Source organism: Somniosus microcephalus, chromosome 8 (assembly GCF_052327205.1).
Source record: "Somniosus microcephalus isolate GS21.2 chromosome 8, FLI_Smic_1.0, whole genome shotgun sequence".
Classification (NCBI taxonomy): Eukaryota; Metazoa; Chordata; class Chondrichthyes; order Squaliformes; family Somniosidae; genus Somniosus; species Somniosus microcephalus.
Window position 1 is genome coordinate 80,304,794 of NC_140994.1, and position 60,948 is coordinate 80,365,741.

Below are 60,948 nucleotides of genomic sequence, written 5' to 3' on the forward strand. Positions count from 1 at the left end.
GATGTCCCACTAGGTCCTGGTGGGCAGGGAGCCAGATCCCGTAATGATACGGTAGATTCTCGGCCGTCGGAATATCGTATGTTTGCATAGGTGGGGTTGGCATCGGTTAGTTCGACCTCGTCTACGAGAGGGTCATTTTTAGACGTCCGAACATATCTTCGGAGTAATACAGGTCCAGGAGTAGTTAGCCATGACGGGAGTGATGTCCCATGAGATGAGCGACGCTGGAATCCAAAGAACCGCTCATGAGGTGTAGTATTTGTGGCTGTAGAAAGCAGGGACCGTATAGAGTGCAATGCATCCGGAAGCACTGTTTCCCATTGCTGGTCTGGTAGGCCCCGAGATCTTAAAGCGAGACGTACGGAATTCCAGATGATACCGTTATACCTCTCTACCTGCCCATTTCCGATGGGATGGTATGGTGTTGTTTTGCTTGTAGCAATTCCCCATTCTGAGAGGTAGTCCTTGAGTTCCCTTGACATAAAGGATGGACCCCGATCTGAGTGAATATAAGCCGGCATGCCACAGAGAGAAAATACCTGCTCAAGGCAACAGATTACTGTGGACGCCAGCATATTGGAGCAGGGGAAGGCAAACGGAAAACGTGAATATTCGTCGATCATGGTGAGCAAATATGTGTTCCGAGTTGAAGAGGGCACTGGGCCCTTAAAATCGATGCTAAGTCGTTGCATCGGTTGGGTTGCGTGTATGAGTATACCATCAGAGGGGCGGAAGAACTGAGGTTTTAATTCCGCACAAAGCCGGCATTCTGAGCATATTTTCTTTACATCTCCAGTGGAAAAAGGGAGATTCCGTGATCGTACGAAATGTAGCATGCGCGTAACGCCAGGATGACACAATCCATTGTGGACATCCATGAGAGTAGAGGATGACATAGTGGAGCAGAATGCCCGTGTGAGGGTGTCCGGGGCCACATTCTCCTTGCCAGGCCGATAGAGAATGGTATAACCAAAAGAGGCCAGTTCCATCCTCCAAAGTTGTATTTTATTATTCTTAATTTTGGTTCGTTTTCGATTATCGAGCATGAAGGCGACTGATCGCTGGTCCGTGATCAATGTAAAGTGCTGGCGAGCTAGAAAATGGTTCCACTTCCGTACTGCCTCTATGATGGCTGTGGCTTCTTTCTCAACCGGAGGATAATGTAGCTCGGCACCTTGTAAGGTCCTGGACATAAATGCTACAGGACGACCTTCCTGATTCAGAGTAGCCGAGATCGCCACCTCCGAAGCATCACATTCAACCACGAAAGGGAGATTCTCATTGATGGAGTGAAGAGCCGCTTTCTCCAACTGTTTTTTGAGAAGGTTAAAGGCTGCAACAGCCGCTGTTCCCAGTGGAAATGATCTAGCATGCAGCAAGGGTTGGATTTTGTCCGAAAAATGAGGAATCCATTTAGCGTAGTATGCAAACAGACCGAGAGCCCGACGTAAAGAAGCCGGATTCTTAGGTGACGGGAGCTCTTGGAGCGGGCGAAGTCTTTCTGGGTCTGGCTTAATGATACCATTGCCTACGCAGTAGCCAAGGATGTTGATGGTCGGTTGCGACTCAACAGATTTGGATTCATTCAGGGTCAAATTACGGCGATGGAGGGCATCCCGAAATTTTTGGAGGTTGGCGTCGTGTTCCTGTTGATCGTGACCTGCAATGGTAATGTTATCAAGATAGGGAAAAGTGTCCCTTAGGTTTTCCTGCTTAACCAGGCCATCCATTGCCCGTTGGAAGACAGCCACTCCATTAGTAACCCCGAATGGGAGGCGACAAAATTGGTACAGCCGTCCATTAGCCTCAAAGGCCGTGTACTGCTTATCTGAGACCTTCAAGGGTACCTGATGATAGGCACTTTTTAAATCGTAAGTTGAGAACACTTTGTATTCAGCCAGTTTATTAACCATATCATCAATGCGTGGCAATGGGTAGGCATCCAAGTCGGTATATTGATTGATGGTTTGCGAATAATCGATGCATAGTCGCTGTTTGTGAGGTTTTAGAAGGTTCTTGACAATGACGACTTGAGCTCGCCAGGGCGACGAACATGGTTCGATGATATCCTCTGCTAGAAGTCGAGAGATTTCAGCCGCAATAAAAGATTGGTCTTCCTGATTAAAGCGCCGTGATTTCGTTATTATTGGTTTGCATTGAGGCGGAATACTGGCAAATAATGAGGGTTCATCAAGTGAAGCTGCTGATAATGCACAAAACGGTAATTTAGACGGTATATTAGAAATAGTAAGTCCGGGTTTGGATCCACCAAACTCAATGGTGAGTTTCTTATGCTGTTTTTGGAAGTCCAGCCCTAAGAGGAGATCACTACATAAGTCCTTGAGCACCGAAAGTCGGGTGGAGGGATACATACGACCATGAAGTGTCATATCAACAACACAAAAGCCGGAGATTCTGGTATTAAGTGATGACTGAGCCATCGCAATTGCCTGGTCCGATGGGAAGACATGTAGTTTCAATTTTGCAACAATCTGTTCCTTAATGAAACTATCAGTACTTCCTGAGTCAATTAAGGCATCTAAGGTATGCCCTTTAATTGAAATTTTTGTGGCTGCATGAGACAGGTTCTGTGGGCAAGCAGCTGTAATTGGTGTCGTTGCACAGAGAGTGGCTAAAACTCTCGGTGTGCTTCTTCGGAAGAGAGCTCGAGAGGAAGCTTGATAGGTCCTAGCTGGAGCATCTTGATAGGCCCTAATTGGGGCAGTTCGGTAGGCCTTAGCTGGATTGGCCCTCGTAGAGGCCCTTGATAGGCAAACTTTAGCAAAGTGTCCTTTTTTCCTGCAATAACTGCAGATTGCATTGCGAGCAGGGCAGGTTTTCCTAGGGTGAAAAGCATCTCCACAAAAGAAGCATTCCTTCCTAGATTGCCAAGAGGCTGCTAAAGTGGGGTCATCCTCCTCTTCTTCATCAGAATTATCAGAATTAGATTCCCCCATGATGGGGTTCACCTGAGACCGCTTGAATTGTCTGGTTGCAGCTACAGCAGCAGATCGAGATCTGGGCAGCTGATAGAGGTCTGCATTTCTCTTTGCCAAATCCAGAGAACAAGCTAGGTCAAAAGCTTTTTGTAACTCAAGTGTTTTACTTTCTAGTAGACGCTGGCGTATAAATGGAGAGGCAATCCCGCAGATGAAAGCATCACGAATAATTTCTTGGCGGTACAGCTCAGCTGAGGCTGCCTGAAAGTTACAATCTATGCTGAGCCTGCGAAGTTCTTGCAGGAATTCGTCAATTGATTCCCCTGGCCCTTGTTGGGCTGTGGCCAGTAGATGTCTAGCATAGACCTCATTTGGGGTCTTGGCATACAGTTTCTTAAGTGCCCGAATCACCTCATCGTAATTATCCCATTCATCAACATATTCGAACACTTTTGGGATCACATAATTGATAAGTATCTTCAATCTAGCAGGAGCATCCGCTTCACATTCATCCAGAAAATTCTCAAAAGTACGGTACCAATGCTTCCATACCCTACCAGCTGCTGGTGCATTCGGGTCCAAGTCCAGACGAATAGGTCTAAGGATTTTCTCCATGATGGGTGGTTCCCTGGATCCTTAATTCCGAGTTTGTCCGAAGGTCTAGTATTTGTGAGTGTAAATACTAAGTTACTTAAATTGATGTAAGAAAAAGGAGGCTTACCATCAAGTAACTTTAAAGTAAGCTTTAAGTAACTTATAAACACACTATATACAAGAGAGGTCTTTACCATGCCTCTGGTAGAAGCCTCTTACAATACTGAACAGACCAGTATTTATACCAGTCCAACAGGAAGTGACATATGACAGGAAGTGAGGTATGTACACAGTTCATAGTTCACAGTTCACAGGAAGTGATGACATAACTTCCCGGAAGTTATTATTTTTATCACAACTACTATGACAGAGGAACACAAAACCTACCTGAACTCCACACTGGTGACCAAGTAAGGTTGAAAGACAAAACAAACACATGGACTCAGAAGGGAACTGTCCTGAGTAAAGTTCAACCAAGATCATACACCATTCAGACAGATGAGGGTGCTGTTCTGAGAAGAAATCGTCGAGATCTTCTCATGGGACCAGCCACAGCAGGTCAAGAGACTGATACTGGTGAACAACCTGATCACACAGCTGAGAACCAATCATCTGAGGCAACAACTCAGATTCAAGGACAATCAATCAGAAAATCCTCAAGACACGTGAAGCCTCCTGAGAGACTCATTGAGCAAATTTAAGGACTATTGTTAAAGAAGGAAGTAATGTTATCTTATTCTTTCTTCAAGTTCTAGTGTATTGACATATTTCATGTGAACACACAAAGCAAGGGTAAAAAACCTTGATCATGATAATGATAATGTAAGTTCATTAAATGTTGTTAGTTAAAAGTAAAATACTTTTGTTTTAAGAAAGGGAGATGTAATGATATCAGCAAATAGTGATGATATTTGTCTGTGTTTGATTACTTATGCCTTACAGCATATTTGTCTGTGTTTTTGATTACTTGTGCCTGACCAGCAGAGGTCATGTGAGAGACAAGCAGTCCAGAGGAGTTTTACTTTCAGTTTCATTCTAGATGCATCACAGCATAGTGTGTTCTGTAAAAAGCTGTAGAAAGTCTTGAACAAGACTTTAGATTAAACAACATTCTCTTTCAGAAATGAGTCTTTATTGAACCCAAAAAGAAATCAATACATAAAGTATCACAGTCACGTTTATTGAGGATTTCTGTTCAACCAGTGCGTCCTTTATCTAAAGATAAACATTCAACAAGCTGAGCAACGGGCTTTGTAATGTGCTGATCTCGGGTCTTTTCGAATTTTTTAAAGTTTTCTTAACTGGAGTGGTTCACATGTAATGAGCAGCCTTAACAAATACTCCCTCTACCTGCTTCACTCTCTCCTTCTCTCACATACTCTCAGGTAGATTTCTGGCTCGTTGCCCAGCGTAAACCTGATGTTGAGAATCAGACGCCCGTTATAGAAACTGCCCGATTCTTACTTCCATCGACTTCAACAGATAAGAAAATCAGGCAGGGTGCAACGTGGGCTGCCGATTCACTATCGCCCATTTTGTGCTACCGTCCAAGGTGAATTTATACCCCATAAGCTATTTATACTTCTTTAAAATAATACAAGTAATTCAAGATTTTACAAATTAATTTTTAAAAACTGGGCTGCATAATTCACCCAATCCCGTGATCTTGTTGCAGCACATAACTTAAAAAAATGTTCTCTTTCCCTCTCACCAAGACGTAAATCCCTGACAACCCCCTTTAAGAAGAAGGTACGTGAGCGACTACAGCTGCACCTCAGCTTTCACTATCGATACAAAGGTCAGCACAGATTACCAGTGCTGAACCTTCACTGCTTCAATGTCCATCAAACTCCCTCCTACATTTGGTCTCCCATGTCCAACAGTTCAGATTTAACTATTAGCTGGGTACCTAAGGAAACTGGATAATGCTGCAGGATAAGTCTACCCCATACAATTACACAGGATATACGACACGGGAACAGGCCATTCAGCCCAACCAGTCCATGCCGGCGTTTATGCTCCTCTCGAGCCTCCTCCCATCTTTCCTCATCTAAATCTATCAGCATAACCCTCGATTCCCTTCTCCCTCATATGCTTGTCCAGCCTCCCCTTAAATACATCTTTACTATTCGCTTCAACCACTCCCTGTGGTAGCGAGTTCCACATTCTCACCACTCTCTGGGTAAAGAAGTTTCTTCTGAATTCTCTATTGGATTTCTTGGTGACCATCTTATATTGATGGCCTTTAGTTATGCTCTTCCCCACAAGTGGAAACATTCTCTCTGTATCCACTCTACCAAAACCTTTCATAATTTTAAAGACCTCTATTAGGTCACCCCTCAGCCTGCTCCAGTTTATTTGTATTCAAGAAGAATGTTTTTATTTATTAAAAATGCAACTTTTTTAATATAATGGCCCAGGAGAATGCTGAAGACCACAAAGAATGCCTTTACTGCTCCCACACTGTCAGGTAAATCACACAAACGGCACAATGTTAAGAGCAGAGAGGCTGCGTTCCCTGAAGCAGCTGACCCACCATCATTTCAATGGAAGCTTCCAGAAACTACCAGCCTCTATCCTGCTGCCTTGAATGCTAATAGCTCCACTTAAAAGAACACTCAAGGATACGACCCCACAATGTCCTTATCATCAAGCAATCACCTGAACAAGACAGTTCAGGCTGGATTTTACTTTTAATGATCAATTAGACATTACTTTTTTATATACACAATGTTACAGCCCCAAATCTTTCTTCTCCTTTACTTTCACTCGAGTAATCAGCAACAGAGGCTAATTAGACAGCCCTAACTAGAAAGTCATGTACTGTATCTTGTATTAAGTTATTCAAAATTTAGCCCCTTCCTTTTGTCACCAATGTTCTCTCCTTCCCTTGGGGGCAGGGCTCCACGCTGGGGGCACTCCAATTCCAAACGGCTATTATTCATGTGACCTTGACAGTGAGGAGAGCATCCCAGCCAAGCCGAGCCTGTCCTCGCCCACCGTCTGGATAGTAACCAGGTGCAGGAACCCCTGGCTGGGACATCCTAATTGCCACCATAACTCAAATCATCTAACTCTGCATTGCCAGGGGGAATCAAACCTGGGGCCTTGTTAATCGGTATAGTACATCTATTCACTGGATAAACACACTAGGCCATTCGGGGAACTCTTTTTAAACTTGTAAATATATAAGCCAAGAACGTCTGTTCCTTTTTGGGTCGGAAGTCAGGTGTCCCTGGGACTGAAGGATCTTGTGATTGGGGCAGAACCTCTCAGCAGAGCTTCCACCTCCCAATTGATGCAGCAGTAACTTCAAGATGGGGAGGGTTCTTCCACCCCGCCGCCACTGTCCTAATGTCGGGTTTCAAGCTCCCTTGGAAAGCATACCAGATAACTGCAGGAAGCAGGCCTACGTGCCATACAGGGCCATATGCGGGACTCACTAAGCAGGATTCAAATAGTGATCGATCCTTGAGGGAACAATTGCCGTTTGAGCCTTGGGCCTATAATCCAGAGAGCAGGTCCTTTACTGCATCGTAATCTTTGGCCAGACTGGCCTGTGTACCCTTGTCAAAGAGTGAGAAGGTGGCACTCCCCAATGCCAGATCTGCCAACTAATGGCTAATGAATTACTCTTTGTACTTCTTGTAGCTGTTGGCAGAACCATTGATTGTCTAATGATTACTTAAAGCAGCAGTTTCAGTGGGCTGGGCACACTGCTGGAATTTCTACACTATACTGTTTAAATTGCACGTGGGGTTGGCTTTTTCAAACAAATACTCCTGAATGAGACCATTGGGCCTTAGCCTCAGCGTGTTCCTTTAAAATCCCTCCTCCTTCCAGCACTGTGTTGAACAAATTATCAGCATCAGACAATCTGCACTTTGTGCATTTAAAAAAAACATTTTATTTTTATGTTTCCCTATTAAATATTTCTCTTTTGTTTAAAATTTACACATACAACTGTCACTCACCCTGAACTGTCAGAGGTGAAAGAATAGGGATGGTGAAATCTTGATTGAAGATTTATTCTAGCTGCTTAAATCAACTAGTTCCAGGAACTTCCCAATACCAGGCCAGCCAATTTACAGCTAACGAGTTGCTCTTTGTACTGCTGGCAAAAATATTTACTGTCTAATGATTACTTAAACCCGACAATAATTGTTTATTAATCCAAGCAAATCAAACCTCATTCTGCAAACACTGAAATGAATGGTTGCTTATGATTACAGTAAATACAGTTCAGCTGGAACAGGTTGTTTGGTCTGTATTTATTTGACACAAAGCATTATAAACTTGGACTCAGAGGTGAATCTGGTTTCCAAGTTGAATAATTTTCAGTCGTGCAATTCTGGCCCTCTCCCCACTTTACATAGCATTGGTCTCATTGCTAGTTCATTGGCAAAAGAACCAGAGGTGAGATGAGAATTTTTTTTTTAATGATAAGTTTTGATGATCTGAAAGTGTGGTGGAAGCAAATTCAACAATAACTTTCAATAGGGAATTGGATAAATACTTGAAGGGAAAACATTTGCAGGGCTATGGGACTAATTGGAGAGCTCTTTGAAAGAGCTGGCACAGGCACGATGGGCTGAATGGCCTCCTTCTGTGCTGTGAGATTCTATGCTAGCTGATTTAACGGAACTCCCCAGCTCTTATTCAAATAGCGCCATGGGATCTTTTATGTCCACCTGTGAGGGCAGACGGAGCCCTCAGTTTTACATCTCATCTGAAAGACAGCACCTCTGTCAGTACTGCACTGAAGTAGATGATGTGCTCAAGTCTTCTGAGTGAGGCTTGAACCCATGACCTTTTGATGCAGAGGTGAGAGTGCTCCCATTGAGCCAAGGCTCTTATTACCATTACATGTGTTTTAATGATAGTTAGAAAATAGACATTTTAATTACATTGCACTAACTATATATCTAGTTGCAGTATGTAAGCAAAAATATTCTGCTTTGTCAACTTTCCAGTACTCATTAGTCCTCAGTACACACTATCCCCAGTGTCCACTTCCCCCAGGTGTCATTGACCCAAATACTAATTATTCCCTCGCCACTCACTGTCCACTAAATGGTCAATTGCTTCAACTACCAACCCAAATTCTCACCACCCCATGCTTTCAGGCCAAGTACGCATTACCAAATCCCCCAAATATTCAGACCCCAATATTCTCTGCCTTCTTGACTACTCACTACCATTCCCTTGACCCCAAATGCCCACTATCTCTAAATCCTCACTACATTCCTCTCCCAATGATTCACTGCTCTCCCCAAACTATGCACTATCCTCCGACAACTACTGCTTCCTAAGCTCCATAACTGCCCAGACACCACCTCCTGGATTGTGACAAACCTAACACCCTGCTCCCAAACAATGAACAGAGGCCCGACCACTCCCCATCCACCACCACCCTCCTCCGCCTGGCTGAACTTGTTCTCACATTGAACAACTTCTCCTTTAACTCCACTCATTTCCGCCAAATCAAAGGTGTTGCTATGGGTACCCACATGGGTCCTAGCTATACCTGCTTTATCGTGGGATATGTGGAACACTCTTTGTTCCAGTCCTACTCAGGTCCCCTCCCTCACCTCTTTTTCCGATACATTGATGTTTCCTGCTCTCGCCCCGAACAAGAAAATTTCAATCACTTTGCCTCCAATTTCCACCCTTCCCTCACCTTCACATGGTCCATCTCTGACTCTTCCCTTCCCTTCCTCGACTTCTCCATCTCCATCTCTGGGGATAGGTTATCGACCAATATTCACTACAAGCCCACTGACTCCCACAGTTACCTGGACTACACTTCCTCCCACCCCACCTCCTGTAAGGACTCTATTCCATTCTCCCAGTTTCTCTGTCTCCGCCGTATCTGCTCCGACGATGCCACCTTCCACACCAGTGCTTCCGACATGTCTTCCTTTTTCCTCAACCGAGGATTCCCCTCTACCGTAGTTGACGCGGCCCCCGACCATGTCCGTTCTATCTCCCGCACTTCTGCCCTCACCCCTGCCCCTCCCTCCCGGAACCACGATAGGGTTCCCCTTGTCCTCATCTTTCACCCCACCAGCCTCCACATTCAATGGATCATCCTCCGCCATTTCCGTTACCTCCAAAGTGATCCCACCACCAAACGCATCTTCCCCTCCCCTCCCTTTTCAGCATTCCATAGGGACCGCTCCCTCCGAGACACCCTAGTCCACTCCTCTATCACCCCCAACAGCCCTTCCCCTTCGCCTGGCACCTTCCCATGCAAACGCAGGAGATGTAACACCTGCCCCTATACCTCCCCCCTTCCCATTGTCCAGGGCTCCAAACACCCCTTCCAGGTGAAACAGTGATTTACTTGTACTTCTTGCAATCTAGTATACTGTATTCGCTGCTCACGATGCGGTCTCCTCTACATTGGGGAGACCAAATGCAGATTGGGTGACCGCTTTGCGGAACACCTCCGTTCAGTCCGTAAGGATGACCCTGAGCTTCCGGTCGCCTGTCATTTTAATTCACCGCTCCATTCCCACTCGGACCTCACCGTCCTTGGCCTCTTGCATTGTTCCACGGAAGCTCAACGTAAACTCGAGGAACAGCACCTCATCTTCCGATTAGGCACTTTACAGCCTTCCGGACTCAATATCGAGTTCAACAATTTCAGATCATAACCTTGGCCCCGATTACATTTTTACTTATATTTTTATTCCACCCCTTTGTTTTGGGTTTTCCCTCCCCCACCCCCCCTTTCCTTTTTTTTCTCTCTCCCACATGGCAGCTGTCTCTCATCCTGCCAGTACACTTCACACCTAATCTGAGCCGTCTTTTGTCTCCACTAGTCCTATTACCATCTTGTCTGGTTTTGAATACCTCTTAATGTCTCTTTACTTCTTTTGTTCTATGATGTAAGCCCCCAAAGTGCGGACCAAGTGATATACAAGGTCGACGTCACTAGCTTGTCGAAAGAAAGACAGACCACTAATTGAAGTCAAAACGGTTTACTCAGGCCTGGGGAGCTGTGGCTCTTGCGTCCCAACACAAGGCTCTGACGCCACCGAATCTCTTGAGGTTCACACAGTTATACACATTTTCTGAGACCTCCTACTCCAGAGGTCCAATCGATTTAAAAGTCTATACATTAATCACTAACTAGGTGTGTCTAACTTCTACAAGGTAGCCTATAACATAAGTTTCACTTTTCACTGCAGGGGCCTGTGGACCCTCTGATTTCTTGGAAGTGAGTCATCAGGACATGTGATTTCTGAGAAGCGAGTCATTCTCTCTCTTGACCACTACTAAGTTTCGTTTTTCCAGAAAAGGGTTATGTCAGTGTCTCTTTTTGTAAGTTTCATCTCTCTAAACGGGTATGGTCATTTCTGCAATTAAACATACGAATAATTAGTACATTTCATCTTTAAACATTTTGCTGCCGCAATTGCGTTCTACTAAACGTGCCCTGTTACGCTCATTTTTAAATCTTACTTCATTCTATCGCAGCCCTGCCTTCGATCTATTTCATTTCCTTTCCAGTTTTGAAAAAGGGTTCACCCGAAACGTCGACTCTAATTTCTCTCCACGGATGTTGCCTGGCCTGCTGAGTTTTTCCAGCATTTTCTGTTGTTACATCTGCTCACTTACTGTGATCAACATCTCAGAGGTCCCACTTCCACAGAAAACACCATTTCCTCCGACAGCGTCAACGGCATCACATCGTAAATTTCCACGTCACATTCAACTAATTTATCTCACCTCAGTTCCTTCCGTATGATAAGAGTTGATCATATTGGTCAATCAATCCAAAGTATTGACACAGGCCTTTCTGGAAAGCAAGTCTACGTTGGCAAGTACAGGAAGCCAAGGAAAGCCTAATCTATCATTGTAAAAATAAAAATGAACAAAGCCTCGAAGTGAAGGAGGAGATGACGAGGGACAGGTCATAAACAGAGCTCCAGGCTGATTGTCCCCTCTCATAAGTCTCAGATGAAACAAGTCGATTATAAACCTAGAATCTTACAGCACAGGAGGAGGTCATTCGGTCCATCATGTTTGTGCCAGCTCTTTGAAAAGGGTAATCCAATTAGTCCCACTTCCCTGCTCTCTCCCCATAGCCCTGCAATTTTTTTTCCTGTCAAGTATATATCTGTACCTTTATTTATATTGCCCAAAAGAAATCCCATCAACCTGTAAGGCAGTGGGTATATTGCTGCAGTTATTGACAAACTGAACAGACGGGAGTGGCCATTTATAAGCCAATCAGTCATACGTTATTGCAGGAATAGTCAATGCCGGCTGTGGGAATGTACTTCAGAAGAGAGTAAAAAAAGCAAAACTTTTTATAGCATTATGTTTAGCAGTAAAGTGGCTAATTCTGTAATACTGACCAAACATATCCTGACGGACAATTGTTGATATTTATGTGTGCCATTTTCCCACAACAGATTCTTTAGTGTGAGAACTGCTTTGCTGCATAGTTCACATCATATGAATCATGTTTGTATATTAATACTGTGCTTGGACAAATATGAACACTATCTTTATAATCTCTGGCAATAAAAGGCGAACTCAAATCATCACCACACATAGGCAACTGAAAATAAAAGATCAAGAGATAAATTATGAGGAAAGGACTTTCATCCCATTTAACTTGTCTATCCCAAAAAATAAACTCAGTCTGGAATCAGGGGTTTTGGGGTGGGGGAGGGGTTGGTGGGCGAAATAGGCAGCGATCCATTTGGCCTTCCCATAGAATCATGGCCCCCGCCCCCGAGAGATTTTAACTCCTCGGTCTCATTGGCATGCCGCAATACGGACGATGATGTCATTGCCGGTGGGTGGGAGTCTGTATTTGCTGGGGGGACAGGGGGACTCAGGGTGAGGGTAGGAGGGAGTTCAGGCCACCGCCAGAGATCCACGGAAACAAACCCCAGTAAGGTGTCAGGAATTGGGGGCTAGGGGGGTGGGGGGGGGGGGGCGGGGGGGGGGGGGAAATCAGAAAAGTCCACAATCAGGGGAGGGGAGGGAAGCCCAAGATATCATTGTGGAGCTAGGAGGCACACTGCTGCTTCTCCTGGCCCACAAGCAAACTTTAAATGTGAGCCAGAAATAAATTTGGGCCTCCTGTAGCCATGATCCTGGCCACCACCAGCTCTCAATGGCGGGTTGGAGACTGTGCGGGCCCTTAGTCAGGGCTGCAGTTAAAATGGAGGGATGTGACTGTCATTTAAATTAGGCCCTCACTTCTCTGGGGCAGGCGACCTTCCCGTGCTTGAACTCAGGCAAGTTAAGATGGGTGGAGCAAGAACACATCGGGAACCAATAACCCAACCAACACCACCTCCCCCCGCCACAATGTACAGTATTCCTGCCGGGCTGGGCCAGGCCGGGCTGGGCGGGGGTGGGGGGGATGTAAAAAATCACGCCTCAAATTCCTCCACCCCCTAAACCATTTCTGAAATGATTCCAAGGCCTTTTTCCTTCATTCCAGGTCTTGACCACTATTTATGTGAGACATAGAATCATAAAATTTGTACAGCACAGGAGGCTGCTATTCAGCCCATCGAGTCTGTGCCGGCTCTTTTGAAGAGCAATCCGGTTAGTCCCACTCTCCCGCTACCCCCCCCCCCCCCATATCCCTGCAATTTTTTTTCCTTCAAGTATATATCCACTTCCCTTTTGAAGGCTACTATTGAATTTCCACCACACTATCTGGCAGTGCATTCCAAATCCTAACCACTCGCTGTGTAAAAATGTTTCTCCTCGTCACCTCTGGCTTGTTTTCCAATCACCTTAAATCTGTGCCTTCTCGTTATCGACCCTTCAGTCTTTGAAAACAATTTCTCTTTATTTATTCAATCTAAACCCTTCAAGATTTTAAATACCTCTATCAAATCTCTTCTTAGTCTTCTCTGCTCCAAGGAGAAAACCCCAGCTTCTCCAGTCTATCCACATAACTGAAGTCCCTTATCCCTGGAACCATTCTAGTCAATCTCTTCTGCACCCTCGCCAAAGCCTTCACTTCCTTCCTAAAGTGTGGTGCCCAAAATTGGACACAATACTCCAGCTGGGGCTGAACTGGTATTTTATATAGGTTTAGCATAACTTCCTGGCTTTTGTAGTCTATAGTCTAGAAACTGGAGGGTTTCATTGCCACCTGTTACTGCCAGGTTTGGACGAAAAAATGGCGGCTGCTGCTCTTCCGCCAGCTGCCGGCAGATCTCGCAACGGCCGCCATTTTCGGATGGCCGGCAGCGCTGTCGATATCAGCAATCGCTAAAATTATGGAGATGATGCAGATTGTAACGTCAGTGAATGTGCAACACTTAATGCACGATCTGGGAGTTTGGAGTTTGCCGTTTGACTTACCGGCATGCCTCAAGTGCAACGAGCTGAGCAAGTGTTGAGAAGCAGGAAGGAGGCTCCAGCAGCGATATTTAAAGGGATCATCAGCAACTTTCTGCAACTCCAGCAGGTTTATTAACTTCTTTCAAGGTTCTAACCTAACTGAGAGTGTTGTTGCAAGTGGAGAACGCCTTCATTCTTATTTAAAGGCTGCTGCTCACAACACTTGCTCACAGTCATGGGAACTCTACCGGCAGTCCTGCTCATGCTCAAGTGTCTTTGGGAGAGGGAGCAGAGGCAGTGAAGATGAAAAGATGTGTGCAGGGGGGTGAGGGGGTTGGAAGAGGAGGAGGAGAGCCAGGAGAGCTCTCAACAAGAGGCCTTACCCACCTAGGGTCTTTCGAGAGCACTTCTCTTATATACACTTAAGCAAGGAACAGTGGATTAGGAGGCTACCCTTCACCAAGGAGGTGGTCACAGAACTAGGCCACCTCTTGCAACCAGACCTGGGAGGCCACTGAGGCTCTCTACCCCAGGAGAAGGGACTACGTTGTCTTCTCTCTGCGCAAAGAGCAAGACGAGCACATATATGGCTTTGCCAGGATACCGGGGAGGCGGGAGGAGGAGGCAGGAGAGCGAGTGGAAGAGGAGCAAGCAGAAGAGGAGGAGCGAGAGGAAGAGGAGGAGCTGGAGGAAGAGGACGAGGAGGGAGGGAGGGAGGAGCTGGAGGACGAGGAGGGAGGGCGGGAGGAGCTGGAGGAAGAGGACGAGGAGGGAGGGAGGAGCTGGAGGAAGAGGACGAGGAGGGAGGGAGGAAACAGGCAGCCAATTCCCCTTCCAGATGGGCTGTCTGTTAATGCCTCATCAGACTCCAATTCCAATGAATGAAACCCCAGATCCCCATTACTCACCACATCCCCATCATACCATCTTCTCTGTCATGGAATATTACAGCATCCACCTGGGCACAAAGCTGAAATGAGAGCCACCACAAAAGATTCCAAACAAAATGAATAAATTTATCCAAAACCAATTCACACTTATGATATGAACTAATCACCCTTGTGCAATCCCATTGTGCCTGTTGTTTGGGTGCCCTCTTCTGTCCTAGTGCTGCTACGAAGTGCTTCCCCAGTGGCTGCAGCCTGACTGGTGAAAGGCTGCAGAGTTTCCATGGGGGAGACTTCAGATGGCCCTGCAGGGCGACCTTGAGCAGCTCTGGCCCTAGAAGGCCCGGCTGCAGACTGCACCACCTCAGCATGGGTGGCAGCAGTCTGGGCTGGCTGGCTGGCAGCAGCAAGGGCAATGGCGTAGTGGCAACAGGAATGCTGTAATCATGAGAAAGGACAGCAAGGTCCTGCTCCACTGACCCACTGCCACTCCAGCGGGGCGGCACCTCAGCATTCCTAGCAATCTGTTGGAGCACAGATTGGTGGACTGCGGCGACACCCTGCAAGGCCCAAATGTCAGTGGTAAACCCAGCTACGGCGGCAGCAGTCTGAATTTGGCTGGCATCAAGTTGAAACTGCATGAGAGCGGCCTATGCTTCTGCTGCAGCACTAAGACGTTGGGTCGCTTCTGCCTGTGCTGCAATGGCAGCCACGACATTACCCATCACATGCACCATCATATCTGGGTCGGCACTGTCGCTTCAGGAGTCTTCCGTCATTTCCAGCCTGGAAATCCTGGGCTCCAAGCTCTGCGCTGAGCCCCATGCAATGTTGGAGGTGGACTCCTCCATGCTCCTTGACATTGCCAAGAGGCTTTCTGGCAGGCTAGCAATTCAGTGTGCATGCATCACCCTTCTTCTGAAGGCTGCCTCATTGAGGTCCTCATCTGAGTCCTGTGCAACAGAACTCATGCACAAACTCGCCCCCCGGGAGCTGGCCCCCAAGCTACCTTTGCCCCTTGGCCTTGCTGCAGCCCACTTGTGCCCGGTGCCTCACCCCGTGTAGATCCCGCTTCTACACTAGCCTCTAAAGTATGTGTAGTGCCGGTTTCTGAGCTGGTGTCTGCAAGTGACAGATGCAGTGACGCTGTGTCTTTTTCTTCTCCTCCTCCTCCTCCTCTCGCTTTGTGCATCGCCTCGGGGATAGGCTGCTTGAGTACTTGTGTCTTTCTGCTTTCAGATAATCAACAAGAGTCAGGTCATGGTGAGGGGTGGTGGGGAAGCAGGATATGCAGGCAGGCAGCATCAGCAGCTTGAAAATGAGAAAACAATGCGGAATGAGGGGGAAGTGGGATGTGAGGAGGAGGATTAGGAATGAGCATACCATTGTTGTCCCCAAGGGGTTCAATCTCGCCGGTTGTGACAGCCTCTATTATCTGTCGCCCAATGATCTCTAGCACTCTCTCCTCCAGCTGGCTGAGGTCATGGATGGCAGCCTGCCCTCCCGCCTGTCTGCTGCTGCTCCCTCCGATTATGCACAACCTTGGCCTGCAAGAGAAGTGTGTGAGTGAGTGTGGTGCAATGTGTTTGGGTGATGTGCCTGTCATGGTTGTGGGTGTGAGCGTTGCAGCAGTGGTAAGGCTGTGACGGTGAAGTGAAGTGAAGCTCTGATTGTGAGGTGTGAGTGGTGACAGGTAGAGATTGTTGCTAGGAGAATGCTGGGGGTGTGGTGCATTTAATGTGTGAGGCTTGTGGTGCAGATAACATTTGCTGAAGCTTTCACTCACCTTGACCACTTGTGCGAGGTATTAAACTTCTTTGGGCACTGGATGGCCAACCTACGGACCACAGTGCTGGCCGTGACATGGACAGCTATCTCCTGTCAGAGCCTTCGGAAGGTGTGTGGTGAGGGCTTCCTGCCAGTGTGTGAAAAGATGACAATCTGCCTCCTCTCCACAGCCATGGCCAGTGCCTCAAGAGCCACGTCGGAGAATTGGCGGGCTCTCTCCCTGTGTTGAGGCCCCACCATATGTTTCCAATGCCGCCTTCTACCAGCTGAAGTTGTGAATGGCTTGACAATGAAGTGCTATAGCATCAATGCATCTCCCCTTTAAGTACTGAATAAAGCCTGTGCGCCACATGACTGGGAATTAGACTGGACCCAATATTGGCCCACCTGTTGAGCATTAAGCCAATGAGCACCGGTTATAGGGCTGAAATCAAGACTACAATCATGTTAATGAGGACTGAGCACGAATTTTGCGTGCTACCGAGACCATTTTGGCGTGGCACAGCTTAACATTGTTGGGCCTTACTGCCAGTTCCGTGGGCATATCCAATTTCTAGGCCATTATGCCTCTAGTTATAAAGCCCAGGATCCCATGTGCTTTATTAACCGCTCATGTCCAAACTTCAGAAAAAATTTGCCTTTTGCCACTGTGAGGTAGAAATACTTTCCATGGCAACAAAGAATTCAGGTGTCCATAAATTACAGGAAGAATGAAGAGAGGTGGGACTCCTCCCTGAAAACACTCAAGCCCCACATTTTATTATTAGTATTATTAAGGGGCTTTAAGCTTCTCAACTTTAAAAAAAAAAATTATTCCTGCCAAGAAGTTCTGGGAGTCGAACCCCTAACTCTGAGCCTCCTGCCCTTAGAATTCATCGGATTGAAATCCTGTGAAGCATCTTATAGTGCTTGGTGGGGGTTTAATCAGATAAAAACACTCAAGCAGGCATATCTGTTACGACAGAAACTTTGTAGATTATGATACCTTCCAGCTGACACAACCTGGAAGCTTGGAGAACTAAAGAGAAAGAGAGAGAGAGAGATAGCCCACATGTTGTATGGCAATGCGGGCTAATCTTCTACTGCTGGCATAAGGTCATAGGCCCACTGGGGTTGAAATTGGTCCGGGGCGCCAGCATACAACGTGTGACAACGAATCGGCAGCTCATTTTACGCATACACGATTTCCTTTGCCATTGAAGTCAGTGGAAGATAAATTGGGCGGGTTGTAAAACGAGCTGCTGATTCGCTATCGCAGATTTTGCGTTACTGCCCAATTCCACCCCTGTTGGTTCAAGTAACCACATTACAGATTCCTTCTACATTCAGCTGCAGGTTGGCATGCTCCATTTAAACTCTACGGCCCCGAATCTCTTGGAGTTACGCTCTGCCAGTGCGGTGTGGCAGAGCAGAAACCCCGTTCACATCTCCCGGCCCCATGCCACAGACTACCAACTCAGATCCCAGGGACTGGGTCACCTGCACGGCCAGAGCAGGCGTATCTTGTCTGTACGGACTCTTCAATGGCGCGCACCAGCTGGAATGTCGCAGAGGCGCCGTGCTGCCCTGACAGCAAAGAGGCCGCGAGGAAACACCTGGTTCCCACTCCAACAGAGCAAGCAGGCCACTTTGTTGGGGGGGGGGGGGGGTGGTGGGAAGTAATCGATCGCTTCTGGGATCAGTTACCTTTCCCCAGTAAAGGCTTGTAGGTTCAATGGGACTTGCACCAAATCTCAGCTGCTGCGAGTTGTGCTGAAGCCTACAGAGGGACAAAGGGCAGAATTCCATGGTCGCCCAAAAACTCCTTGATGCGTGTATATGCCTGTGGGGAGGGTGGAGGGGGTGGATGGAATTTTAAGGCCACAGGAAGTGGGCCAGGATCCCAGCAAAGCCCATTCCTGACACCTCCCCAAGGCGGAAATTGAGCATTCCACCCTCTCCAGCCCTAGGAATGTTGGGCTGATATCCCAAGAGCCCCCGATGTTAGCTAAAAGGTCAAATGTGTTACTGATATACCTATCAATTCATCCAATGAAAAGCGACGAGTTAAGATAGTAACTATAGGTTTTTATTGGCTAAATAACAGAGCCCACCCTCGTGGGTGATCGGGTCCAACAAGGAGGAATACCAGCCAGTCGACCACCTTTATACCTGGGCAAGCAGGCGGAGCCATGGGCGGAGTCAGCTGTGGTCAGCCCAGGTATAACAGCGTGACAAGAGGTGACCTTGTGTAGTGATACAACAGTGTAAACAGTGATAACCATAGTGTAACGATATAAACAGTGATAACCATAGTGTAACGATAGTGAACGATAAAAGTGGTTTACCACATTCACCCCTTGTTTAGATTTGAGTCCGGCAGGGTGAAGTGTACTACCAGTTCGGGTATGTCAGTCTGTCCGGAGGCCTCGTAAGTCTTTCTGATCGGCGCAGCAGCGGCGGCGGTGGTGCAGTATCCACTGTTAATGCTGGTGCCTGCGTGGTCGGTGAAGGCTCATGGGGTTCCGGCATGCCGTCTACCTGGGCTGGATTTGGGGGGGTGGTGGGGGGTAACGGTGGTGTCTCAGGGGTGCCCGAGGGTGCAAGGTCTCGTAAGGAGACTGTGTCCTCCCGCCCGTCTGGGTATGCCACATAGGCGTACTGGGGGTTGGCGTGCAGGAGGTCCACCCTCTCGACCAGGGGGTCCATTTTATGGGCCCTCACGTGCTTTCGCAGCAAGACGGGCCCCGGAGAAGTCAGCCATGTTGGTAGCGAGGTTCCCGTAGTCGACTTCCTGGGGAAAACAAACATTCGTTCATGGGGGGTGGTGTTAATGGCCGTGCAAAGCAGTGACCGGATGGAATGCAGCGCTGCCGGGAGGACTTCCTGCCAGCGCGAGGTTGGGAGGCCCTTAGACTTTAAGGCTAAGAGAACGGCCTTCCAGACAGTCGCGTTCTCTCTTTCCACCTGGCCATTCCCTCGGGGGTTGTAGCTGGTGGTCCTGCTTGCAGCAATACCTCTCGCTAGTAGGAACTGGCGAAGTTCCTCGCTCATGAAGGATGAGCCCCGGTCGCTATGTATATAGTTTGGGAACCCGAACAAGGCGAAGAGGTCGTTCAGGCATTTGATGACCGTGCTACTGGTCATGTCTGGGCAGGGGAAGGCAAAGGGGAAACGGGAGTACTCATCAATGATGTTGAGGAAGTACACATTACGGTCAGAGGACGGGAGGGGCCCCTTAAAATCGATGCTCAAGCGCTCGAAGGGGCGGGCGGCCTTGATCAGGCTTGCCCTGTCCGGCCTAAAGAAATGCGGTTTGCATTCGGCACAGGTTTGGCAGTTCCTGGTCATGGTCCTGACCTCCTCGATGGAGTAGGGCAGGTTGCGGGCCTTAATGAAGTGGTAAAGTCTGGTGACCCCGGGGTGGCAGAGGTCGTTGTGGAGGGTCTGCAGTCTATCAATTTGCGCGTTGGCGCATGTACTTCGTGATACAGCATCTGGGGGCTCATTGAGTTTACCAGGCCGGTACAAGATATCATAATCATAGGTGGAGAGCTCGATTCTCCACCTCAAGATCTTGTCATTCTTGATTTTGCCCCTCAGCTTGTTATTAAACATAAAAGCGACCGAACGCTGGTCGGTGAGGAGGGTAAATCGTTTGCCTGCCAGGTAATGCCTCCAGCGTCGTACTGCCTCCACGATCGCCTGGGCCTCCTTCTCGACCGAAGAGTGTCGGATCTCAGGGCCCTGGAGGGTCCTTGAGAAGAAGGCCACAGGTCTCCCCGCCTGGTTAAGGGTTGCAGCTAGGGCGAAGTCGGATGCATCGCTCTCCACTTGGAAAGGGATGGACTCATCCACCGCGTGCATTGTGGCCTTAGCAATGTCTCCCTTTATGAGGGAGAAGGCTGCGCACGCTTCTGCCGTCAGGGGGAAGGAGGTGGACTTCATGAGAGGTCTGGCTTTGTCCGCATAATTCGGCACCCATTGGGCATAGTAGGCGAAGAGCCCCAGGGTTCTCTTCAGCGCCTTTGGACAGTGGGGGAGGGGAAGCTCCATGAGGGGGCGCATTCTTTCGGGGTTGGGGCCGATGACTCCGTTCTCTACTACGCAGCCGAGGATGGCAAGACGCGAGGTGTTAAACACACATTTCTCCTTATTGTAAGTGAGGTTCAGCCGTTGGGCCGTACGGAGGAATTTCTCCAGATTAACATCGTGGTCCTGCTGGTCGCGGCCGCAGATGGTGACGTTATCTAGATAAGGGAACGTGGCCTGCAGCCCGTTCTGGTCAACCATCCGGTCCATCTCCCTTTGGAAGACCGAAACCCCGTTGGTGACGCCGAAGGGAACCCTAAGGAAGTGGTAGAGGCGGCCATTCGCCTCGAAGGCGGTATACTGGCGGTCCTCAGGGCGGATATGGAGTTGGTGATAGGCCGACTTAAGGTCGATGGTAGAGAATACCCGGTACTGTGCAATCTGATTGACCATATCAGATATGCGGGGAAGGGGGTATGCGTCCAGCTGGGTGTACCGGTTTATGGTTTGGCTGTAGTCGATGACCAGGCGGTTTTTATTGCCGGTCTTAACGACTACGACCTGGGCACACCAGGGGCTGTTGCTCCTCTCGATGATGCCCTCCTTCAGGAGACGCTGCACCTCAGAGCTAATAAAAGCTCTGTCCCCGGCGCTGTACCGCCTGCTCTTGGTGGCGACGGGTTTACAGTCGCGGGTGAGGTTAGCGAACAGGGAGGGGGGCGGGACCTTGAGGGTGGCTAGGCCGCAGGTGGTACGCGGTGGGCGGTTTAAAGGCTGCTGGTTGTCGACTGAGTGGGGGGAGGGGTCCACCGTATGCCAAAGTGACACTTTGAAGGTGGGATTGGAAGGCCAGCCCCAGTAGGATGGCAGCGCAGAGCTGGGGCAGGACGAGGAGTTTAAAATTTTTATACTCCATGCCCCTAACCGACAGGGTCACAACACAGTAGCCGCTGATGTCTGTAGAATGGGACCTCGACGCCATCGAGATCCGGTTGCGCGTTGGCCGGACAGTGAGGGAGTAGTGGCTCACCGTGTCTGGATGGATGAAACTCTCCGTGCTTCCGCTGTCGAACAGGCAGGTCGTGGCGTGGCCGTTTACTTTGATGTCCATCATGGACTTGGACAGGTGATGCGGGCGAGCTTGGTCCAGTGTGACGGAGGCTAGTGTATGGCTGAGCGAGCTGCTGTAGTCTGCGGGTGAGGCGGTGGTCGGGTCTGGAGACAAGGTGGCGGTCGAGTGTGGAGGACAAAATGGCGGCGCCCACGACGTTGAATAAAATGGCGGAGAAGATGGCCGCCCCCACAACTCACGAGGCACTGCTGGTGTCGGTGGCCTTGATCAAAGATGGCCGCCCCCACGACTCACACGAGGGGATACTGGCATCTGTGGCCTTGATGAAAGATGGCCGCCCCCACAACTCGCATGAGGCACTGCTGGCGTCTGTGGCTCTCCCCCTGCAGGCCTTCGCGAAGTGGCCTTTCTTGTGGCAGTCGGAGCAAGTCGCATTTCTTGCAGGGCAGCGCGTCCTCGGGTGTTTCGTCTGGCCACAGAAGCAGCAGCCGGCGGCCCGATCGCGGGGCTCCGATGTCGCAGCCGGTACCGGGGGTGGCGGTCCCGATCGGTTCTGGGACGCCGACGCTGAGGTAGGTCCCAGAGGCGGCGGTGCGAGGGGTATTGCGGCCGGGGTCGGGCCCGAGTCCCAGGGTCGCGCAGCACAGTACCTGGAGTACGCCTCGAGGTCCCGATGGGCCACTTCCAGAGAGCGAGCGAGGGCTGCAGTTGTATTCAGGTTGAGGTCCTTTGATTCGAGCAGTCTTTGCCGTGAGTAGTCGGACCGAAGGCCTTTCACGAAGGCATCGCGGATATTCCCTTCAGTATTTTCTGCAGCCGTTACAGCTTTAAAGTCACAGTCCCTGCCGAGTGTTTGTAGCGCCCGTAAAAATTCATCTACAGACTCTCCTGGCTGTTGCGAGCGGGATCTTAGGAGATGTCTGGCATACATAGAATTTACCGGGCTCCGGTACTGCTCTTTCAGCAGGTTGAGGGCGTCCTCGTATGTAGCAAGGTCCTGGATGAATGCAAATACTTTAGGGCTCACCTGGGCGGTCAGAACTCTTAGTTTGGATCCCGGAGGCACGCCGGATTCTCCCAGGTAGGATTCGAAACAGCTCAGCCAGTGTTCGAAGCCGAGGGCTGAGTTCGCTGCCTGTGGGTTTAGATCCAGGTACGGCGGTCGGAGGGCTCGCAGCCAGGCCGGCTGCTGTGGCTGTTGTAGCTGGCCGTTTGGCTGGTCGTTTGGCTGCTCCGATCCACTCATTTCAAAATTTAGCCAATAAAATTGATATACCTATCAATTCATCCAATGAAAAGCGACGAGTTAAGATAGTAACTATAGGTTTTTATTGGCTAAATAACAGAGCCCACCCTCGTGGGTGATCGGGTCCAACAAGGAGGAATACCAGCCAGTCGACCACCTTTATACCTGGGCAAGCAGGCGGAGCCATGGGCGGAGTCAGCTGTGGTCAGCCCAGGTATAACAGCGTGACAAGAGGTGACCTTGTGTAGTGATACAACAGTGTAAACAGTGATAACCAGTGTAACGATATAAACAGTGATAACCATAGTGTAACGATAGTGAACGATAAAAGTGGTTTACCACAGTTACATAGAATCATAGAAAGTTACAGCACGGAAGGAGGCCATTCGGCCCATTTTGTCCGTGCCGGCCGACAAAGAGCTATCCCGCCTAATCCCACTTTCCAGCACTTGGTCTGTAGCCCTGTAGGTTCCGACACTTCAAGTGCATATCCAAGTACTTTTTAAATGTGATGAGGGTCTCTGACTCTACCACCCTTTCAGGCAGTGAGTTCCAGACCCCCACCACCCTCTGGGTGAAACAATCTCTCCTCAAATCCCCTCTAAACCTCCGACCAATTACTTTAAATCTATGCCCCCTGGTTATTGACCGCAAAGGGAAATAGGTCCTTCCTATCCACTCTATCATGGTTTATTGGGACCTCCATGCTTACAAGTAACATTTAAATGGATCTTTGATGAGATCATTCTAGAATGACTGGTTGATAGGACAGTGGATAATCTGTAAATTTGTCTCGATTAAATGTGGACAGAGAAATACAGAATGTCACTGAATGGAGAAACTTTTGTAATGGAAGATGTCAAGATACTGAATGGCAGATTGTAGGGAGACTACTGCGATAATTAATTGTACAGTGGTAAAACAGAATAGTTGGAAATAATATTCGAGAGTGCCTTCCCCTTTAAATGGTTTTGTTTACTCTGATGGTTGACCCTGTTGTTTTGGTTGCAGATCATAGAAGTATGAGAGCAGTGTTGCACATAATACTGCATTGCAAACTGTTTTGGCTGAATGATTTATTTCGCTCAATAAATGGAATTAATATTTTTCATTAATGTATTTCATTGTTATTTGAAGCGCTACAGTTTGCACAGGAATAGTATTTGTTGAAATGGAACAGGTACATAGTGAAACCAAGTAGAATTAGCAGGTAGAGAAAATTATTAGAAGGAGAAATGCAATGTTCTTGGCAAATGGGATACTTACAAGAGTCGATAGGGTCGATGTTCTATTACAGGCACTCCTGGGTGAGGCGTCAACATGATATACAGCGTATCGCCGTTCCTGCTAGGTTTCTGGGTTTGGCCCTGATCACTTCAAACGCCTGCCCCTTCAATGATATGCCCCTGGAAGTGTAGTGTATGTACCTTTAAGGGGAGAACTACTTTTTTACAGCTCCTGTATACTGTAGTACCGGCAGTGACCACACCTGTATATAAACCCTGAGTAGGGATCTGTACTGTTAGTTTTTGGGTGACACTCATCCAGTAAACACCTGTTGATTATTCCACTGCAGTCTCTGTCTATTTGTTGAAGGACACCATACATCAAGATTCACGGATTTAACATTGGCGACGAGTCGATTTGAACCTACCTGCAACTCTGCAGAAGGAGGCCGATTCCAGGGGCACGGGCGTCGACTATCCGGCGGAGACTCCAGCGAAGCGGGCTGGCAGCAGGTACGGCGCAGACCCTTCCCAGACGGCAGCGGCGGGAGCCGACCGACGGCACAGGGGAAGGCCGAGCAGCGTCGACGGGGTAAGAGAGGGTAAAGCGCACAGGGTGCAGCCGGGGTTGAAGACCAAGCGGCGTCAACGAGAGAGGCGCGCAGGAAAACGCGCAGAGCGCAGCCACAGTGTTCAAGGGCTCAGCAGCGTCCGCGGGTGAAGAAAGGAAAGCGCGGGAGACGCCATTTGAGCCGCAGCGGAGAAGGGAGAGCGCGGGAGACGCCATTTTTGAGCCGCAGCGGAGAAGAAGGGAGAGCGCGGGAGACGCCATTTTTAGCCAGTCTCACCACACCCAGGGATGCCGAAGAGTGGCAGGGTCACAGCATTCGACAATGAAGTCGAAGATTGGGCAACATATATAGAACGCATAGAAGTGTACTGCAAGGCGAATGAAGTGCCAGATGCCAGGAAAGCACTGGTATTGTTGAATTCCATGGGTGCAAAAACATATGGCTTACTGCGAAACCTAGTAACCCCAGAGAAGCCAGCGGAAAAGGATTTTGAAAGCATAGTGGCAATCCTATAGGACCACTTAAACCCCACACTGCTGCTGATAGCAGAAAGATTTAAGATTCACAAAAGGAACCAGCATAAAGACGAAAGTAATGCTGAGTATTTAACGGAACTGCGCAAGCTATCGAAACACTGCCAGTTTGGAACGGGACTAGCAGATACTTTAAGGGACAAGTTTGTGTGTGGGCTTCAAAGTGAAGGAACCCAGAAACGGCTTCTATCAGAAAAGGATCTTACGCTGGACAAGGCTTTCAGCGTGGCAGTATCACACGAAGCAGCCGCACGGGGCGCTGCAGAGATACAACGGAGACCGCAAGAATATGGCACAAATGAAATGTCATATGGAGCAGTGAAGTGTTATTGCTGCGGCAGAACAACACTCGACCATAAGGATTGTTGGTTCAAGGACCAAGTGTGCAGACAGTGTGGGGAAGTAGGACACATAGCAAGAGTCTGCAGGTCGGGAAAGAAAACCAGCAGCAAGAAATCTCCACAGGAGAAGTACAAAAAGGTACATAAGGTGACGGAGAGTAGTTCAGGCGAACAGAAAAGTGATACAGACTCCGGAAGCAAGGAGCTGGGTTGTCTGAAACTACATAATGTAATCAAAATGGAGGATCACCAAACTATCTGGGTCACGCTCAAGATAGACGGAGTCCAAGTGAAAATGGAATTGGACACAGGATCAGCCCTAACAGTCATAAACCGAAGGGACTACAAGCGGCTATTCTCACATATACCCTTGAGAGATACAGAGATTGTCTTGAAGACGTACACGGGGCAAAAAGTCTACCCCAAAGGAAAAATAAGGGTGAACGTTATATATAACGGCAAGGAAACACCAAAAATGGACCTATATGTATTGGCAGATGGAGGACCACCACTACTAGGACGTGAATGGATCTGGAAGATACAGCTAGATTGGCATTCCATACAAGCACTGACTGTAGATGCCAAAAAGGATGACGACGTCACACCTGGACGACTGTCAAAAATGCTAACTGACGCACAAGAAGTGTTCCAGGAGGGACTCGGAACACTAAAAGGCATAACAGCGACGATCAAAATAGAGGAAAATGCAAGCCAAAAGTTTAAGGCCAGACCGGTGCCTTATGCGATCCGCCCAGCCGTCGAAGCAGAGCTGGAAGGTTTGGAACATTCTGGAGTACTGTCCAAAGTGGACTGGAGCAAGTGGGCTACACCCATCGTTCCTGTAATGAAGAGGTCGTTGAGTAATACGCCTGGGGAACCAAAGAAGGTTCGCATCTGTGGGGACTTTAAGGTGACAGTGAACCCAGTCCTTCACATGGTACAATATCCGCTTCCGCGGATTGAAGATATTTTTGCCTCGCTATCTGGAGGAAAACGCTTCACTAAGATTGATCTGGCCCAGGCGTACCTGCAAATGGAGGTAGAAGAAGCCTCGAAACAGTACCTCACGATCAACACTCAAAGGTCTCTACCAATACAACCGGCTGGTGTTCGGGGTAGCATCAGCTCCGGCTATTTGGCAAAGGGCAATGGATCAAGTCCTGCAAGGGATTCCAGGGACCCAGTGTTATTTGGACGACATCCTGGTCACGGGCGAAAATGACAGTGATCACCTCGCCAACCTGGAGCAGGTGCTCACTAGATTGAAGGAATATGGGCTCCGAGCTAATCGCCACAAATGCGAGTTTTTCCAGAAGCAGATCTCGTATTGTGGCCATGTTATTGATGAAGAGGGGTTACATAAGTCCCCTGAAAAGATTGAGGCAGTAGTCAAGGCTCCAGCACCGGAAAATGTGTCGCAACTGAGGTCGTTCCTCGGGCTGGTGAACTACTACCATAAGTTCTTGCCGAATTTGTCTACAGTACTACACCCACTGAACACCCTACTGCAAACGGGAGTACCATGGAAGTGGAATGACGAAGGTAAATGAGCTTTCCAGAAGTGCAAAGAATTGATCACATCAAAAGAGGTGTTGGCTCATTTCAACCCAGCACTACCAATTCGGTTGGCGTGTGATGCATCATCCTATGGCATTGGAGCGGTGCTGTCACACAAATTCCCGGACGGCTAGGAGAGGCCAGTAGCCTTTGCGTCTCGGTCACTAACCTCAGCTGAGCATAACTACGCCCAGATTGACAGGGAGGCCCTCAGCCTCGTGTGGGGAGTGAAAAAGTTCAACCACTATCTGCACGGGCAGAAGTTCACCTTGCTGACTGACCACCAACCACTTGTCTCCATCTTTAATCCAAAGAAGGGCGTTCCGGTGATGACTGCGCAACGGCTACAAAGATGGTCCCTTTTTCTAGGGGCGAACCAATATGAAAGAGTATAAGGGCACGAAACAGCATGGAAACGCTGATGGGCTATTACGCCTGCTATTATGTCCGTGTATAATTGAGACATGGACTGCAGGAGTTGATTATAACAAGTCTTTACTGAATGGAGACAACCTGGAAACTGAAACTACAGAAGCCTGCTAGGGCCTTTTATACAGGGGTGGTCACTGCCGGTACTGCAGTCTATGACCAGTTATTCCCTTAAAGGTACATACACAACAATTCCTCCCCTTTTAGATAAACAGTACATAACATTCATTTAACAACTAAATACAATTACGGTTGCTAGATACATTGGTGGAAGTTAAGCAATTATAAGTTCAGTCTTTGAGGAGGCTTCCTGATTCTGTCTGGATAACGCCTCTTTGGGGTATCAGGTTCTTCTGGCAAGGTTGAGTCGGGATCAATGTCGTTGTTTGGTTCGTCTGCTTCCAATATCACCGATTCTGCGGTAGATGCAATTGGTACTTCGGTTTCATCGCCAGGTTTATCAGATCGTGGTGTGGAGTTGACGTTTTCCAGTGACCCAAGAATCTGGTCAGCATGGCGTCTTGCAATGCTCTCTCCAACGTCCACGGTATACATTAGAGGTCCTTGCCGTGTACAGATCGTTCCTGGCTGCCATTTCTCCGTGCAGTAGTCCCGGGCCAAAACTGGTTGACCTATCTTAAAACTCCTGGTCGGCCTTTCATTCATATTCTGAAACTGCCTGTTCTCCACATCTCTTCTGACGTTTGGCTTAACCAAATCCAAGCGGCATCGTAGTCTTCGATTGAAGAACATCATGGCTGGAGTTTGGTTGGTAACCGCATGTGTCGCATTCCGGTAGGCAAACAAGAAGTTGTCCACCTTGTGTTGTAGGGGTATATCTTCATTACACATTGCCTTGATAGCCTTATTGAATGTTTGAACAAACCTCTCGGCCAATCCATTAGTGGCTGGCTAATATGGGGCGGATGTGTAATGCTTAACACCATTGTTCTTTAAGAACCTCGGGAACTCTTCAGACACAAACTGTGGTCCATTGTCAGAGCAAATCTGTTCAGGCAGCCCATTCCTGGCGAATATGGTTCGTAAGACTGTGATAGTTTTTTCTGTGGTGGTTGAGGACATTTTTATTACCTCTGGCCACTTTGAATGTGCATCCACCGCAATTAAAAACATCGAGTCCATAAAGGGACCAGTAAAATCAATGTGCACCCTTTGCCATGGAGATGAGGGCCACTCCCATGGATGTAGAGGGGCTTGTGGTGGGGCATTTTGGACCTTCTGGCATCCTGTACAGCTCTTGGTCATCTCTTCGATTTCTCTATCGATTCTCGGCCACCACACAAACGCTCTGGCTAAGTTCTTCATTTTTACCCCTCCCAGATGACCCTCATGAAGCTCATTGAGCACTCTATCCTTCAATTTGGGTGGAATTACTACTCTGGATCCACACATCAAGGTTCCTCTGCACACTGACAGCTGTTCTCTTCTTGGCGAGAATGCTGGCAGCAGTGGTTCGCCATGTGCTGGCCATCCCTTCACCGTTAAATCATAGACCCAGGAGAGTGTCGGGTCATTTCGTGTTTCCTTATCTATGTTTGCATTCGTCACAGGGAGACATTCGACTATAGTCGAGTGGAGTAACTCCACTGGATCCACTGCCAGTTCCTCTTCCACCGTCGGCAACGGTAGGCGCGACAATCCATCAGCATTCCCATGCTGTTTAGCTCCTTTGTACTCGATGTCATATTGGTGTGCCCCTAGGAACAGGGACCACCTCTGTAGCCGTTGTGCCGTCATTATCGGTACGCCCTTCTGAGGGTTGAAAATGGAGACGAGAGGTTGATGATCAGTTAGTAGAGTAAATTTCTGACTGTGCAGGTAGTGATTGAACTTCTTCACCCCCCACACCAGGCTGAGGGCCTCTCTGTCAATCTGGGCGTAGTTACGCTCGGCTGAAGTTAACGAGCATGACGCAAAAGCTATCGGCCTCTCTGAACCATCAAGGAATTTATGTGACAGTACCGCCCCAATGCCGTAGGGAGACGCATCACATGCCAGTCTTATCGGTAGTGATGGGTTGTAGTGAGCCAATACTTCTCTTGAAGTGATTAGGTCCTTACTCTTCTGAAAGGCCCGCTTACATTCATCGCTCCATTTCCAAGCTACTCCAGTTCATAGCAGGGCATTCAGTGGGTGCAGAATTGTGGACAAATTCGGCAAAAACTTATGGTAGTAATTCACCAATCCGAGGAATGACCTCAGTTGCGACACATTTTCAGGCGCTGGAGCCTTAACTACCGCTTCAATTTTGTCAGGGGACTTATGTAACCCCTCTTCGTCAATCACGTGGCCACAATACGATATCTGTTTCTTAAAAAACTCGCACTTGGGGCGATTGGCTCGTAGCCCATGTTCACGTAGTCTAGTGAGCACCTGCTCTAGGTTGGCAAGGTGTTCACTGTCATCTTCACCCGTCACTAGGATGTCATCCAAGTAACACTGAGTCCCCGGAATCCCTTGCAGGGCTTGTTCCATCGCTCTTTGCCATATTGCCGGAGCTGATGCTACTCCGAATACCAGTCAATTATACTGGTAAAGACCTTTGTGAGTGTTTATCGTGAGATACTTCCTGGAGGATTCTTCAACCTCCATCTGCAAATATGCTTGTGCTAGGTCAATTTTTGTAAAACGCTTCCCTCCAGATAGTGAGGCTAAGATATCTTCTATCCTTGGAAGAGGATATTGTACTGTGTGAAGGACTGGGTTCACCATCACCTTGAAGTCCCCACAGATGCGAACCTTCCTTGGCTCCTCAGACTTATTGTTTAATGTTTTCTTCATGACAGGAATGATGGGTGTCGCCCACTCACTCCAGTCTACCTTAGATAACACGCCTGCATTCTCCAGATTCTCCAGCTCTGCCTCGACGGCTGGGCGAATTGCATATGGTACCGGTCTTGCTTTGAAAAACTTGGGAATTGCATTCTCCTCTATTTTTATCGAGGCGGTTACGCCTTTAAGAGTGCCCAGTTCTTGTTGAAATACCTCTTTGGCGTCAGCTAAGATTGTTGACAATCGTCCAGGAGTGACGTCGTCATCCTTTTTACCAGCCACCGTCAGTGCCTGAATGGAGTGCCAGTCTAAACTTATTTTTCTGATCCATTCACGTACCAATAACGGTGGTCCACCATCTTGCAGAATGTAGAGATAAAATTTCCGTATTTTCTTGCCGTTGTATTCGATAGGCACCCTTATATTTCCTCTGGGGTATACTTTTTGCCCCGTATACGTCCTCAAGACAATGGATGTCTCTCTCAAGGGTATGTGTGAGAATAGCCGCTCGTAGTCTCATCGATTCATGACGGTTAGAGCTGATCCTGTATCCAATTCCATTTTGACTTGGGACCCTGCTATCGTGAGGGTGACCCAAATGGTTCGGTGATCCTCTTTTGCGATTACGTTATGAAGTTTGAGACAGCTTAGTCTCTTGTTCCCGGATTCACTATCGCTCATCTGGTCTTCGGAACTACTGTCCGTCATCTTTTGTACTTTCCTGTATGGTTCCTTAGTAGCCTTTTTGTCGTTGGTCTTCTTCCCAGACCTGCAAACTCGTGCAATGTGTCCCATCTTTCCGCATTGCCTGCATATTTTGTCCTTGGACCAGCAGTCCTTCTGGTCATGGTTTGTTCTGCCGCAGCGATAACATTTTGCAAATCCCCGTGTCATTTCGTGGGTGCCGTATTCCTGTGGTTTTGTTGTATTTCTGCAGCTCCCCTTGCTGCTGCTTCATACGATACTGCCACGCTGAAAGCCTTATCTAGCATCAGCTCTTTCTCCGAGAGTAACCTCTTCTGGGTTCCTTCACTCAGGAGTCCACAGACAAATTTGTCCCATAAGGTAGCTGCCAGTCCTGCTCCGAACTGGCAGTGCTTTGATAGCTTGCGTAGTTCCGTAAGGTAATCAGCATTGCTCTCATCTTTATGCTGATTTCTCCTGTGGAATTTAAATCTTTCTGCTATCAGCAGCGGTGTAGGATTTAGGTGTTCCTGTAGGATAGCAACAATTTCGTTAAAACTCTTCGCCTTCGGTTTGGCTGGAGTAATCAGGTCCCGCAATAGGCCGTACGTTCTTGCGCCCATTAAATTTAGCAATACCGATGCCTTTTTCTCATCGGCTATTTCGTTTGCCTCGCAATATACCTCGACTCTTTCCACATACGTGGTCCAGTCTTCTATTGCATTATCGAAGGCAGTGATATCGCCAGTCTTCGGCATCTTGAAAATCTAAGATGGCGCCTCCCGCGCTTTGCCTTTGTCCCCGATGGATCAAAATGGCGCCTCCCACGCTTTTCCTTCTTCCCCGCCGAGTTAAGATGGCGCCTCCCGTGCTTTCCCGCCGCTGCCAACGCTGTTGCTGGCGATTATATTTATTTTACTATCCTGTAATGGCGACGCCCTATGGTCTTCGCGCCTCCCCGATCGCTGCTGCCAACGCCGCTCTCCGCGGTATTTTTATTTTTCTATCGCGCTTCAATATTTGCTCCGTTAATTGAAGAACCGTTCCCGTCGTGGAGTGAACCCTCTGGGACACTTCCCTCCCTCTTCTTAGGTACGAACGCTGCCCGGCTTCGAAGCACCGTCCGCGCCCTGTGTGCTCCACCCCCTCTCTCTTTGCTTCCCGACTCACTGCCCGGCCCCGTCGCAGAGCCACCCGATCGAGTTCTAGCTCGCCGCAGCCCAGGAAGGATCAGTGCACTACCTGCCACCAGCCCGATTAGCTGGGAAACCACAGACTGAAGAACCAAGCCTGGCTCTCGACAGTCTCTCCTGCACTTTTCAATTCGATGATTTGGAGGGCGGTTGCCCACGGTCGACGCCCATTTCTCGAGTTTCTTTGGATTATTTTTTTTTTTTTCTTTCTTCTGGCTTCGACCTTCAATAACGTCGTCCGAGGTGCTGCTGAGTTGCAGGTAAGTTTGTTTCTTACTCGTCGCCAGTATTATGTCCGTGTATAATTGAGACATGGACTGCAGGAGTTGATTATAACAAGTCTTTACTGAATGGAGACAACCTGGAAACTGAAACTACAGCAGCCTGCTAGGGCCTTTTATACAGGGGTGGTCACTGCCGGTACTGCAGTCTGAGACCAGTTTTTCCCTTAAAGGTACATACACAACACCTGCCACTGCCTACTGTGGAGGAAGCACCAGCAGTGGACCCTGTCGAAATATTTTATTCGACTATAATTGAACGCTTGCCAGTAACTAACGCGGATATAGAGAAGGAGACCCGAAATGACCCGACACTGTCTCGGGTATATGATTTGACGGTGAAGGGATGGCCAGCACATGGTGACTCACTGTTGCCAGCATTCTCATCCAGAAGAGAACAGCTGTCAGTATGCCAGGGGACCTTGATGTGTGGATCCCGAGTGGTAATTCCACCCAAGTTAAGGGAGAGAGTGCTCAATGAGCTTCACGAAGGCCATTTGGGAGGGGTGAAAATGAAAAGCCTTGCTAGGGCTTATGTGTGGTGGCCGGGGATCGATCAGCAAATCGAGGACCTGACAAAGAGCTGCTCAGGATGCCAGAAGGTCCAAAATGCACCACCACATGCCCCTCTACATGCCCCTCTACACCCATGGGAGTGGCCCTCCTCTCCATGGCAACGGGTGCATATTGATTTTGCTGGTCCATTCATGGACTCAATGTTTTTAATAGCTGTGGATGCGCACTCAAAATGGCCTGAGGTGATCAAAATGTCCTCCACCACCACAGAGAAAACGATTGCAGTCCTACGGACCATATTTGCCAGGAACAGCTTGCCAGAGCAGATTTGCTCTGATAACGGACCACAGTTTGTGTCCGAAGAGTTTCGGAAATTTATGAAAAGGAATGGGGTAAGGCATTACACATCCGCCCCGTATCATCCAGCCACAAATGGATTGGCTGAGAGGGTCGTACAAACCTTTAAAAAGGCAGTAAGGGCCATGTGCGATGACGACATTCCACTGCAGCATAAGGTGGACAATTTCCTGTTAGCCTACAGAAATGCGACACATGCAGTCACCAACCAGACCCCGGCCATGATGTTCTTTAACTGAAGGTTGAGATCTCGTCTGGATTTGCTCAGACCAAATGTATGAAGAGATGTTGAGAATAAGCAATTCCAGCACATCAATGAGAAGCCGACAAGGAGCTTCAATGTAGGGCAACCAGTCTTGGCCCGCGGCTACCAAACAGAGAAATGGCAACCAGGAACGATATGCACACGGCAGGGGCCACTAATGTACACAGTGGATGTTGGGGAGAACATTGTGAAACGCCATGTTGACCAGATCCTAGAGTCACAGGAACGAGCCAACCCCATGTCTCGCGTACCTGGTGATGAACCCGACATACAGGTAGCATCTACCCCAGAAACAGTAGCATCGGAAGCTGATGAACCAACTGACGACAGGGGGCCAGAATCGCCTCCGCACCAAGAGCAAGACACTCAGGAAAGGCGCTATCCAGAAAGGATCAGGAAACCGCCCCAAAGACTGAATTTATAAATGGACTATTTTCAGTTAATGTTGCATGTTAAGTGTTAATTGTTAAATGAATGTTATGGTACTGTCAATCTAAAAGGGGAGGAATTGTAGTGTATGTACCTTTAAGGGGAGAACTACTTTTTACAGCTCCTGTATACTGTAGTACCGGCAGTGACCACACCTGTATATAAACCCTGAGTAGGGATCTGTACTGTTAGTTTTTGGGTGACCCTCATCCAGTAAACACCTGTTGATTGTTCCTCTGCAGTCTCTGTATTTGTTGAAGGACACCATACATCAAGATTCACGGATTTAACAGGACGGTCATGAGGATGCTGCATATCTTGACACAAAGCTTCTCAGTGTGTGAGTTCTCAGAGGTAGAAGGATGGCAATCTCACCCATCAGCTTGCTGGACCGTTTCCGTCAGCGAGTGGCACCTGGCCAGTGGGGGTGGATAGAAATCGGGTGGCCCGTCGGCAGCAAGTTAAGTTAAGAAGGGGCGGTTGAGGGGAGGGGTGGGGTTGTTTTAAGGTTCTTGCAGCTGAGGTGGTGGATGTTATGTTCATTAATAACTAGACATTCTTATTATGAGCAGCTAGCTTCTAGCTAGTCATTTATTCAGTACATGTTCTCTAGGTACAGCATCTGTAGAGATTCAGCATGTGTGCTTGTGTGCAGGCAACCATCTTGACTACTGCCTTGTGGGTAGCCTAGTGCATCGTGGGTAGTGTAGTCTTAAACACATACAACTAAATATACAGCTCTACGGCTCCATCTAGTGTACCACTCTAGAATGACATGTTATTGATCATTACATCCCCCTTTCTTTGAGGTTAACAAAATCAATATCAATCAACTTAAGAAAAACGATAAAGATGATATCAGTAACACTTTTGTTAGTGCTCTATAAACAAACATTTTCACAACAGTCAATACATTTTCAATATAGTTTCTCTTTGTACTCAAAGATTAAATCTATCAGGCTTTTTTACTACACGTGTGGATCTTCTCAACACAGGTAAGTCTGATGTGTTTTCATGAGATTGTTCTGGTGGTGATTGACAAGTCTCACATTTGCCGATCATGTTCTCAATGTCCTTATTTATGCCAGGCCAATAAACAGTGTCTCTTGCTCTCCTTTTGCATTTTTCAATTCCGAGGTATCCCTCATGAATCCTTTTGAGCATGTCTTGACGTAGAGCCTGTGGAATGACTATTCTCTTCTGTTTTAGTAATAGTCCACTTACTACACTCAATTCTGACCTTATGTGAAAGTATTTTGGACAGGAACCTTTTGGCCAACCATGATGAATGTTCTCTATTACTGTTTGTAATACTGTATCATTTACTGTTTCTTCTGCTATTTGCTTTGATTTTGTGTCGACACTGGCAGCGCAGCAGTGACCATACTCACATGAACATCCACGTCTTCTTCAGTAGAGCTCACGACTCATTGTGGGTGCTCGGGATAGTGCATCTGCTAACACTATGTATTTGCCTGGTGTGTAGATCAGTTCAAAGTCATATCTTTGCAGCTTCATCATGAGTCGTTGAATCCTTGGAGACATCTCATTCAGATTTTTTTTTATGATGGCAACCAGTGGGCTGTGGTCTGTCTCAACTGTGAAGGTGGGAAGTCCATATATGTAGCCATGGAACTTTTCTAATCCAACTACCAAGCCTAGACATTCCTTTTCAATCTGGGCGTATCGACACTCAGAATCAGTCATAGACCTGGAGGCATAGGCAACAGGCTTCCAATCTTCACTCTCTGCTTGTAGCAAGACCGCGCCTAGGCCATCGTTTGATGCATCCGTTGACACTTTGATTCTCTTTGTCGGGTCAAAGAAAGTGAGTACAGGTGTGGTGGTCAGCACTGTTTTGAGGTTCATCCACTCTTGTTCATGTCTTTCTGTCCATGCGAACTCATTTGTTTTATGTAGCAGGTCTCGCAGACAGGCTGTCTTGGCTGACAAGTTAGGAATGAACTTTCCAATGAAGTTTATCATCCCCGATGCGTAGCACTCCTTTTTTGTCAGTGGGTCAGGGCATTTTGAGTATGGCGTTTACTTTTTCCATATCTGGCTCTATTCCTTTACCAGATAGATTATCTCCTAGGAAAGTGACTTCCTGGACGCCAAACTGACACTTGGCTTTGTTGAGCTTCAGTCCATTCCGGCGTATGCTCTGTAGCACTTTAGTCAGTCTCTCATTGTGTTCTTTCAATGTGGAGCCCCAGATGATCCTGGTACCATGTTATGTTCATTAACTAGACATTCTTATTATGAACAGCTAGCTTCTAGCTAGTCATTTATTCAGTACACGTTCTCTAGGTACAGCATCCGTAGAGATTCAGCATGTGTGCTTCTGTGTGCAGGCAGCCATCTTGACTACTGCCTTGTAGGTAGCCTAGCGCATCGTGGGTAGTGTAGTCTTAAACGCATACAACTAAATATACAGCTCTACGACTCCATCTAGTGTACCACTCTAGAATGACATGTTATTGATCATTACAGTGGAGTGGTGGTGGGGGGGGGGGGGGGGGGGGGGAGGAGGAGAATGGAGTCCAGGCAGCAGTGGCCAAGACTCTCCGTATGGGATCCACCAGGCTTCCCGACAGATTTACCCGGCGAGTGCCCCACTCTGGAGCGGGTTAAAATTCCATCAGGGTCCCATCTACGTCATGGGACCCCAATTTTCATTTGTTACTGAGGCTCCCACTGGACCTTTCACATTTATTTTTCATCTGGTCTTCCCCACCACCTCCTTATCCATTCTCCCCTTTCCCCCCCCCCCCCCCCCACTCCGGTAAAGCATCTCAACACGTTCTCTAGGTGCACGCTTTATTGCCAATGTCACATCACCGCTGTCCCTCTCCATGGCCTTGACACCCTTCCTAAAGCAGGGAACACAGAGATGGACAAGATTTCGTAATGGGCAAATCTTAACTTTGGGCAGGACGGCTTGCTGCCTATTACAAGAGGGCGAGATGGCCAGAACCATTAAGGCCTGGGCCTCAATTAAATGGAACCAGTGAGCTGTACCACTGGGATGGGTTCGACCTGAAGCAGGCTGAGACCAAGGTCCTAGCTGAAAGGATAACTTGGGCTGTACAAAGGATTTTAAACCAGTAAAGAGGGGGGAGGGCTCAGGACAATGTTCCCTCCAAGCTGCGCGGCCGCATAATAACGGAAAAAGGTTCCGCGCAGGCTGCTCACCGACTTCTCCATTGTTCAGTAACCACGCCTGCGCAGAAATTTAAAGGGACCGTGCAGTAAAAGAAACAGGCCGCCAATGTTCCCTTTAAGTTGCACGGCTGTGCAGCGCTCTGGAGGTCCCGTAAGCTGGCTTATCGGCTTTTAAACAGAAAAACCGCGCATGCGCGGAATTTTGATGAGCCCACAGCCCATTGAATGGGGCCGCACCACCCAAAACAAATTAGAGGGAACAACACAGAACAAAGTACAGTTTACAGGGAACATTGGCTCATACAGAAATAAAAATAGCCTGAAGATTAAAAAAGGAATGAGAGCGAAGGTCAGATCAACAATAGTGTTAAAGGTAATATAAATACTTCCAAGTTCAGAAAAAGATATGGGAAATAATAACAAAATAACTGATCACAATTCAACAGAAGCGATAAAAAAACAAGGAATGCGTTAAGTTAAACCATATGTTAAAAACATCAGGGCATAAGGGCCAAAGAGGATCGATTACCAAATTAAAAGTTCTATACACTAATGCATGTAGCATAAGAAATAAGACAAGTAAAATGGAAGTGCAAATTCAGTTAAATGGATATGATGTTGTGGCCATCTTGGAGACCAGCCTATAAATCTGGCATAACTGGGAGATAAATATTCCAGGTTATAAGATTTTTTAGAAATGACAGGGAAATTAGAAAAGGAGGAGTAGTCAAGGGACACTATTACAGCATTAGAAAAAGGGAATATCAGTAAGGGTGAGCAGGCAGTAGGAACACTATGGGTAGAATTGGGGAATAGAAAAGAATGCAAGACCTTGGTGGGAGTTGTTTATAGACCTCCAGATAGCAGTGATAGAGTAGTGGGATACATAAACATGGAGATCAGAGATGTTTGTTGCAAAAACAGAGTAATTATAATGGGAGATTTTAACTTTCACATAGACTGGGTGAAGTAACCAAATTACTATTATACTTTAATTTTTATGTTAGAATATGTATAATGTAGCACCAATGTACAAGGTGGAGGTAATGAGTTAATTCATATCGAGTTAAACGATATATGGGTCTGTATATTGCATTTACCCAGCTAAGCTTTAAAAACATGATTAAGTGACTTCGAATGCTGAGAAATTAAACTGCAGAGCAACTCGTGGGAAGATTAGGGAGGATGCTTATTTGGCCAGGCGAGGCAGCACATATACAAGATAACATATCAAAGAATTCGTTTGTTTAAACTCACAACAGGGTTCTATTATATCAAAGTATGGTGGGACTAATGAGGATGTGCTTGCTTTGTAGAAGTAACCCAAGAACAAGGTCAGAATCTGTGCTTTGCATGCCTTAACGAGGACTGTTATCTTGAGAAAACATGTAACAAGCAAAACCACCTGGCTATGGGCAACTGGACGGTTGTAAAGTAATTAAGATGAGGCCCACAGTCACATGAGGTGACGGGACCAATTGATAACTGAAATGTGGGATTTGTGGGCGGCAGGAGGAGGAAATGTCATGGTTTATAATTGCCATTTAGCTATAACTCTGTATATGCTGATAAGCTTTACCCCCGCCCCTAGGGCAGGGTTTTGATTTTTGTATAATTGTGAATGTTGCTAGGATATCAGTGGAGTCGGATTCAGACAGCGATCTGAAAGGTTCTCCCCAGGCCTGAATAAACCGTTGTGACTTCAATTAGTTGGTCTGTCTTTCTTACAAGCCAGTGACATCGACCTTGTATATCACTTGGTCCGCACTTTGGGGGCTTACATCACTGGGGGAAGGAGAACACCGAGTCCCAGAGGCAGAGATTTCTTGAGTGTATTCGGGACAGTTTTCTGGAACATTGGCCCAGATATTCCGATCCCTACGGGTGTGTACGTGCTGTGTACTCACCCATAGGGACATCGGAAATGCCGGTTTCAGGCATGCACTGCGCATGTGCTGGAAACTGGCATTTCTGATCTGACAAGAAAGCACTTGACAGATCCTCCGGCTGCCCGGGAGAAGGGCCTCTGCAGGCGGATAGTTCTGCTTTTTGGAGACCCTCTGCCCGCAGAAAATCCTTACAATTCTTGCGCCTGCTTTTACCAGGATAAGAGTTGAAAAAAGTTTTTAAAACATTCCACTGATTTATCATTTAAAAATACTTTAAAAAAGGTAAGTTTATTTTTAGCCCCGTAAAAAACTAGTTTTTTTTTCAAAAATGTAAAGTTTTGTCTAAAAGAGTTAATTTATTGTACTTTCAAGTCATTTAAAAAATGTGATTAAAAAATGTATTTAAAGTTTTACTATGTTTTGGGGGTGATCTCCATTCATATATTTCTGTGATTGGCTCCCCATGGCTCACGTGATCCCAGGGACGCTGCGAACTACCTGCGCCTCTGGGATATGTGGGCCCTGCGCACCGGCAGTTTGGAGAGGCCCAGCATCGGAATTGTGCGCGTCCCGGGAGCTCTCAGGTAAGGGTGCAGATTTTTCCAGATCGCAGTCCTCCGCCCGCGGGAGGCCTGTGATCAGAATATCTGGGCCAAGATGTTCTTGAACCAAGAGAACAGGCCATCTTAGATTTAGTGATGAGCAATGAGCCTGAACTAGTCAATAATCTAATGGTAAGGGAACACCTAGCTAACAGTGACCATAATGTGATTGAATTCGTTATTAGGTTAGAGAGGGAGAAGGGTGAGTCACAAACCAAGGTTTTTAATTTAGGCAAGGCTGACTCTGGAGGGATGAGGCAAGAATTGACCACAATAGACTAGGCAGAACTATTAACGATAACACTGCGATGAACAGCGGGAGGTGTTCAAAAAAGTATTTGGTGGAATACAAGATCTGTACGTAACTCTAAAGGGCAAGAGCTCTACTTGTGTAATTAAACAAGCTTGGTCAACAAGGGAAATGAGAGATAGTAAGAAATGGCTGACATGAAGGCAAAGAACAGTAGAGATCCTGTTGACTGGGAGAGATATACAGAACAGCAAAGAGATACAAAGAAGGTGGTAAGAGCTCCAAAAAGGAATACAAGAAAAAGCTTGCGAGGGATATCAAGGGCAACACTAAAGGTTGTTACAAATATATTGAGAGAGAGGGTGGCTAAGAGCAATGTGCCCCCCCCCCCCAAATGATAGACTCCAGCGATATTGCAATTGGAAATCAGGAAAAGGCAGGCTTACTAAATAGTCACTTTGTATTGGTCTTCACGGTAGAGGATGAGGATAAAATAGCAGAGATACAAGAAAAACTGAAAATAACTCAATGGGAGGAACTAACTAGATTCAATGTAACTTTTAAAAAATGGTGATGGAGAAACTAATTAGGTCAAAAATAAACAGTTTCCACCCCAGGGTATTAAAAGAAGTAGGTGAGGAAAGTGATGCCTCAGTCATGACCTTCCAAAACACACTCGATTCAGGAATTGTCCCCTTGGAATGGAAAATTGCCAATGTCACTCCGCTATTTAAGAAGAGTAAGGAAATTATAAGCCTATTAGTCTAATGTCTGTTGTAGGGAAGTTACTAGAATCTGTTATTAGGGACGGAGTGACTGAGCACGTGGACAAATGAGCTGATCAGAGAACACCAGCGTGGATTAGCAAAAATTACAGCACATGAAATTGGAGGCAACCTATTGGCTTGGATAGGGAACTGGTTAGGAGACAGGAGACAGAGAGTAGGGATAATGGGCATGTACTTGAATTAACAGGACGTGACTAGTGGTGTCCCCCAGGGATCTGTACCAGGGCCTCAGCTTTTCACTGGATTTATAAATGATTAGATGAAGGAATAGAGACGTATATCCAAGTTTGCTAACGACACTAAGTTAGGTGGCACAGTCAATAGTGTAGATGGGAGCAGAAAGTTGCAAAGGGACATTGATAGATTAAGTGAGTGGGACAAACTGTGGCAGATGGAGTTCAATGTGGGGAAAGTGAGAAGTCATCCACTGTGGATCCGAGAAAGATAAATCAGAGTATTTCCTAAATGGTGAGAAGCTAGGAACTGTGGATGAGCAGAGAGATTTAGGGGTCCACGTACAGAAATCACTAAAAGCTAGTGGACAGCTACAAAAAATAATTAAAAAGGCTAATGGAATGTTGGCTTTTATCTCGAGAGGGCTGGAATACAAAGGGGTGGAAATTGTGTTACAGCTGTACAGAGCTCTGGTTAGACTGCGTCTGGAGTAATTGCGTTCAGTTTTGAGCACCACACCTCAGGAGGATATATTGACCTTGGAGTAGCAGCGCAGATTCACCAGAATACCACCAGGGCTAAAAGGGTTAAATTATGAGGACAGGTCGCATAGACTAGGCTTGTATTCCCTTGAATATAGAAGATTAAGGAGCGATTTAATTGAGATGTTTAAGATGATCAAAGCATTCGATAGGGTAGAGAGAAATTATTTCCTCCAGTGGGAGAGTCCAGAACATACAGGGGAAAAGACAACACCAGAGGGAAGGAATACAACAACTGAAGACAGATTAATCTGCCAACAACCCAGAGGTGGACACAGTATTCCAACGGTAGATCTGCCCAACTCTGCCTATACTGGCTTATAAGGACACGGTTGTAGGAATCTAGTAACTTATCAGCAATACACAAACAGACTTTAAATGTACCGGACATACTGGTTACTCAAAGCTGTTAACCTGTCAGCTATGGAAGGAACCGAACTGTAAAATAGCCTCACCAACTGTGCTTCCATCTTGGACACAGAGTGTAACTTTATTCTCTCCAAAGTAGAACCCCGTTGATGCTGAGATAATGTTATGCAATTAAACTATGTTTAAGCCAATAACAATTGAAACGCTTAACTCAATCTGCCAAGTATTTAGTGTAATCTTATGATGCTAGTAATCATGTTGTTCGAGATGTGCTAATAAAGTAATGTTACTTTGGAGATTTGACTCCAATGATTTTGGCAAGAGGTTAACTTTTTAATTCAATAATATACCATCTCCAAAGGGATTGATTTGGTTTGTCTAACTGAAAATACACTGAACTGGTTAATCTAATACAGTTTGGAAGGAAGCCTTAATTTTAGGCATTCAATAACCTTCAGACATGGCAAATCTTCAGCCATTTCTCAGATCCTCATTCTGGAATTCAGTTGTGATTTTGAAGTACCATACTGTTGAAGCGACATTAGATATTGTTTGATTTTAAACAAACCATGGACGGAATACTCAACACTCACCTGGCTGAGTGCATTCACAAGAAATCTGACACCATCTAGCCCAGAGCAGTTCACTTGATCGGCACCCCCGGCGCTGGACTCGGTATCCACCCCTCCATTCCCGGCACACTGTGGCTGCAGTATGTACAATTTATGGGATGCACCAAGGTTACTTCAACAGCACTGCCCTCACCTGCAACCTCTACCACTGAGAAAGCCAAGAGCAGCAACGTCACAGAACACCATCACCTCCAAAGATACTTCCCACCCACCCAAGTCATATATATCACTGTTCATTATCGCGGGGTCAATATTCCAGATTTCCCTATCTAACGATGATAGTTAGGGGAGCAGACAGGCGTTTCTGCGGCCGCAGACATTGACTCCAGGATGGTATGTTGCCTCCCTGGTGCCAGGGTTAAGGATGTCTCTGAGCGGCTGCAGAACATTCTGAGGGGGGAGGGTGAACAGCCAGAGGTCGTGGTCCATATTGGTACCAACGACATCGGTAGAAAGAGGGATGAGGTCCTGCAGGTAGATTTTAGGGAGCTAGGAAAGAGATTAAAAAGCAGGACAACAAAGGTAGTAATCTCCGGATTACTCCCGGTGCCACGCGCGAGTAAGTATAGAAGTGGGAGGATGGAGCAGATGAATGCGTGGCTGGAGAGATGGTGCAGGAGGAAGGGCGCAGGAGGGAGGGCTTCAGATTCCTGGGGTATTGGGACTGGTTCTCGGGGAAATGGGACCTGTACAGGCCGGACGGGTTGCACCTCAACAGGGCTGGAACCAATATCCTCGTGGGGAGGTTTGCTAGTGCTGTTGAGGAGGATTTAAACTAATTTGGCAGGGGGATGGGCACCAGGATGTAACATTAGAAAGGGGAAATAAAGTGCTCAAAGGATTGGGAGAGGCAGAGAGCACTAAAGTAAGAAATAAGGTATTAGGTAGGGTCAAACGAAGAGAGCGCATTTCTTTTATCTGGAAGGAGGAGAGCATGCCAGGGGATCTCAGACGCCGTAATCGTGACCATCTTCAAGAAAGGTGACAAGTCCGATTGCGGTAATTACAGAGGAGTTTCCCTGCTGTCTGCCACATGGAAAGTCATTGCAAGAATCCTCCTTAATAGCCTTCTCCCAGTGGCCGAAGAGCTCCTCCCAGAGTCACAATGTGGATTCCGCCCACTATGGGCACAATGGACATGAGCTTCACCGTACGTCAATTACAAGAGAAATGCAGGGAACAGCACCAACCGCTGTACATGGCCTTCTTTGATCTCACAAAGGCCTTTGACACTCAACCGTGAGGGATTATGGAGTGTCCTCCTCAAATTCAGCTGCCCTCAAAAGTTTGTCACCATCCTCCGCCTGCTTCACGACGACATGCAAGCCGTGATCCTGATCAACGGTTCCACCACAGACCCAATTCACGTACGCACCGGGGTCAAGCAAGGCTGTGCCATCGCACCAACGCTCTATCTCACCCTCAGTAAGCTCCCCACTGGAGTGGAGCTAATTTACAGAACAAACGGGAAACTTCAACCTCCGTCGCCTCCAGTCCAGATCCAAGGTCGTCCCATCCTCTATCGTCAAATTACAGTATGCATGTGTCTGCGCTCACTCGGAGGTCGAACTCCAAACCATCGTCAACACCTTCACCGAAGCGTACGAGAGCATGGGCCTTACACTAAACATCCATAAGACAAAGGTCCTCTACCAACCTGCCCCCACCACACAGTACTGCCCCCCGATTATCAAAATCCACGACAAGGCCTTGGACAACGAGGACCACTTTCCATACCTTGGGAGCCTACTGTCAACAAGGGCAGACATCGATGATGAAGTCCAACACCGCCTTCAGTGTGCTAGTGCAGCCTTCGGTCGCCTGAGGAAGTGTGTGTTTGAAGACCAGGACCTCAAACCCGGCACTAAGCTCATGGTCTACAGAGCAGCAGTGATACCCACCCTGCTGTATGCCTCAGAGACATAGCCCATGTACAGCAGGCACCTCAAAGCACTGGAGAGGTACCACCAATGCTGCTTCCGCAAGATCCTGCAAATCCATTGGCAGGATAGGCACACCAACGTCAGTGTTCTCACTCAGGCCAACATCCCCAGCATCGAAGCTTTGACCACGCTCGATCAGCTCCGATGGACGGGTCACATTGCCCGCATGCCTGATACAAGACTCCCAAAACAAGCGCTCTACTTGGAGCTCCAGCACGGCAAGAGAGCCCCAGGTGGGCAGAGGAAACACTTCAAGGACACCCTCAAATCCTCCTTGAAAAAGTGTAGTATCCCCACCGACACCTGGGAATCCCTGGCCCAAGACAGCACAAAGTGAAGGAGAAGCATCTGGGAAGGCGCCGAACACCTCAAGTCTCTTCGCCGGGAACAAGCGGAAGCCAAGCGCAGGCAGCGCACATCAACCCAAGCACCCCACCCACCCACCCCTTCAACCACCATCTGCCCCACCTGTGACAGAGACTGTAGGTCCCGCATTGGCCTCATCAGTCACCTGTGAACTCATTTTTAATGTGGAAGCAAGTCATCCTCGGCTCCGAGGGACTGCCCAAGAAGAGGAGGAGAAATAAGGTATTAGGTAGGGTCAAACTAAGAGAATGCAGGATGGTCTAAGATGGGTTCACAGTGTATGTATGTGAACACACGAAGCGTAGTAAACAAGGTAAGTGAGCTGCAGGCACAAATAGCCACATGGGAATATGATGCCGTGGCAATAACTGAGACCTGGCTCAATAAAGGGCAGGATTGGGTATTAAATATTCCTGGTTATAAGGTGTTCAGGAAAGATAGGAGATGGTGTGGCAGTATTGGTTAAGGAGAATATTACAGTGCTGGAGAGGGAAGATGTCCTGGAGGGGTCAAGGACAGAATCTATATGGCTAGAGTTAAGAAATAATAGAGGTGCCATTACACTACTAGGTGCATTCTATAGACCACCAAATAGTGGGAAAGATATAAAAGGAGCAAATTTGCAGAGAAATTACAGAGAGGTGCAAGAACTACAGAGTAGTAATAATGGGGGACTTCAACTATCCTAATATAGACTGGGATTGTAATAGTGTAAAGGGCAGAGAGGGGGAAGAATTTCTGAAGTGTGTTCAGGAGAACTTTCTTGATCAGTATGTTTCCGGCCCGATGAGGGAGGAGGCATTGCTGGATCTGGTTCTGGGGAATAAGGTAGGTCAAGTGGAGCAAGTGTCAGTAGGTGAACATTTAGGGAACAGTGATCGTAGTATGATAAGGTTTAGATTAGCAATGGAAAAGGACAGGGAGCAATCTAGAGTAAAAATCTTTAACTGGGGAAAGGCCAATTTCAGTGGGATGAGAACGGATCTGGCCTGGGTAAACTGGACTCAAAGATTGGCAGGCAAAACTGTAATGGAACAATGGGCTGCCTTTAAAGAGGAAATAGTTCATGTACAGTTGAGGTACATTCCTACTAAGGGGAAAGGCAGGGCAACTAAAGCCAGGGCTCCCGGATGTCGAAAGAGATAGAGAATATGATGAAGCAGAAAAAGAGCGCATATGACAGGTGTCAGAAACATAGAAACATAGAAGATAGGAGGAGTAGGCCATTCGGCCCCTCGAGCCTGCTCCGCCATTCAATGAGATCATGGCTGATCATCCAAACTCAGTACCCTGTCCCTGCCTTCTCCCCATATCCCTTAATCCCTTTAGCCTTAAGAAATATATCTAACTCCTTCTTGAATATATTTAATGAATTGGCCTCAACTGCCTTCTGTGGTAGAGAATTCCACAGGTTCACCACTCTCTGGGTGAAGAAATTCCTCCTCACCTCTGTCCTAAATGGCTTACCCCTTATCTTTAGACTGTGACCCCTGGTTCTGGACTCCCCCACCATCGGGAACATCCTTCCTGCATCTAGTCTGTCTAATCCTGTTAGAATTTTGAAAGTTTCAATGAGATCCCCTCTCATTCTTCTAAACTCCAGCGAGTATAAGCCCAATCGACCCAATCTCTCCTCATACGTCATTCCTGCCACCCCAGGTATCAGTCTGGTGAATCTTCGCTGCACTCCCTCCATGGCAAGAACATCCTTCCTCAGATAAGGCGACCAAAACTGCACACAATATTCAAGGTGTGGTCTCACCAAGGCCCTGTATAACTGCAGCAAGACATCCTTGTTCCTGTACTCGAATCCTCTCGCTACGAAGGCCAACATACCATTTCCCTTCTTAACTGCCTGCTGCACCTGCATGCTTACCTTCAGCGACTGGTGCACAAGGACACCCAGGTCTCGATGCACTTCCCCTTCTCCCAATCTATTGCCATTCAGATAATAATCTGCCTTCCTGTTTTTGCCACCAAAGTGGATAACCTCGCATTTATCCACATTATACTGCATCTGCCATACATCTGCCCAATCACCCAACCTGTCCAAATCATACTGGAGTTTCTCGGCATCCTCCTCACAGCACACACGCCCACCCAGCTTTGTGTCGTCTGCAAACTTGGACATATTACATCTAGTTCCCTCGTCTAGATCATTAATATATATTGTGAATAGCTGGAGTCCTAGCACCGATCCCTGCGGTACCCCACTAGTCACTGCCTGCCACTCGGAAAAAGAGCCATTTATTCCAACTCTTTGCTTCCTGTCTGCCAGCCAGTTCTCTATCCAAGTCAATACCTTGCCCCCAATCCCATGTGCTTTAACTTTACACGCTAATTTCTTATGCGGGACCTTATCGAAAGCCTTCTGAAAGTCCAAATACACCACATCCACTGGATCTCCCTTATCTATTCTACCAGTTACATCCTCAACAAATTCCAGTAGATTAGTCAAGCATGATTTACTTTCTGTAAATCCATGTTGACTTTGTCCGATTTCAGGTTTCAAATACATCTGTGAATCAGGCTATATATAAAGGTCAGAGGAGAAGTGAAAAAGAAAATAAGAGGGGCAAAGAGAGGGTATGAGAATAGAATGGCAGCCAACATGAAAGGTAATCCAAAAGTCTTCTATAGGTGTACTGGTCTCGCTAGATGTACTCCTATCTAGTTATCCAGCCAGCTAAACACTCATTCAAATAATTCCTCGAGAAGCAGGTTGCTGTTTTGAAGCTTTACTTGAATAAATTTTGTGAAACTGTAAACAAAGACAAAGTATGTTTTGCACATAGAGCTGAGTACTATACATTAGATATTACATAGAATATAAACATGTTTATGACAACAGAATAGACTAATTGTATAACTAAATAGCACTGAAGCTAAACCTCGGTAGCTAACAGCGAATAACTTCTTATAGACAAAGTATTGTCAAAATACTACACTGACAAGGTTGTTATCATGTTACTAAACAAGGATACTCACAGACATTGCGTCTTGCCTAGTGTATAAGGAGGATGGGACAGGATTGATAATGTCTGCCTCATGTGAGCTTTCTTCACAACTCAGCAGGTACTTCCTGGAATACTATTTCCGGGGCAAACAGGAAGGTGGTCAAATAACACCCTGCTATACAATAACACTGCTATAAACTAACTACCACTAGAGGGTGCTATCTGCATGTAATAAGTCCAGAACAATAGGCATATAAATAGTAAAAGGGTAGTAAGAGGAGGGGTGGAGCTGATTAGGGACCAAAAAGGAGACCTACGCATGGAGGCAGAGAGCATGGCTGAGGTACTAAACAAGAACTTTGCATCTGTCTTCACCAAGGAAGAGGATGCTGCCATAGACATAGTGAAGGAGGAGGTAGTGGAGATACTTGATAGGATAAAAATTGATAGAGTTATTAGAAAGGCTGGCTGAACTTAAAGTAAATAAATCACCAGGAGCGGATGGGATGCATCCTAGGATGCCGAGGGAATTGAGGGTAGAAATCGCGGAGGTACTGGCCATAATATTCCAATCCTCCTTAGATATGGGTGTGGTGCCAGAGGACTGGAGAATTGCAAATGTTACACTATTGTTCAAAAAAGGGTGTAAATATAAACCCAGCAATGACAGGCCAGTCAGTTTAACCTCAGTAGTGGAGAAGCTTTAAGAAACAGTAAACAGGGACAAAATTAAGAGTCATTTGGATAGGTGTGGATTAATTAAGGAAAGCCAGCATGGATTTGTTAAAGGCAAATTGTGTTTGATCGAGTTTTTTGATGAGGTAACAGAGAGGGTTGATGAGGGTAATGCAGTTGACATAGTGTACATGGATTTCCAAAAGGCCACATAATAGACTTGCAACAAAGTTGAAGCCCATGGAATAAAAGGGACAGTGGCAGCATGGATACAGAATTGGCTAAGTGACAGGAAACAGAGAGTAGTGGTGAACGGTTGTTTTTCGGACTGGAGGAAGGTATACAGTGATGTTCCCCAGGGGTCGGTTCTAGGACCACTGCTTCTTTTGATTATATATTAATGACTTGGACATGGGTGTATGGGGCACAATTTCAAAATCTGCAGATGACACAAAACTTGGAAGTATAGTGAACAGTGAGGAGGAGAGTGATAGACTTCAGGAAGACAGACAGGCTGGTGAAATGGGCGGGCACATGGCAAATTAAATTTAACGCAGAAAAGTGTGAAGTGATACATTTTGGTAGAAAGAATGGGGAGAGGATATATAAACTAAGGTGTACAATTCTGAAGGGGGTGCACGAAGAGAGAGACCTGGGGGTATGTGTACACAAATCGTTGAAGGTGGCAGGGCAGGTTGAGAAAGCGGTTAAAACGGCTTACAGGATCCTGGGCTTCATAAATAGAGGTATAGAGTACAAAAGTGTGGAAATTATGATGAACCTGTATAAAACACTGGTTCGGCCCCAACTGGAGTATTGTGTCCAATTCTGGGCACCACACTTTAGGAAGGATGTGAAGGCCTTAGAGAGGGTACAGAAAAGATTACGAGAATGATTCCAGGAATGAGGGACTTCCGTCACGTTGATAGACTGGAGAAGCTGGGGTTGTTCTCCTTGGAGCAGAGAAGATCGAGAGGAGATTTGATAGAGATGTTCAAAATCATGAAGGGTCTGGACAGGGTAGGTAGAGAGAAATTGTTCCCATTGACAGAAGGGTAGAGAACCTCAGGACATAGATTTAAGGTGATTGGCAACAGAACCAAAGGCAGCAGAAGAAAAAACTTTTTTACGCAGCAAGTGGTTAAGATCTGGAATGCACTGTCTGAAAGGGTGGTGGAGGCAGACTCAATCTTATCTTTCAAAAGGGAATTGGATAAGTATCTGAAGGGAAAACGTTTGCAGGACTACGGGGAAAGAGCGGGGGCGTGGGACTAGCTGAGAGTCAGCACAGGCTCGACGGGCCGAATGGCTGCCTTCCATGCTGTAACCATTCTATGATTCTAACACCATTGTGGGAGAACCATCACCATAAGGACTGCAGCGATTCAAGGAGAAGGACCACCATCTTCTCAGTGCAACTAAGGATGGGTAATAAATGGGACGGCACCACATAGTCTATTATCCCAACAATATATATACTTCTTAAACTTCAGTAATTTATTAAAAGAAAAGTCTTGCATTTATATAGTGCCTTTCATGACCTCAGGAGGTCCCAAAGTGCTTTACAGCCAATGAAGTGCTTTCTTTTGAAGTGTAGTCACTGTTTTAATGTAGGAAATGCGGCAGCTAATTTGCACACAGCATGGTCCCACAAACAGCAATATGATAATGACCAGATAATCTGTTTTAGTGTCAAAATAGTGTCATGGGATCTTTTACATCCACCTGAGGGGGCAGACGGGGCCTCGGTTTAACGTCTCATCGGAAAGACGGCACCTCCGACAGTGCAGCACTCCCTCAGCACTGCACTGGATTGTCAGCCTAGATTTGTGTGCTCCAGTCTCTGGACTTGAACCCACAACCTTCTGACTCCGAGGCAAGAGTGCTGCCCACTGAGCCACAGCTGATACTTGTTTTTCCGATTTCTGATGTCCACTGCTGTGGAACATGGAATTATTCCACTCCCCCTACTGTACACCTTTTTTTTCCACTAAAACAGCTTCTTGCCCAAGATTAGAGCAATGGAAACTAACGTCACCCTGGCCTATCCTGTCCTGGCCCCCGCTCTATTCTCACTGCCTGTGGGAGCTTGCTGTGTGCTAAATGTCTGCTGCTTTTTTTTGTCTGCACAATGACAATCTCCCCACTTCAAAATGTGTGAAGCACTTTGAGATGTTTGAGTGATGCGATAACGCGATACATATGCAAGGCTATTTCCTATTTAATAATTAAAAAAGCTGATTATTCTAGCCTTTCATTAAGCTACAACTTGTCACCTAGACAGTTACTGGGCACACCAGCCTGCAGTTTCTGTGGACTGCTGAGGGTGAACTGGAGTTCAAAACTAAACAACCCTTACCGGAGATGTAGTTTGTGAAGTGTACAAATGATCCTCCTGCTGGATTTCAGTCGCTTGTGCAAACAGCTCTTCAGAGTGCTCCAGCATTACATTATTACAACACTCTTGTCCTCGGTGCACCTCAGACCCATCAAGCATGCTGAAGAGAAAATGTCATAATGTTCTAAATATTAGAAAGCTCTTTTTAAAAAAAAAAAATGAAAACTAAAGTCTGTTCCAATAACTATATTAATAAATTCTGTCCAGTTCAGTTTGAAGGAGCTATGGAATTGAAAGCAGGGCAAGGAAACTGCTTACTGGAAAATCCTGGGCCCAAAGACCATAGCCAGGTTATTGCAGTGTCGCTGATCAGATTCAAGCTGGGAGCCAAGCTTCGGCATGAAGTGACAGAGGTACTGGAGCAGGCTGCAATGGGTCTCAGGGTGCAGGTTTAGAGGGTGTAGGACATGTTCAAAATGCGGTCCCTTTAATCTACTAAATCACGAACAAAAAACACAAATGCTGTTTGTCAACAAACCCCAAACATACAACACTGACAGACAGGAAAAGACTGGTCCATCAAGCCAGCCCCACACACCCTGTCGGCTGGAGCATCCTGACTCGATGCCATGGTACCCTGGAGTGCTGTGGATCTACCGAGCTCAGGTATCAAATTACCATGTCTGCAACAGAAGGTTGACTCGGTTCCAACCTTCCATCGCTTACCATGTCATCTTCCAGCCAATTCAACACCGGATAGGGTCCACTTACATCACTCTGCCCAGTAGAGTACTTGGTCGTAAGACAACAAACATATTTTTCAGGTAATAAATGGAAGTTCTTTCAAGAGGCATACTAAGAAATAAGGAACATATAAATAGGAGCAGGAGTAGGCCATTGGGCTGCTCGAGCCTGCTCCGCCATTCAATAAGATCACGGCCGATCTCCTACCTCAACTCCACTTTCCTGCACTATCCCCATATAGCCCTTAATATTCAAAAATCTATCACCCTGCCCCACAAAAATACAGTAAAACGTACCTCTGGACAGCTGATATGGGCGGATCATGTGCTGCGTAACTTCACCAGGAGTTGTTCTTTTCAGCTGGGCCCTTCATCATCATCCAACCTATAGTGGCCAGCCAGCAATTCAAATGCCTGGAATTAACTGATCAATATTATCTCCCTCTTTAAAATTTCTAAGACTGATTTAATAAAATGTTCTGCAATCCCACTTATCAGCCTTGCTACTGCAGTGTGTTTCTCTGCCAGTTCAACAGCGTGAAGTTCTCTCTTTTTGGGCAGCCCTGTGCTGACTCCATTTCTCCTCATGATGGCGGTGTTTCTCCTTCACAGCCTCAAATCTGCTTCATTCCCTCTTCCTGCAATCTCCACAGGAAGATACTGTAATGTAGATACTTTCTAGGGTTCAGCAGTCTGAATGTCTTACTTTTATAGAGGTTATTACACACTCCCCTGTATCTACTTGCACAATAGCAAATCCCAGGGATGCAACAACAGCATCCCTTGTGATCCAACCCGGAAATTTCATTTTTTTACACGTGTATTCCTTCAGTATCGCCAATCGAGTCAATACTAAGTAAGGGGAAGCTTGGTGTGAGGGAGCGGTGGAGGAGGGGGCCGAGGGGGGGGGCTAGGGGGGTGCGAGGGGGCCGGGCAAGGGGCCGACGGGAAGGGGGGCCTGAGAGGGGCCCGAGAGAGGGGGACCCGAAAGGGGGCGCGGGGAAAGGGGGGCGGGAGGGGGGGGGCGGCCGAGGCGGGGCGAGGGGGAGGGCGGCCGAGGCGGGGCGAGGGGGAGGGCGGCCGAGGCGGGGCGAGGGGGAGGGCGGCCGAGGCGGGGCGAGGGGGAGGGCGGCCGAGGCGGGGCGAGGGGGAGGGCGGCCGAGGCGGGGCGAGGGGGAGGGCGGCCGAGGCGGGGCGAGGGGGAGGGCGGCCGAGGCGGGGCGAGGGGGAGGGCGGCCGAGGCGGGGCGAGGGGGAGGGCGGCCGAGGCGGGGCGAGGGGGAGGGCGGCCGAGGCGGGGCGAGGGGGAGGGCGGCCGAGGCGGGGCGAGGGGGAGGGCGGCCGAGGCGGGGCGAGGGGGAGGGCGGCCGAGGCGGGGCGAGGGGGAGGGCGGCCGAGGCGGGGCGAGGGGGAGGGCGGCCGAGGCGGGGCGAGGGGGAGGGCGGCCGAGGCGGGGCGAGGGGGAGGGCGGCCGAGGCGGGGCGAGGGGGAGGGCGGCCGAGGCGGGGCGAGGGGGAGGGCGGCCGAGGCGGGGCGAGGGGGAGGGCGGCCGAGGCGGGGCGAGGGGGAGGGCGGCCGACGCGGGGCGAGGGGGAGGGCGGACGAGACGGGGCGAGGGGGAGGGCGGACGAGACGGGGCGAGGGGGAGGGCGGACGAGACGGGGCGAGGGGGAGGGCGGACGAGACGGGGCGAGGGGGAGGGCGGACGAGACGGGGCGAGGGGGAGGGCGGACGAGACGGGGCGAGGGGGAGGGCGGACGAGACGGGGCGAGGGGGAGGGCGGACGAGACGGGGCGAGGGGGAGGGCGGACGAGACGGGGCGAGGGGGAGGGCGGACGAGACGGGGCGAGGGGGAGGGCGGACGAGACGGGGCGAGGGGGAGGGCGGACGAGACGGGGCGAGGGGGAGGGCGGACGAGAGGCCGAGATGGGGCGAGGGGCCGAGAGTGGACAAGGGGGGGGGCCAGAGGGATTGGGCCGAGATGGGGCGAGGGGGCCAATAGGGTCAAGGGCCCGAGGGAGGGGAGGGGTGCCGAGAGGGAGCAAGAGGGAGGGGGGCCGATTGGGTCGGGGGGAGGGGGCTGAGAGGAGTGGAGGGGGGCCGAGAGGGCCCGAGGGGAGGGGGGGGCGATAGGAAGGGGGTCCGAGAGGGAGGGGTGGGCGAGTGAGGGTGAGCGAGGTGGCCCGAGCGGCCGGCCGACTGAAGGGGGCCAGGCCGAGGGGGGGCGAGGGGCCGGCCGACTGAAGGGGGCCAGGCCGAGAAGGGGCGAGAGGGAGGGGAGGCGGGGCCGAGAAGGGGGGGTGGGAGGGAAGGCCGAGAGGGACGAGGCGAGGCCGAGAGGGATGAGGGGGGCTGAGAGGGAGGGGGCAAGGGACGGGGGCGTGAGAGGGATCGAGGCTGAGGGAGGGGGCGCAAGAGGGAGCAAGGCAACCAAAGCCAGAGCTCCCTGGATGACGAAAGATATAGAGTGTAAGATGGAGCAGAAAAATGGGCGTATGACAGATGTCTGGTTGAGAATACAAGTGTGAACCAGGCTGAATATAGAAAGATCAGAGAGGAAGGGGAAAAGGAAATAAGAGGGGCAAAGAGAGAGAGTATGAGAATAGATCGGCAGCTAACATAAAAGGGAATCCAAAAGTCTTCTATCAGCAAATAAATAGTAAACGGGTAGTAAGAGGAGGGGTGGGGCTGATTTGGGACCAAAATGGAGAGCTACGCATGAAGGCAGAGGGCATGGCTGAGGTATTAAATGGGTACTTCGCATCTGTCTTCACCAAGGAAGAATTTGCTGCCAAATTCATAGTGAAAGAGGAGGTAGTTGAGATACTGGATGGGATAAAAATTGATAAGGAGGAGGTACTAGAAAAGCTGGCTGTACTTAAAGTTGATAAATCACCAGGACCGGATGGGATGCATCCTAGGATGCTGAGGGAAGTAAAGGTGGAAATTGCGGAAGTACTGGCCATAATCTTCCAATCCTCCTTGGATACGGGGCTGGTGCCAGAGGACTGGAGAATTGCAAATGTCACAACTTGTTCAAAAAAAGGTGCAAGGATAAACCCAGCAACTACAGGCCAGTCAGCTTAACCTCAGTAGGGGGGAAGCTTTTAGAAACGATAATCCGGGACAAAATTAACAGTCACTTGGACAAGTATGGATTATTTAAGGAAAGCCAGCACGGATTTGTTAAAGGCAAATCGTGCTCAGCTAACTTGATTGAGTTTTTTTGTTGAGGTAACCAGAGAGTGGTGTACATAGACTTCCAAAAGGTGTTTGATAAAGTGGCACATAATAGGCTTGCCAGCAAAGTTGAAGCCCATGGAATAAAAGGAACAGTGACAGCATGGATATGAAATTGGCTAAATGACAGGAAACAGAGTAGTGGTGAACGGTTGTTTTTCGGACTGGAGGAAGGTAGACAGTGGTGTTCCCCAGGGTTCAGTACTAGGACCACTGCTTTTCTTCATATATGTTAATGACATAGACTTGGGTGTACAGGGCACAATTTCAAAATTTGCAGATAACACAAAACTTGGAAGTATAGTGAACAGTGAAGAGGAGCAGACTCGATGGGCCAAATGAAACATCGAGCGAGAGCGAGGGGAAACATCGAGCGAGAGCGAGGGGAAACATCGAGCGAGAGCGAGGGGAAACATCGAGCGAGAGCGAGGGGAAACATCGAGCGAGAGCGAGGGGAAACATCGAGCGAGAGCGAGGGGAAACATCGAGAGAGACCGAGGGGAAACATCGAGAGAGACCGAGGCGAAACATCGAGAGAGACCGAGGGGAAACATCGAGAGAGAGCGAGGGGAAACATCGAGCGAGACCGAGGGGAAACATCGAGCGAGACCGAGGGGAAACATCGAGCGAGACCGAGGGGAAACATCGAGCGAGACCGAGGGGAAACATCGAGCGAGACCGAGGGGAAACATCGAGCGAGACCGAGGGGAAACATCGAGCGAGACCGAGGGGAAACATCGAGCGAGACCGAGGGGAAACATCGAGAGAGACACTGAGGGAGCACTTTATTTATTTAATTTTATTAATTTATTAAGTAATTAATTAAATTTATTTAATTATAAGTTGTGAGTTCCTCACGATGCTCTCCCAGGGCGGCCACCCTGTAGCCAGAGATTATTCTAGAAGCCTGGGTAGAAATATCAATGTAATTACTGTCGAAATTACTTTTTTTACATTATTGCTTGTTCATTTTATGTGCTGTCTTTTTTTATGCCTTTTATTTATTTTATGTCTGTTTTATTTATATTTAAAGTATGTATGTGTGTATATGTCGGTATGTGTTTTTTTGTGATGGCGCCGATGAAGATGGCTGCCGTCCTTGCGGGCTCCGTGCGTACCAGGCAGCTCAGTGTTCTTGCTGCTTGGTGCTCTCGGCTCGTCAAGAAAAAAGCATTTCACTGACTAGATTTCACTTCTTGTATTTAGTTATGTGATAAATAAAATTGAAATGAAATGAAATGGCCTCCTTCTGTGCTGTACTATTTATTCTATGATTCAGAGTATTCTTTGTTTGACTTGTACACTACTAACTTTGATATAGCTCAAGAGTTCTATTGGCTCTTCAGTGACTGGATGGACAAATTGCCGAGTCCACCACCCTTGTTCTCTTTGTTTCACCTTGAGCTGTTTTGATAACATTGATCAATGCATATACAGCACCTATCCTTTTGATTTTAATGTGCAATATTGACAATGCATTGAATGCAAAAGTCTTGGTATTAATGCTAGCCTTATCAGAAGAAGAGGAAAGCCATTGCTAATGGTGAATACTTAAATCACTAACAATGGAGACTTCAGCAGTTGTCTGGGAGTTAATAGATTCAATTTTGCTTGACAAAATGTTGTTATGGAGACTGAAAGGTTAAGAGTGTTGCATTACCAACACGTTAATTTAGTCAAGTGAAGGGAGATATTTTAGCTACAGGAGCTTGAAGTCAGATAATCCAAAGGAGTTAAGGCAAGCAGCGGGGATCTCAGAACAAACATAATAACAGGCATTAACTTTGGACTGGAGGTTGGGAGAGAAGGCACAAGAGGAGAAAAGGAATCAGAAAGAAATGAGAAAATTACAGCAAAGGAGGAAACACACAGCCCACCGCGACTGTACCACACAGCCCACCGCGACTGTACCACACAGCCCACCGCGACTGTACCACACAGCCCACCGCGACTGTACCACACAGCCCACCGCGACTGTACCACACAGCCCACCGTGACTGTACCACACAGCCCACCGTGACTGTACTGGTCCTCCTCCAACTGAAGCTAGTCACTCAAATCCCATTTTCCTGTTCTTTTACATTCTTCCTTTTTAAATACTTAACCAATTCCTTTTATATTGTGCTTTATTCTCTGCCTCAATAGCCACTTCTGGTAAATCAGTCCATGTTCTAATAACCCTCTGCGGGGAAAAAAATCTTCTAACTTACCTCTTCATTTTTCTAGTAATAACCTTGTGACTAAGAACAAGACTATGCCCCCCTTATTCCCATCAGTGGAAACAATCATTCACTATTTCTCCATTCAAAACCGTTCATAGTTTTGAAAATCTCCAATAGATGTCCCCCTAACCTTTGTTCCAGAATCAATTTTCAACCTTTTCTTCATATCTATAACTTCCTATTCCTGGTATAATTCTAGTGTATTTTTGCTACACTTTTTCTATGGCTATACTTCCTATAATGTAGTGCCCAGATCTATACACAGTACTCCATCAGTACAAATTGATCACTTACTTGCTTTTATATTCAATGCTCCATGTATAAAGTCTAGAATCCCATTTGCCTGTGTGTCTTTTTCTACCTACACTGTACTTCAAAAATGTATGTATCTGTAGCTGTAGATCTCTCCATTCCCCACCTCAGCACCCTCACTTCTGAGTCAGAAGGTTGTGGGATCAAGGCCCACTCCAGAAACTTGAGCAGAAAAATCTAGGCCGACACTCCAGTGCAGTGCTGAGGGAGTGCTGCAATGTCGGAGGTGCCGCCTTTCGGATGAGACATTAAACCATGGCCCCATCTGCCCTCTCAGGTGGATGTAAAAGACCCATGGCACTATTTTGAAGAAGAGCAAAGGAGTTATCCCCAGTGCCCTGGCCAATGTTTTTCACTTAATCAACATCACTAAAAAACAGATGATCTGGTCTTTATCACATTTGTGGGACCTTGCTGTGTGCAAATTGGCTGCTGCGTTTCCTATATTACAACAGTGATTGCACTTTCAAAGTACTTCATTGGCTGTAAAGCGCTTTGGGACATCCTGAGGTCGTGAAAGGCACTATATAAATCCAAGTCTTTCTTTCTCTCAAGGATGTTACGATTTAGGGTATACATTTTTTCACTGTCCCTTTGCCAAAATGTACTGCTTCACAATTCTCTGCATCTGCCACCACTCTGCCCACTCCACTAACAAGCCTATGCCTTCCTGCATTCTGCCTCAGTTTGCCAAGTACAGGTTGGACCCCGGTAATCCGGCACCCTTGGGACAAGGCCGGTGTCGGACCATTGAAAATTCCGAACCACTGAAGGCTAGGTAAATAACACCTAAAATAACAATATTAGGTACAATATTATGTTTGTTTATATCGCGGGAAACGGTGGCGCCGCCGAGCGGCTGCTCCGCGAACTAAAGACTGCCGGTTTCAATTCGTGCCGGACCACTGAAGGTGCCAGACCGTCAGGTGCCGGATTACCGGGGTTCAACCTGTACCCTAATTTGGTATCAGCAAATTTTGATATTCTTAGAATAGAATCTTACAGCACAGGAGGTTGTTATTCGGCCTGTCGTGCCTGTGCCAGCTCTTTGAAAGATCTCTCCAATTTAGTCCCACACCCCAGCTTTTTCCCCATAACGCTGCAAATTAGTCCTCTTCAAATATATGTCCAATTACCTTTTGAAAGTTCCTATGGAATCTGATTCCACCATCTTTTCAGGCAGTGCGTTCCAGATCTTTACCCTGTATGCAAAAAAAATGTTCATTTCCCGTCTAGTTCTTTTGCCAATTATTTAAAATCTATGACCTCTGGTTATCAACCCACTTACCAGAGGAAACAGTTTCTCCCTACTTGCTCTATCAAAATCTCTCAATTTTGAATACCTCCATTAGATCTCCCCTCTGCTCCAAAGAGAACAATCCCAGCTTAGAAACATAGAAAAATAGGAGCAGGAGTAAGCCATTCGGTCCTTTGAGCCAGCTCCGCCATTCAATATGATCCTGGCTGATCCGCTATCTCAATACAGGAAACTTTGGTTTATCCGGAGGTTATATGTCCGGCATACTCGATCTAACGGCAAAAATCAGGAGGCGTTTTCTATATGTTTTTTTAGTTCTCGTTGCTTTTTTTCCCCCCCAGTCAAGCACTGCATGGTCTGTAGCTATAGCAACAGCTTCAGCTACAGACGCTTGCAGCTGCAGCCGACTGTTTTGAAGCTGTTGCTAAGCAACAGGGTTTGTTGATTCACACGGAGCTTCTCATTTCCTATGTTTAAACATTAACTCAAGTACGTCCGGCACTTTTGATGTTACGGCACCAGCTCGGTCCCGTCAGTGCCGGGTATCAAAATTTCCTGTACCATATTTCCGCTCTCTCCCCATACCCCTTGATGCCTTGTGTCTAGAAATCTATCTATCTATCTCCTTCTTAAATATATTCAGTGACTTGGCCTCCACAGCCTTCTGTGGTAAAGAATTCCACATGTTCACCACCCTCTGAGTGAAGAAATTTCTCATCTCAGTCCTAAATGTTATACTGTGGCAGAGCCACTGAGGGACTCTGAACAACTGTACATAATTCCCTTTAATGATGTGTTAGCTACAGACTAAATCTGTACCATTGTATATACTGTTTGCATGTACAGTGCGCGGTCCCTTTAAGAGCGCGGACAAACGTGATGACATCATGCCGCTAATCACGTGATCACCCAAACGTGGGGAAAACGTGATGACGTCATCCACGGGACCACCCAGTCAGTCCTCGTGGAGCCTCCAACCTGTTAAGACCTGTATCCATACTTCTCTTGCATCAATCTGTTTAAACTCGTTAGTTTGACATTAAAAACCTTTTTGATTGATTGCCTGCGTCGAACTCAATCTCTAGATAGGAATTTGACCATTCCTACATTGGTGACCCCGACTTTTGTGAACGGATTTCGCAAAAGGAACACAGCGTGGAGGTAAATGCCGTTTCGTTGAAGCTGCCGCAGTTCTGGGAGCAACAAGCGACCTCATGGTTCATCCAAGTTGAAGCCCAGTTCGCCCTGAGAGGCATCGTTGAGGATCAGACCAGATACTTATACGTGGTCTCCGCACTCGATGGCTCTACCGTCTCGCGGATCGTCAGTCTTCGAGAACCCCAAACTGACCGCAAGTATGAGACCCTCAAGGCGCGGTTGCTACAGGTTTTCGGGCTCACGAAATCAGAGCGCGCCCGTCAGCTGCTCGCTATGCCCGGGATCGGGGACTCCAAACCTTCCGAGCTGATGAGCCAAATGCTCACACTCCTCGGCTCTGAACCGGAATGCTTTCTCTTCAGATAGTTATTCCTCAGCCAATTACTGGAGCAAGTACAAGCGGCCTTGGCGAGATCCGAGGTCGAAGACTGCGCAGCGCTCGCTGCCGAGGCAGACAAAATATTCGCAGTTACGCAACAGAACTGCGCTGCCACGAGGCACCCATCCCCCACAGACGCCGCCCCAGCTCCTCAGCCCATGGGGCTGTGTTTCTACCACGCGCGGTTCGGCACGAAGGCGAGATGTTGCCGCCCTCCCTGCAGCTTCTCTCAAAAAACAAAAAAACAACAATTCCGACCAATGAAGAACGGGTCTAACGGGTGCCCCGCGGCCGCGATGGCAATCGGCAATGCAGGCAAGCTGCTCTTCATCACAGATACCCTCTCCGGTCGTCGGTTCCTGTGCGCTACCGGAGCGCAGTGCAGCATTCTACCTGCGTCAGCTCTTGATGTACAGGCTGGGAGGCACGGCCTCCCCCCTCGAAGCGGCTAATGGCGGAGCTATTCGGACCTTCGGCGTGTCCAGATGTGCTTCGGCGGCCAGCGGTTTTTCTGGGAATTCGTTACGGCCAAGGTTTCGCAAGCCATTCTCGGTGCAGATTTCCTGTGCGCCAACAGCCTCCTGGTCGATGTAAGGAACTGGCGGCTGATCAATGCGGCCACGTTTCACTCTATCCCTTGCCAACGTAGTAACACCATGTCGCGCACCGTCTCCTGCGCTTTCCCAACTCCGAATGTGTTCGCTCGCCAGCTAGGCGACTTTCCAGACCTGGCCAGGCCCACGTTCTCCTCCACGGCCATAAAGCATGATGTGGACCACCACATGACCACCGCCGGCCCCGCGGGCCCGACACCTCGAACCTGGCAAGCTTGCGGTCGCGAAGGGGGAGTTCGCAACAATGGAACGCTTAGGGATTATTCACAGGTCGAATAGTCCCTGGACTTC

At 47.9% G+C, this 60,948-nt stretch overlaps 1 long non-coding RNA gene across 2 annotated transcripts; it reads right to left on the reverse strand.

The window, feature by feature from the left end:
* Nucleotides 1-10,410: 10,410 nt before the first annotated feature.
* Nucleotides 10,411-52,353, reverse strand: LOC147113666 (uncharacterized). Of its 2 annotated transcripts, XR_015079254.1 has the most exons (4): nt 51,773-52,353; nt 50,754-50,892; nt 14,771-14,832; nt 10,411-10,897 (listed from the first exon to the last, which is right to left on the reverse strand). It is a non-coding gene; the product is annotated as an uncharacterized LOC147113666 (long non-coding RNA). The 2 variants fall into 2 exon arrangements; XR_015079255.1 differs by lacking the exon at nt 14,771-14,832.
* Nucleotides 52,354-60,948: the final 8,595 nt, after the last annotated feature.